Raw genomic sequence first — 72,089 nt, 5'->3', positions numbered from 1 at the left:
CTCTTGGCAACCCCATGGACTGTAGCCCACCAGGCTCTTTTGTCCAGGATTTCTCAGGCAAGAATACTGGAATGGATTGCTATTCTCTTCTCCAGAGGATCTGCCCGATCCTTGGTTCAAACCCGGGTCTCCTGTAGATTCTTTACTGTTTGAGCTACAGGGAAGTTCTTATATCTACCATGCTATGCTAAGTCGCTTCAGTCATGTCCGACTCTGTGCGACCCCATAGACGGCAGCCCACCAGGCTCTGCCGTCCCTGGGATTCTCCAGGCAAGAATACTGGAGTGGGTTGCCATTTCCTTCTCCTATATCTACCATAGTCACTGGCAAAAACTGATAATAAAATATGTGTTTGCAAGGAGAATCAACAGAGGAAAACGACTATGAAAAAATTGATGGATATAATATGATGCTAGACCAGACTTGACCTTAAGTATGATGAAGCAAAATATTAAATGCTACATTTATAACTATGCAAAATATGTATTTTTCAGACAATTTATCTACTAATTGGAATATGATATAAAAGTATCCATTTGTCATGGAATGTGGGGGATAGAGATCCGAGAGGGAGAGGATGTATAGATACAGATTGCTGATTCACTTCATTGTACATCAGAAACTAAAATAACATTGTAAAGCAACTATTCCACAGTAAAAAAATATTTTTAAAAAAGTTGCGTGATTTTGTGCAAGCTAAAAACAGTGTCAATTTTTAAGGTGTGTTTATTGAGATGAAGGACTGGTGGCTTGTTTTGGGTTTTTATTAAATTATTTTCATTTTTCTGTTTGAAAATTTCCAGTGCTTCCAGAAAATATTATTCCTTCAATTTGTCTAAATGAAATAGCTCTCATTATTCAAAATTTTGTCAAAATCTCTAGAAGGGCAGAGGATAAACAATTTCAACATCACCCACTATAGGTCATACTCATTATGAAAGGATGACTCACTAGAAAGTTCAGATTCTGCTCAGCTATATGGTTCAGGGTTATAGATGTTGTACAAACATAACCGTCCTTCCAACTGCTCCATGTAACCTCAAAGGATCCTCACTGGAGGCATGTTTTCACACCCTTACATGAGCTAAACTTGAATAACAAAGTAATCATGAATGTTACCTTCAAATATCAAAACAAATGCCCTCAGTTCTGTCTGGTTAATTATTGTATCAGTTAGCTATTGTTGCATACAAATTTCCTAAAATAAAATTGTTTAATGTAGTATCTTTATTATCAAATGAGGTCTTCCAGTGGGAAGTTGCATTGAGCTCTGCAGGCTTCTCATGAGCCTATAGTCAGACTTGAACCTCTACCTTGTGTTTCTAAGGCTCATCTATGATGTTGTGTGTGGTTGTACTGCTCTTCTGACTTAACCAATTTATGTCATTTTACTCCTTTGATATGGGCTTCCCAGGTGGCCCAGTGGTAAAGAATCCACCTGCAGTGCAGGCAACACAGATTCGATCCTTGGGTGGGAGAAATCTATTGCAGCAAAAACATAAATGAGTAGACAGCCTTTGGCACATACCAGCTAAACAGGCCCACAAGAATTAAACAATCTTGGTTATTCTTTAGCTGTTATGACTAAAAACCACTTGCAGCTAGACTTGTCCTTAACAAAGCTTCAAAAAAGTGAATTACTCTCTGACTCCATATAGATTATACTCTGTACCTGGCATTCTTCTCCCCTCATACTCTCTTGTAGCACTTTGAGTTTCAGAAAGAAGGTCATGGACCAATAACTCCAGGGACACCACACTTGGTTGCTGAGTTGTCTGATGAGAGCTGCGGCCATTTTGAAACTTTAAGAGAGAAATATGCAAGGCTTTCATGAGGATATAAAACCTCTCTCTATTCCCTGGAGAGGAGGACACAATTCTTGAGACATGGGCCTGGTGTGTTTCCCTTTTGCTTGGCAAAAATAATAAAACTATTCTTTTCTATTTCCTCTAAACTGTCTCTGTATTTCTACTTGGCTTCGGTGGGCAGGGAGCCAAGATTTTGGTAACAGATCCTGTGGAGTAGGAAATGGCAACCCACTCCAGTATTCTTGCCTGGAGAATCCCATGGACAGAGGAGCCTGGCAGACTACAGTCCATGGATTCACAAAGAGTCAGGCATGACTAAGCTGAGCTGAGGCTAAATAGTTTGCAGAAAGAAATGGGTTTAATAATTATGAATTCCCTTAATTTAATTCTGCCACATTAATGTCCACATAAGAATCTTTTCTTTATTCCATGAGAGATATCTCCCACCATCATGAGATCTGATTCAGCTACCTGTGTCCCAGGTCCTACCTTAACATACACACTAACAATTTTTAAATAGCAATAAATTTATTAAAGCAGAATTACACAGAACAAGTGCTTCCCTGATGGCTCAGCTAGTAAAGAATCCACCTGCAATGTGGGAGTCCTGGGTTCAGTCCCTGGGTTCGGAAGATCCCCTGGAGAAGGGAACAGCTACCCACTCCAGTATTCTGGCCTGGAGAATTCCATGGACTCTATAGTTCATGGGGTCTCAAAGATTCGGACATAACTGAGCGACTTTCACTTTCACACAGAACAAACTCTATTCATTTAAAAGTCATTAAAAATTAAGAGTGCATGCTGCCTGGTTCCATTTCTATAACACTTGAGAAGAAATATAATAACTTTACTGCTTTGTTACATGAATGCATGTGTGTGCTGTCGTGTTTGACTCTGTGACCGCAAGGACTGTAGCCCACCAGGCTTTTCTGTTGAAGGGATTCTCTGTCATACCCTCCCCCTGGGGATCTTCCTGACATAGGGATTGAACTTACATCTCCTGCATTGCAGGCAGATTCTTTACCCCTGGGTGGTCATGGAAGTCTCCAATGTAATCCCCTTTGTTTCTTTACTTCTGCAGGTGATATGGAATAATATATACCACTTCTGAGGGATGTTGTGAGAAAAAAATGAAATCTGTATAAACAACTGTATAGTTAAAAAAATTCAAGTATAAGATATATGTGTGTACATTATTTGTATATTTTTCTCCCAAATAATTGCATTCATATACATATGTGTATATGCCTATAGATTCATTTATAATCTCATTTATCAAGTTGAAAAAACATTTTATAAAAAGTTGGAGGATAAAGAAATGAAAATAATGACTGGTTGAATTAACATGAAATCCAGTAAATATATAAATTTGAACAAAAATTAAAGGTAAAAATTGTGACTCTACTCTTTATATAAATTAATTTTCTTAACTAAGGCCTCAAAATCAAAACATTTATATTTATGGAACAGAGAATTTGATGCACCAACTAAATGGGGCAAATATCTCCAAATTGACTCTAATTGTCTTCTCCTATTAAACTGGGGCTTTGATACAAAATATCTTTATCCAGAGGAAACTAAATGACTGACTAGATTGCATTCCTACTGCTACTATACAAATTAATAAACTGTGCCTTAAAAATTAAAGTTCTAAGGATCAGAAGTCAAGATTTGACTCATGGGACTCAACAAAAGACCTCTGTGAGAACTGAGGTTTGTATGTATGCTTCACGGAAGAATACATTGCCTTCCTAGATCACTTTCTAGGGGCAACTGTATTCCTGGATTCATGGTCCTTCCTCATCTTCAAAGCCAGTAGTAATCTTCAAATGTCTCTCTGACTTCAATTCTTCCCCTGACCTTTGCATCTAGAAGACCAAAAGGATATCTTATACCAACCTGGGTAATCCAAGCTAATCTCATTTTAAGGTCAATAAATAGCAAATTTATTTTCTCTACTAGTTATATTCCCCTTGATGTAAGCTGACATATTCAAAAAGTTTGGGGGATTAGGATGTGGACATTGTTTTGAGGCCCATATTCTGCCTACTACAACATCTTTTTCAGATATATATATATATATCCCTCAGGAAAATCACATATATATATATATGAAGTAAAGTCGCTCAGTTATGTCCAACTCTTTGCAGCCTCATGGACTGTAGCCTACAACACTCCTATGTTCATGGGATTATCCAGGCAAGAGTACTGGAGTAGGTTGCCATTTCCTTCTCCAGAGAATCTTCCTAACCCAGGGATCGAACCTGGGTCTCCCACATTGTAGGCAGATGCTTTACCGTCTGAGCCACCAGGGAAGTCTAAGCATCTGCCTGCAGTGTGGAGACCCAGGTTGATCCTTGGGTCTGGATTATCCCCTGGAGAAGGGAATGGCAGCTTACTCCAGTATTTTTGCCATGGAGAATTCCATGGAGAGAGGACCCTGGCAGGCTGCAATCCATGGGGTGGCAAAGAGTCAGACACGACCAAGCAACTAACATATATCAGCCACTCAGTCACATAAAAGTTCAAGTGCCTATAAGCAATGCAGGAGACCCCGGTTCAATTCCTAGAATGGGAAGATCCCCTGGAGAAGGGATAGGCTACACACTCCAGTATTCTTGGGCTTTCCTTGTAGCTCAGCTGGTAAAGTATCCGCCTGCAATGTGGGAGACCTGGATTCTATCCCAGAGTTGGGAAGATCCCCTGGAAAACAGAAAGGCTATCCACTCCAGTATTCTCGCCTGGAGAATTCCATGGACTGTATAGTCCATGGGGTCACAAAGAGTCAGACACGACTGAGCAACTTTCACTTTCACTTTCAAGCTCCTATACCTGAATTTAACACAGAATTTGTGCTTTGTTACTGAAAATGAGACCCACATATTCAGACTTGCATCATCACACAGCCCAGTAGCTTGTTACAAATACAGAGTCTAAAGGCCCACTGAGGACCTGTTCAGTCAGAATTTGCACTTGAATTAGAATTCCTGCTGACTTGTATGCACTAGGAGGTGAGCGAAGTGCTGGTACAAAGAGTTTTTCTCCAGTTCTATGGCAACCCATTCCAGTATTCTTGCCTGGAGAATCTCATCAACAGAGGAGCCAGGGAGGCTACAATTCATTTGGTTGCAAAGAGTTGGACAGGACTGAAGTGACTGAGTACATGCACATGCTCCAGTTCTAACTGTTAACATTTAGGGCAGGATAGCTGTGTTGAATGATATCTTGTTTGCTGTGGGTGTTTTGCATCATTTCACCTTCAATTGCCAAGTACCAAGAGCAAAACCATCCCTGGTTGGAAATGACAATCAAAATTATGAAAACTGGAAGCATCCTGAGAGAACCCCAATCAAGACTCCATCCCCAAATCAGTTCATCAATTTCAGCAAAACAGTAAATTCCTCTGAGCCCCATTCCTGAAATGAAGGATGGAGTTACAATAGTACTACCTCATAGAAGGAACTTCTCTAAAAACTAAATGAGATCATCCTGATTATGTGCAAATATAGGTTATGGTACATTAAAATATTTAAATATATCTCATAACAAAACCTTTTTCAATGAGGAGCAAAATCATAGCTCTCAGCTTCAGATATAAGTATGATGTAGTGGTGGTGGTTTAGTCACTCAGTCATGTCTGAATCTTGTGACCCCATGGACTGTAACCCACCAGGCTCCTCTGTCCATGGGATTTCCCAGGCAAGAATGTTGGATTCGGTAGCCAGTTCCTTTTCCCAGGCATCTTCCTGATCCAGAGATTGAATCCATGTCTCCTGCTTTGTAGATGATCTCTTGCATTGCATGCAGATTCTTCACCAACTGAGCCACTAGGGAAAGGCCCCAAGTATGAAATACCTAACAATTTTAGGGAGCGTCAGGAAGTCAAAGGTGCACTGCCCAATTATGCCCATTAATGGAATGATGTTGCCCCATTTTTTTTTTTTTTTTTTTACTTTACAATATTGTATTGTTTTTGTCATAAATCAACATGAATCCTCCACGGGTGTACACGTGTTCCCCATCCTGAACCGGCCTCCTACCTCCCTCCCCATACCATCCCTCTGGGTCATCCAAGTGCATCAGCCCCGAGCATCCTGTATCATGCGTTAAACCTGGACTGACGACTCGTTGTCCCTCCTATAAGCGGAGAATAGCAGGTTTCACAGGGTTACATGAGCTGTGTAGCCATCGCAAGTAAATGCTTTATTGACCCAAGTGATCTATTCAAGACAGTTGCCTCAATGTAGCTAGTTGGGAAAATTTTAAATTCAGAGATAAGATGACGTGCTAGGAGTTTAGACTTCTGGAAAGCAAGAGATATGGTGGAGGAGGGTTCATAACTGGATTACCTGACTTATAACTGGTATCCTGGAAACAGATAATTAGGAGGGGGAAAAAAAAAAAAGTACTTTTTGTCAGATGAAGTCCAACAGGGAATTCAGGAGCTTACAGGTCACTGTAACAAGAGGGTAATGTACCTAATGAGCAGACAGAGACAGCTGTAAATAACCACCTCTGCTGCATCCCTGAGCTTGTACAACCTGGGCCTGGACAAGGCATGGTTGTTGTTTTTGAAGTCCTAAATCTGAGTAAAGGACTAGTGCTTGACCTCTTCATGCTACCTTGTATGGGGACAGAGCTTCAGTCTCCATCATCATCCAGGAAGAGAATCAGATTTTCACATAGAGACCTTCCTCTCAGGATTTCCATGTAGTTGAGTTGAAGAGTCCAGAAGACACTGCAGAAGGACAGAGTCAATGAATCCAAGAATGATTACCTGAGTCCACCAGAGAACCAACTCAGCCTAGATCAGAGCCCAGATACCACTGCAGTTATTTCCTTGCATGATTAAAATATATCAGTGTATTCTGATAATGGTGAAAAGAGAACTTAACATTGAACTCAGTAAAGCAATGTTCAGTGATACCAAGTAAATGATAAAAATGGAAGCCCAATTAGAAGAGAGATGAGAGGCATAAGGGGCTTCCCAGGTGGCACAATGGTAAGGAATTTAACTGCCAAGGCAGGAGCCACAGGAGATGCGACTTCCTGTGGGTCAAGACTATCCCCTTCAGGATAGCATAGTGACCCACTCCAGTATTCTTGCCTGGGAAACCCCACGGACAGAGGAGACTGGCAGGTAACAGTCCGTGGGGTCTCAAAGAGTTGGACATGATTGAGCAACTGAACACACACAGTGCATAAAGAGCTTCCAGTAAAAGTAGAACTTAAGTCCAAGTATCTAACTAATTTGAGTAGAGAATTAGTATATTAGTGATGTAAGGATATAAAATATAGTTAGGGCATTCCTAATTTTTTTTTTTTAGTAGATCTACAAATCCCATTTTATTATTTATTTTTAATATAAATTTATTTATTTTAATTGGAGGTTAATTACTTTACAATATTGTATTGATTTTGCCATACATCAACACGAATTCACCACGGGTGTATTTGACCATGTTTCAATATTGATTAAAAAGATGCATACTGGGCTTCCCTGGGGGCTCAGTGGTAAAAGAATCTGCCTTTCTGTGCAAGAGATGGGTTCGATACCTGGTCTGGGAAGATCTCACATGCCTCAGAGCAACAAAGCTCATACATTACAACTACTGAGCCTGTTCTCTAGAGCCCAGGAACCACAACTACTGAGATCCTCACACCATAGAGACCATGTTCTGCAATAAGACAGCCCACTGCAATGAGAAGCCCATGCACCACAATAAAGAGTAGCCCCTGCTCACTCCAACTAGATAAAACCCACAGAGCAACAAAGACCTCATCACTAAAAATAAATAAATAAATATGAACACCAAAGAATGTTTGTGAATACTTCCTTTTATGCTTCATAGTATTTTCTGTGGAAAAAAAAATCACATGTAAAGAGGGGAGTGCTAAGGAGCTTTGTTGTTTAGTCACTAAACTTTGTCTGGCTCTTTGTGACCCTGTGGACTGTAGCCCACCAGGCTCCTCTGTCCATAGGATTTCCTGGGAAAGAATACTAGAGTGAGTTGCCAACTCCTCCTCCAGGGGATCTTCCAGCCCCAGGGATTGAACCAGCATCCCCTGCATTGGAAGGCAGCTTCTTTACTACTGAGCTTCCAGGGAAGTGCTAATGAGCTTACCTTGCAATGGTTTCATTACATCTGGGGCTGAATATGTGTGTGGATTTGTCACCCATTAATTTTCTTTGTCTAAAATTATGTATGTGAGCCCTTTTCTATAATAGGATCAGAACAGGATTCCAATTTTTGAGTACAATCTTTCAAAGAACTGGAGATGTTTTAGTCTTAAGACTCAACATGGATTAAAGATCTAAATGTAAGACCAGAAACTATAAAACTGCTAGAGGAGAACATAGGCAAAACACTCTCCGACATAAATCACAGCAGGATCCTCTGTGACCCACCTCCAAGAATATTTGAAATAAAAGCACAAATAAACAAATGGGACCTAATTAAACTTAAAAGCTTTTGCACAACAAAGGAAACTATAAGCAAGGTGAAAAGACAGCCTTCAGAATGGGAGAAAATAATAGCAAAGGAAGCAACTGACAAACAACTAATCTCAAAAATATACACGCAACTCCTACAGCTCAATTCCAGAAAAATAAACGACCCAATCAAAAAATAGGCTAAAGAACTAAATAGACATTTCTCCAAAGAAGACATACAGATGGCTAACAATGACATGAAAAGATGCTCAACATCACTCATTATCAGGGAAATGCAAATCAAAACCACAATGAGGTACCATTTCACGCCAACCAGAATGGCTGCGATCCAAAAGTCTACAAGCAATAAATGCTGAAGAGGGTGTGGAGAAAAGGGAAGCCTCTTACACTATTGGTGGGAATGCAAACTAGTACAGCCACTATGGAGAACAGTGTGGAGATTCCTTCAAAAACTGGAAATAGAACTGCCTTATGATCCAGCAATCCCACTTTTGGGCATAAACACCGAGGAAACCAGAATTGAAAGATACATGTGTACCCCAATGTGCATTGCAGCACTGTTTATAATAGCCAGGAAAAGGAAGCAACCTAGATGTCCATTAGCAGATGAATGGATAAGCTGGGGCACATATACACAATGGAGTATTACTCAGCTATTAAAAAGAATACATTTGAATCAGTTAATGAGGTGGATGAAACTGGAGTCTATTATACTGAGTGAAGTAAGCCAGAAAGTAAAACACCAATACAGTATACTAACACATATATATGGAATTTAGAAAGATGGTAATGATAACACTGTTAGCGAGACAGCGAAAGAGACACTGATGTATAGAGCAGTCTTTTGGACTCTGTGGGAGAGGGAGAGGGTGGGATGATTTTGGAGAATGGCATTGAAACATGTATAATATCATACATGAAACATGTCGCCAGTCCAGTTTTGATGCACAATACTGGATGCTTGTGGCTGGTGCACTGGGATGACCCAGAGAGATGGTACGGGGAGGGAGGAGGGAGGAGGGTTCAGGATGGGGAACACGTGTATACCTGTGGCAGATTCATGTTGATATATGGCAAAACCAATACAGTATTGTAAAGTCAAAAAATAAAATAAGATAAGCAATGAGATGCCATTTTAAACCTGAAAATAAACCCTGAATGTCAAGTGTGTGTGTGGATCTTAGAAAACAGAAATATTACTTCACTGATATGAGAGAATAAATCAATACTGACTCTGCAAAAAAAAAAAAAAAAAAAAGAAAAGAAAAAGAAACTAAAGACCTTTATATAGAAAACTATAAAACAGTGGTGAAAGAAATCAAAGAGGACACTATAGATGGAGAAATATACCATGTTCTTGGATCGGAAGAATCAATATACTGAAAATGAGTATACTAACCAAAGCAATCTATAGATTCAATGCAATCCCTATCAAGCTATCAATGGTATTTTTCACAGAGCTAGAACAAATAATTTCAGAATTTGTATGGAAATACAAAAAACCTCAAATAGCCAAAGTAATCATATGATTTTTATCTTTCAATATGTTAATGTGGTACATTACATTGATTGATTCATGGATATTAAAGAATCCTTGCATCCCTGTGATAAAGCCCACTTGGTCATGTATGATGTTTTTAATGTGTTGTTGGATTCTGTTTGCTAAGATTTTGTTAAGGATTTTTGCATCTATGTTCATCAGTGATATTGGCCTGTAGTTTTCTTTATTTTTGGCATCTTTGTCTGGCTTTGGTATTAGGGTTATGGTGGCTTCCTTAAATGAGTTTGGAAGTTTACCTTCTGCAATTTTCTGGAAGAGTTTGATTAGGATAGGTGTTAGCTCTTCTCTCAATTTTTGGTAGAATTCAGCTGTGAAGCTCTCTGGTCCAGGGCTTCTGTCTGTTGGAAGATTTCTGCTTACAGTTTCAATTTCCATGCTTGTGCTGGGTCTGTTAAGATTTTCTATTTCTTCCTGGTTCAGTTTTGGAAAGTTATACTTTTCTAGGAATTTGTCCATTTTCCCCAGTTGTCCATTTTATTGGCATATATTTGCTGATAGTAGTCTCTTATGATCCTTTGTATTTATGTGTTTTCTGTTGGGATTTCTCCATTTTAATTTCTAATTTTGTTGATTTGATTCTTTCCCCTTTTTTTCTTGATGAGTTTGGCTAATGGTTTATCTATTTTCTTTTTCTTCTCAAAGAACCAGCTTTTGGCTTCGTTGATTTTTTCTATTGTCTCCTTGTTTCTTTTTCATTTATTTCTGCCCTAATTTTTACAATTTATTTCCGTCTGCTAACCCTGGATTTCTTCATTTCTTATTTTTCTAGCTGCTTTAGGTGTAGATTTAGGTTATTTATTTGATTTTCCTCTCGTTTCTTGAGGTAAGCTTGTATTGCCATGAACCTTCCCCTTAGAACTGCTTTTACTGAATCCCATAGGTTTGGGCTTGTTGTGTTTTCTTTTTCATTTGTTTCTATGCATTTTAAAAATTTCTTCTGTTTTTTGTTGGTTATTCAGAAAGATGTTGTTTAGCCTCCATATGTTTGTATTTTTAATAGCTTTTTTTCCACCTGTAGTTGACAACTAATGTTGCTACACTGTGATCAGAAAATATGTTTGAAATTATTTCAATTTTTTTTTTTAACTTACCAAGGCTAGATTTATGGTCCAGGATGTGAATGTTCTGTGTGGACCTGAGAAAAAAAATTTTAATTCATTGTTTCGAGGTTAAATGTCCTATAGATATAACTAGGACTAACTGAACTGGTCCACTGTATCCTTTAAAGTTTGTGTTTCCTTACTAGCTTTCTGTTTAGTTGATATATCCATAGGTGTGAGTGGGGTATTGAAGTCTCCCAGTATTATTGGGTTACTATTAATTTCCCCTTTCATATTGTTAGCATTTGCGTTACATATTGAGGTGCTCCTATGTTGGGTGCATATATATATATATATATATTATTATTATTATATCTTATTCTTTGATTGATCCCTTGATCATTATGTAGTGTCCTTCTTTGTCTCTTTTCACAGCCTTCATTTCAAAGTCTATTTTATCTGATATGAGTATTGCTACTCCTGCTTTCTTTTGGTTTCTGTTTGCATGGAAAATATTTTTCTAGCCCTTCACTTTCAGTCTGTATGTGTCCCTTGTTTTGAGGTGGGTCTCTTGTAGACAACATATATAGAGGTCTTGTTTTTGTATCCATTCAGCCAGTCTTTGTCTTTTGGTTGGGACATTCAACCCATTTACATTTAAGGTAATTATTGATAAGTATGGTCCTATTGCCATTTACTTTATTGTTTTGGGTTCGAGTTTTTACACCCTTTCTGTGTTTCATGCCTATAGAAAATCCTTTAGCATTTGTTGGAGAGTTGGTTTGGTGGTGTTGAATTCTCTGAGCTTTTAATTGTCTGTAAAGCTTTTGATTTCTCCTTCATATTTGAATGAGTTCCTTGCTGGGTACAGTAATCTGGGTTGTAGTTTTTTTCTCTTTCATCACTTTAAGTATGTCTTGCCATTCCCTCCTGGCTTGAAGAGTTTCTATTGAAAGATCAGCTGTTATCCTTATGGGAATCTCCTTGTGTGTCATTTGTTGTTTTTCCCTTACTGCTTTTAATATTTGTTCTTTGTGTTTGATATTCATTAATTTGATTAATATATGTTTTGGGGTGTATAACCTTGGGTTTTTTTCTGTTTGGGACTCTCTGGATTTCTTGGATTTGGGTGGCTATTGCCTTCCCCATTTTAGGGAAGTTTTCAACTATTATCTCCTCGAGTATTTTCTCATGGTATTTCTATTTGTCTTCTTCTTCTGGGGCTCCTATGATTCGAATGTTGGGGAATATAACATTGTCCCAGAGGTCTCTGAGGTTGTCCTTATTTCTTTTAATTCTTTTTTCCTCTCTGCTTCATTTATTTCCACCATTCTATCTTCCGCATCACTTATCCCATATTCTGCCTCAGTTATTCTACTGTTGGTTCCCTCCAGAGTGCTTTTGATTTCAGTTATTCCATTATTCATTATTGATTGACTCATTTTTATTTCTTCTCAGTCCTTGTTAAACTTTTCTTGCATCTTCTCAGTCCTTGTCTCTAGATTATTTATCTGTAACTTCATTCTGTTTTCAAGATTTTGGATCATATCTACTATCATTATTCTGAATTCTTTTTTCTGGTAGACTCCGTATCTCCTCCTCTTTTGTTTGGTTTGGTGGGCATTTATCATGTTCCTTTACCTGTTGAATATTGCTCTGCCTTTTCATATTGTTTTAGATTGCTGTGTTTGGGGTGGCCTTTCTATATGTTGGAATTTTGTGGTTCCTCTTTATTGTGGAGGTTCCTCCCTGTGGGTGGCGTTGGACAAGTGGCTTGTCAAGGTTTTCTGGTTAGGGAAGCTTGCCAATGTTCTGGTGGGTGGAGCTGTATCCCTTCACTCTGGAGTGAAAAGAAGTGTCCAGTAGTGAGTTTTGAGGTGTCTATGGGTTTGGTGTGACTTTTTCCCGCCTGTATTTTATGTTCCTGCATTGTTGGATAATTCGCTTTGTATGTCTTGCTCTGAAACGTGTTGGCTCTTGGATGGAGTTTGGTTTCAGTGTAGGTATGGAGGCTTTTGGATGAGCTCTTGTCAATGTCTCCTGAAGTCAGGAGTTTTCTGGTTCTTAAGTTTTGCATTTAAGCCTCCTGCCTCTGGTTTTCAGTCTTATTCTTACAGTAGCCTCAAGACTTCTCCATCTATACAGCACCATTGATAAAACATCTAGGTTAATGGTGAAAAGATTCTCCATGGTAAGGGACACCCAGAGAGTTTCACAGATTTACATGGAGAAGAGAAGAGGGAGGAGGGAGATGGAAGTAACCAGGAGTAGAAGAGGGGGAATCAAAAGGGGCGAGACCAGTCTAGCCAGTAATCAGTTCCTAAGTGTTCTCCACAGCCCTGGACACCCAAAGAGATTCACAGATTTAAGTATAGAAGAAAAGGCAGAGGGAGGAGATAAAGGTGACCTGGCTAAGAATAAGGAAAGTCAAAAGGGGAGAGCGCAATCAAGTAAGTAATCACACTCCTAAGTAAAAATGGGTACTAAAGATTGGTTTCTTAAAGGTACAAAATTTATAACAAATACCAAAAAGCAGAGATTAAAAATCTAAAGTAGAGGATAGACTCTCAAAAAAACCAATATTTTTAAAAATCACAAAAATTATAAATATATATACTTATAGACACTGATGTATAGAACAGTCTTATGGACTCTGTGGGAGAGGGAGAGGGTGGGAAGATTTGGGAGAATGGCATTGAAACATGTAAAATATCATGTAAGAAACGAGTTGCCAGTCCAGGTTTGATGCACGATACTGGATGCTTGGGGCTAGTGCACTGGGACGACCCAGAGGGACGGTATGGGGAGGGAGGAGGGAGGAGGGTTCAGGATGGGGAACACATGTATACCTGTGGCGGATTCATTTTGATATTTGGCAAAACTAATACAATTATGTAAAGTTTAAAAATAAAATAAAATTAGAAAAAAAAAGAAATTTTCTTTAAAATTAGGGTATTTTTTAACAAGGTAATAGTAGGTTTTAAAATGAAAATTAAAGGAGTAATAAAGAACTTAAAATTTTTTTTAATTTGAAAAATTTAAGCAGTTCTAAGATGGCGGAGTAATAGGACTGGGAGACCACTTTCTCCCCCACAAATTCATCAAAAGAACATTTAAACACTGAGTAAATTCCACAAAACAACTTCTGAATGCCAGTAGAGGACATCAGGCACCCAGAAAAGCAGCCCATTGTCTTCAAAAGGGTGTAAGAAAAAATATAAAAGACAAAAAGTGAGACAAAAGAGGTAGGGACAGAGCTTCATCCCAGGAAGGGAGTCTTAAAAAGAGAGAAGTTTGCAAACACCAGGAAACACTCTCACTGCTGAGTCTGTGGCGAGCCTTGGAACCACAGAGGGAACATAACTGGTAGGAACAATAAATAAATAATTAAAAACCACCGATTACATGCCCAATGGTAACTCCCCCAGTGGAGAAGCAGCACACACACCTGCACCCGCCACTAGCAAGCAGGGGCTGGGTAGGGAAGTTCAGGCTACATTGTTTAGAGTAAGGACCGGGCCTGAATGCTCCAAGGGCAATCTGAGCGAACTAACTTGGGATAGCAAAACAGACTGTGGGATAGTTACCATGTGCAAAGCCCTAACCTAAGACACCATCAGGCCCGCTCACAGAACAAAGGGCTGAACAGACTTACCTGGCTGCAGACAATCCCCCTCCAGTGACAGGCAGCCAGAGCCGGAAGGGGGCAATTGTGGCCCCAGAGAGGCATTATCTACCAAACTTCAAAAAGGCTTCTTTGCCAACTGAGACTTCTTGGGATTCTGGATGGTCAACATCCACCTGAGAAGGTGTGCCACTTGTACACCCAGAAAACCGAGTGTCAGGGACAGGGGAGGTGATAAGTCGCAGCAACCATGCTTGCCAAACACCTGATCACCTTTGCTACTCAGACCTGGGAAGGGCACAAAACACAGGCCCAAACGAATCTGCACCTCTGAGGACTACCTGAGTGCCTGAATCTGAGCGGCTTAGACCTGGGAGGGCATGCAGCCCAGGGCCAGCCTCGGACGGTTTCTGGAGGAGAAACCTAGAGCCTGAGCAGTGTGGGCATGGAGGGCACACGTGCCGTGAGTGGGGGCAGGCCCAGTGTGGCTGAGACACTGTGAACACACGCCAGTGTTATTTGTTTGCAGCGGCCCTCCCTCCCCACACTGTGACTGAACAAGTGAGCCTAAAAAAGTGTCCACCACAGCCCCCTTGTTTCAGGGTGGAAATCAGACTCTGAAGAGACCAGCAAACAGAAGAAGCTAAAACAGAGGGAACCGCCTTGGAAGTGACAGGTGCAAAAGTTTAAAACCCTGTAGTTAGTGCCAACTACATAGGAAGGGGCCTATAGGTCTTGAAAAATATAAGCCAGACCAAGGAACGATCTGAAAATGAACTGACTCCACACTGCCCACAACAACACCAGAGAATATCCTAGATATATTTTTACTATCATTCTTTATTTTTTTAATTAAAAAAAATTTCAAGTCCTCTATTACTCCTTTAATTTTCATTTTTATAACTTACTATTACTTTGCAAAAAAAAAGACATCCTATTTTTTAAATCAAACTTCATATATATTTTTAAAATACTTTTTGTGACTTTATTCTTTTGTTTAATATTGAATTTTTGGAAATCCAACCACTACTCTAGATTTTTTTAATATAAATTTCTTTATTTTAATTGGAGGCTAATTACTTTACAATATTGTATGCTTTTTGGTATTTGTTATCAATTTTGTACCTTTAAGAACCCAATCTTCAGTACTCATTTTTACTTGGGAGCGAGATTACTGGCTTGACCGCTTTCTCCCCTTTTGGACTCTCCTTTTTCTCTGCCACATCTCCTCTATCTCCTCCTTCCCCTTTCTCTTCTCTACCCAACTCTGTGAATCTCTTTGTGTGTTCCAGATGGTGGAGAACACTTAGGGAACTGATTACTGGCTGGATCTGTCTCTCACCTTTTATTGCCCGCTTTATCCTCCTGGCCACCTCTGTCTCTTTTCCTCCCTCTTCTCTTCTCTGTATAACTCTGTGAACATCTCTGAGTGGTCCAGACTGTGGAGCACACATAAGGAAGTGATTACTGGCCATCTTTCTCTCTCCTCTTTTGATTTCACCTCATTTTACTCAGGTCACCTCTATTCCCTCTTCCCTCTTCTCTTCTCCATGTAATTCGGTGAACCTCTCTGGGTGTCCCTCACTGTGGAGAATCTTTTCATCTTTAACCTAGATGTTTTATCAATGGTGCTGTATAGATGGAGAAGTCGTGAGGCTACTGTAAAAATAAGACTGAAAACCAGAAGCAGGAGGCTTAAGTCCAAATCCTGAGAACACCAGAGAACACCCGACTCCAGGGAACATTAATCGACAGGAGCTCATCAAAATCCTCCATATCTACACTGAAACCAAGCACCACCCAAGGGCCAACAAGTTCCAGAGCAAGACATACCACACAAACTCTCCAGCAACACAGGAACACAGCCCGGAGCTTCAAAATACAGGCTTCCCAAAGTCACTCCAAACCCATTGTCATCTCATAACTCATTAATGGACACTTCATTGCACTCCAGAGAGAAGAAATCCAGTTCCACACAAAAGAACAATGACACAAGCTTCCCTAACTTGGAAACCATGACAAGCGACCCGTAAAACCCCTCAAGGTGAGGACACTCCACAATAAAGAGAACTCCACAAACTGCTAGAATACAGAAAGGCCACACCAAACACAGCAATATAAACAAGACGAAGAGACAGAGGAATACCCAGCAGGTAAAGGAACGGGATAAATGCCCACCAAACCAAACAAAAAAGGAAGAGATAAGGAATCTAGCAGATAGGGAATTCTGAATAATGATAGTGAAAATGATCCAAAATCTTGAAATAAAAGTGGTATCACAGATAAGTATCCTGGAGACAAGTATTGAGAAGATGAAAGAAAGGTTTAACAAGGACCTAGAAGAAATAAAAAAAGAGTCAATATATAAAGAATAATGCAATAAATGAGATCAAAAACACTCTGGAGGGAACAAATAGTAGTATAACGGAGGCAGAAAATAGGATTAGTGAAGTAGAAGATAGAATGGTAGAAATGAATGAATCAGACAGGAAAAAATAAAAATGAATTAAAAGAAATGAGGACAATCTGAGAGACCTCTGGGACAATGTTAAACGCCCCAGCATTCGAATCATAGGAGTCTCAGAAGAAGAAGACACAAAGAAAGACCATGAGAAAATACTTGAGGAGATAATAGTTGAAAACTTCCCTAAAATGGGGAAGGAAATAATCACCCAAGTCCAAGAAACCCAGAGAGTCCCAAACAGGATAAACCCAAGGCAAAACATCCCAAGACACATATTACAAATTAACAAAAATCAAACACAAAGAACAAATATTAAAAGCAGCAAGGGAAAAACAACAAATAGCACACAAGGGGATTCCCATGAGGATAACAGGTGATTTTTCAAAAGAAACTCTTCAGGCCAGGAGGGAATGGCAGGACATACTTCAAGTGATGAAAGAAAATAACCTACAGCCCAGACAACTGTACCGAGCAAGGATCTCATTCAAATATGAAGGAGAAATCAAAGCTTTACAGACAAGCTGAGATAATTCAGCACCACCAAACAGCTCTGCAACAAATGCTAAAGGATCTCTAGAAAGGAAAAAAGAAAAAGGGTATATAAACTCGAACCCAAAACAATAAAGTAAATGGCAACAGGATCATACTTATCAATAATTACCTTAAATGTAAATGGGTTGAATGCCCCAACCAAAAGACAAAGACTGGCTGAATGGATACAAAACAAGACCCCTATATATGTTGACTACAAGAAACTCACCTCAAAACAAGGGACACATACAGACTGAAAATGAAGGGATGGAAAAAGATACTCCAAGCAAAAAGTGACCAAAGGAAAGCAGGAGTAGCAGTACTCAAAGAAGATAAACTAGACTTTAAAACAAAGGCTGTGAAAAGAGACAAAGAAGGACACTACATAATGATCAAGGGATCAATCCAAGAAGAAGATATAACAATTATAAATATTTATGCACCCAACATAGGAGCACCACAATATGTAAGACAAATGCTAACAAGTATGAAAGGGGAATTAACAATATCACAATAATAGTGGGAGAATTTTATACCTCACTCACACCTATGGATAGATCAACTAAACATAAAATTAACAAGGAAACACAATCTTTAAATGATACAATAGACCAGTGAGACCTAATTCATATCTATAGGACATTTCACCCAAAACCAATGAATTTCACCATTTTCTCAAGCACACACGAAACCTTCTCTATGATAGATCACAGCCTGGGCCATAAATCTAGCCTTGGTAAATTCGAAAAAATTGAAATAATTCCAAGCATCTTTTCTGACCACCATGCAGTAAGATTAGATCTCAATTACAGGAGAAAAACTATTAAAAATTCCAACATATGGAGGCTAACAACATGCTGCCGAATAACCAACAAATCACAGAAAAATGTAAAAAATGAAATCAAAATATGCATAGAAACGATGAAAACGAAAACACAACTCAAAACCTGTGGGACACTGTAAAAGCAATGCTAAGGGAAGCAGTACTAAGCAATACTGCTAATATAGTTAGCAGTATTGCTAATTGTAATAGCAATACTGGCATACCTCAAGAAACAAGAAAACAGTCAAATAAATAACCTAAGTCTACACCTAAAGCAACTACAAAAGGAAGAAATGAAGAACCCCAGGATTAGCAGAAGGAAAGAAATCTTAAAAATTGGGGCAGAAATAAATGCAAAAGAAACAAAAGAGACCATAACAAAAATCAACAAAGCCAAAAGCTGGTTCTTTGAGAGGATAAATAAAATTGACAAACCATTAGCCAGACTCATCAAGAAACAAAGGGAACAAATTAAATCAATAAAATTAGAAATGAAAATGGAGAGATCACAACAGACAACACAGAAATATAAAGGATCATAAGAGAGTACTATCAGCAATTAGTCAGCAAAAACAAGACCAGGAGCTGACTGTGGCTCAGACCATGAACTCCTTATTGCCAAATTCAGACTTAAATTGAAGAAATTAGGGAAAGCCACTAGACCATTCAGGTATGACCTAAATCAAATCCCTTATGATTATACAGTGGAAGTGAGAAATAGATTTAAGGGCCTAGATCTGATAGACAGAGTGCCTGATGAACTATGGAATGAGGTTCATGGCATTGTACAGGAGACAGGGATCAAGACCATTCGCATAGAAAAGAAATGCAAAAAAGCAAAATGGCTGTCTGGGGAGGCCTTACAAATAGTTGTGAAAAGAAGAGAAGCGAAAAGTAAAGGAGAAAAGGAAAGATATAAACATCTGAATGCAGAGTTCAAAAGAATAGCAAGAAGAGATAAGAAAGCCTTCTTCAGCGATCAATGCAAAAAAATAGAGGAAAACAACAGAATGGGAAAGACTAGGGATCTCTTCAAAAAACTCAGAGATACCAAAGGAACATTTCATGCAAACATGAGCTTGATAAAGGACAGAACTGGTATGGACCTAACAGAAGCAAAAGATATTAAGAAGAGATGGCAAGAATACACAGAACTGTACATAAAAGATCTTCACGACCCAGATAATCACAATGGTGTGATCACTGACCTAGAGCCAGACATCCTGGAATGTGAAGTCAAATTAGCCTTAGAAAGCATCACTACGAACAAAGCTAGTGGAGGTGACAGAATTCCAGTTGAGCTATTCCAAATCCTGAAAGATGATGCTGTGAAAGTGTTGCACTCTATATGCCAGCAAATTTGGAAAACTCAGCAGTGGCCACAGGACTGGAAAAGATCAGTTTTCATTCCAATCCCAAAGAAAGGCAATGCCAAAGAATGCTCAAACTACCACACAATTGCACTTATCTCACACGCTAGTAAAGTAATGCTCAAAATTCTCCAAGCCAGGCTTCAGCAATACGTGAACTGTGAAATTCCTGATGTTCAAGCTGGTTTTAGAAAGGCAGAGGAACCAGAGATCAAATTGCCAACATCCACTGGATCATGGAAAAAGCAAGAGAATTCCAGAAAAACATCTATTTCTGCTTTAGTGACTATGCCAAAGCCTTTGACCGTGTGGATCACAATAAACTGTGGGAAATTCTGAAAGAGATGGGAATACCAGACCACCTGATCTGCCTCTTGAGAAATTTGTATGCAGGTCAGGAAGCAACAGTCAGAACTGGACATGGAACAACAGACTGGTTCCAAATAAGAAAAGGAGTACGTCAAGGCTGTACATTGTCACCCTGTTTATTTAACTTCTATGCAGAGTACATCATGAGAAATGCTGGGCGGGAGGAATCACAAGCTGGAATAAAGATTTCTGGGAGAAATATCAATAACCTCAGATATGCAGATGACACCACCCTTATGGCAGAAAGTGAAGAGGAACTAAAGAGCCTCTTGATGAAAGTGAAAGTGGAGAGTGAAAAAGTTGGCTTAAAGCTCAACATTCAGAAAACGAAGATCATGGCATCCAGTCCCACCACTTCATGGGAAATAGATGGGGTAACAGTGGAAACAGTGTCAGACTTTATTTTTCTGGGCTCCAAAATCACTACAGATGTTGACTGCAGCCATGAAATTAAAAGACGCTTACTCCTTGGAAGGAAAGTTATGACCAACCTAGATAGCATATTCAAAAGCAGAGACATTACTTTGCCAACAAAGGTTCGTCTAGTTAAGGTGATGGTTTTTCCTGTGGTCATGTATGGATGTGAGAGTTGGACTGTGAAGAAGGCTGAGCGCCGAAGAATTGATGCTTTTGAACTGTGGTGTTGGATAAGACTCTTGTGAGTCCCTTGGACTGCAAGGAGATCCAACCAGTCCATTCTGAAGGAGATCAGCCCTGGGATTTCTTTGGAAGGAATGATGCTAAAGCTGAAACTCCAGTACTTTGGCCACGTCATGCGAAGAGTTGATTCACTGGAAAAGACTCTGATGCTGGGAGGGATTGAGGGCAGGAGGAGAAGGGGACGACAGAGGATGAGATGGCTGGATGGCATCACTGACTTGATGGACGTGAGTCTGAGTGAACTCCGGGAGTGGTGATGGACAGGGAGGCCTGGCGTGCTGCGATTCATGGGGTCGCAAAGAGTCGGACACGACTGAGCGACTGATCTGATCTGATCAGCAATATATGCCAGTAAAATGGAGAATTTGGAAGAAATGGACAATTTCATAGAAAAGTACAACTTTCCAAAACTGAACCAGGAAAAAATAGAAAATCTTAACAGACCCATCACAAGCAAGGAAAATGGAACTGTAATCAGAAATCTTCCAGCAAATAAAAGCCCTGGTCCAGACGGCTTCACAGCTGAATTCTACCAAAAATTTAGAGAAGAGCTAACGTCTGTCCTACTCAAACACTTCCAGAAAATTGCAGAGGAAGGTAAACTACAAAACTCATTATATGAGGCTACCATCACCCTAATAACAAAACCTGACAAAGATACCACAAAGAAGAAAACTACAGGTTGATATCACTGATGAACATAGAGGCAAAAATCCTCAACAAAATTCTAGGAATCAGAATCCAACAACACATTTAAAGGTTCATACACCATGACCAAGCAGGCTTTATCCCAGGGATGCAAGGATTCTTCAATATCCACAAATCAATCAATGTAATACACCACATTAACAAATTGAAAAATAAAACGTTATGATTATCTCAATAGATGCAGAGAAAACTGTTGACAAAATTTAACATCCATTTATGATAAAAAAAAAAAAAACTCTCTAGAAAGCAGGAATAGAAGGAACATGCCTCAACATAATATTAGCTATATGTAACAAACCCACAACAAACATTATTCTCAATGGTGAAAATTTGAAAGCATTTCTCCTAAAGTCAGGAACAAGACCAGGGTGCCCACTCTCACCACTACTATTCAACATAGTTTTGGAAGATTTGGCCAGGGCAATCAGAGCAGAAAAAGAAATAAAAGGAATCCAAATTTGAAAAGAATAAGTAAAACTCTCATTGTTTGCAGATGACATGATTCTCTACATAGAAAACCCTAAAGACTCCACCAGAAAATTACTAGAGCTGATCAATGACTATAGTAAAGTTGCAGGATATAAAGTTAACACACAGAAATCCCTTGCATTCCTATATAGTAATAATGAGAAAATAGAGAAATTAAGGAAACAATTCCATTCACCATTGCAACGAAAAGAATAAAATACTTAGGAATATATCTACCTAAAGAAACTAAAGACCTATATTTAGAAAACTACAAAACACTTTTGAAAGAAATCAAAGAGGACACTAATAGGTGGAGAAATATATTGTGTTCTTGGAAAAGAAGAATCAATGTAGTGAAAATGAGTATACGACCCCAAACAATTTATAGATTCAATGCAATCCCTATCAAGCTACCAACGGTATATTTCATAGAGCCAGAAAAAATAATTTCACAATTTACATGGAAATACAAAAAACCTCAAATAGCCAAAGCAATCTTGAGAAAGCAGGATGGAACTGGAGGAATAAATCTGCCTGACTTCAGGCTCTACTACAAAGCCACAGTCATCAGGACAGTATGGTACTGGCACAAAGACAGACATATAGATCAATGGAACAAAATAGAAAGCCGAGAAATAAATCCACGCACCTATGTACACCTTATCTTTGCCAAAGGAGGCAAGAATATTCAATGGAGAAAAGACAATCTCTTTAACAATTGGTGCTGGGAAAACTGGTCAACCACTTGTAAAAGAATGAAACTAGAACACTTTCTAACACCATGCACAAAAATAAACTCAAAATGGATTAAAGATCTAAACATAAGACCAGAAACTATAAAACTCTTAGAGGAGAACATAGTCAAAACACTCTAGGACATAAATCACAGCAGGATCGTCTATGACCCACCTCCCAGAATATTGGAAATAAAAGCAAAAATAAACAAGTGGGATCTAATTAAAATTAAAAGCTTCTGCACAGAAAAGAAACTACGAGCAAGGTGAAAAACAGCCTTCAGAATGGGAGAAAATAATAGCAGATGAAGCAACTGACAAACAACTAATCTCAAAAATATACAAGCAACTCCTGTAGCTTAATTCCAGAAAAAAAAAAAAAAAAGACCCAATCAAAAAACATTCAAAAACTATTTTAATATAGATAAAATGCCAAAACAATGTGGGTACTAATGTGCATATACCTCAGGTATTTACAAAATTTACTTACATAAAATTACCTTAGAATTTCATATTGATGAACTACTGCTATATTTTAAAGTAAAAATGCATGTAATTGAAAAAAAGAATTAAGAGTTGGAGATTGAGTAACCAAGTTAGATTTTAGCCAACCTAGTCAATCAGTACAATAGAAAATGACACATTAAAATATACTTTAAGAACATATGAAGCAGGATACTAAATAAATCTTACAAAATGTAAAACATTCACTATAGTTATTGCTCTACAGAATGTCTGTGTACATAAGCTACATGTCTCTACATATACTTGTGTGCTATGGTAATAAAATAATGGATAAATTCTCAAAAAATAAAATAATAAAGATGATAATAGTAAAATAAATCTACAAATTTTTCTGTGGCTGTTGAAGGAAGTGTGGGGTCAGTTCAGTTTCAGATAGTTCCTTGTTCCAGCTTATACTTCTTCTCAAGATCTATAGGCCCCTCCTTCCAATGTAGTCAATGCTAACTACAGGGTTTTAATCTGTTGCACCCGTCACTTCCAAAGCAGTTCCCTCTTCTTTATTTTGGCTTCCTCTGTTTGCAAGTCTCTTCAGTGTCTAATTTCCACCTTGACACAAGGGGGTGAAGGTGGCCATTTATTTAGGCTCACTTGTTCAAGTGTGCTGTGTGGAGGGAGGAACACTGCAAACAAATATCACTGGTATGTGGGGGGAGTGCTCACAGTGTCTGGACCACACTGGGTTTCCCACTCACAGTGTGTGTGCTTTCCCAGTCTACACTGCTCGGGCTCGAGGTTGTTCTTCAGGGGAACTGTCTAAAGTGAGCCCTGGGCTGTATGCACTTCCCAGGTCTTAGTTTCTCAGGTTCAGGTTCAGTTTCTTGGGTACTCTACAAAGGCACAGATTCGGTTGGGCCTGCCATTTGTGCCCTTCCCAGGTCCGAGCAGCTCAAGTGATCAGGTGCTTAGCAAAGGCACTCTCCCCAGGTGGGCAGAGTGTCTTATCACCTCCCCAGTCTCAGCTGCTCAGTTTCCCGCATGCACCAAGAGAGCGCTGTCTCAGGTGTGCCATGTGTCTCTTCTGGGGAGCTGATCTCTGACTGTGACTCTCCTGGTGGACGTCAACCGCCCAGGATCCCAGGAAGACTTGGTTAGCAACTGGGAACCTGCTTACAGTTGGTGGAGGATTCTATCTCTGAGTCCAAGATTGCCCCTCGCCTTCCAGCTCTGGCTCTCACCCACCTGCCTCTTGGCCACCAGCAGGGGGAGGGGCTGGTCCACAGCTGGTTAGCTCTCCTCTGGTATTCACTCAGTCTTTTGTTCTTTGAAAGGATCAAGTTGTGCCTTAGAGCTTTTCCCAGGAAAGTTTTTATTTTTTCTCTCTCTCTCTTTTTTTTTTTCCTCTCAGGCTATCCCACAGTTTGGGCTGCTATCTCACGTTAGCTCCCTCAGCTTGTCCTCAAGGCATTCAGGCCTGGTCCTTACCCTAAGCATGCAGCCCGTGCCTCCCTGTTCAGCCCCCGCTCGCTGCTGGTGGACGTGAGTGTCTGGGCTACTTCTCCTCTGGAAATTGCGGTTAGGAGTGTAATGTGTGTGTGTGTGTGTGTGTGTGTGTGTGTGTGTTTTCTTCATGTTATGTTGTGCTCCGAGATTGCAAAACTCCCCACAGACCCCACTGGTGAGAGGGTTTCCTGGTGTTTGGAATCTTCTCCTTCATGACCCCCTCCCTGGTATGGGTTTCCGTCCCTAACTCTTTTGTCTCTCTTTTTATATTTTATATTTTGTCCTACCTCCTTTCGAAGAGAATGGGCTGCCTTTCTGGGTGCCTGTTGTCCTCCACCAGCGTTCAGACGTTGCTGTGTAGAATTTGTTCAGCTTTCAAATGAACTTTTGATGAATTTGTGGGGGAGATAGTGATCCCCTGTCCTATTGCTTTGCCATCTTAGTACCGCACCCCCCCCCCATTTTTAAAAAAAGATATAAAAGTAAAATTACATTTTATAAAGCTAAAAGAAAGTAGGTCTGGCTTACAGGTGTCTGTTACAGAAAGGAATTAAAAATCTTGTGGGAAGTGGACCCCGAAAAAAAGTTTTATGCATGATTGGGACTAAGTTTAAAATAAATTTAATGAAGTTTACCTAAATGGATTTAAAGTAAGCTGGTGCAAAACTTGAATTCAGCCTTATTCTCTGTTAAGAGGTCATACTTTCTTCAGGTGTTGAACTGCTTTTAATAACAGATTTAAGTTTCTTTACCTCTTAATTTATATGTTCTATATTTACCTTTGAAATCTTTTGTTACCTTTGGCTAAATAAATAACTATTATTTCACAGTGACTTATATAATCCTACCTGACTGTTATAAACCTTTTTGATATTTATCGACAAAACTGCCTAAATAACTTGACTTCTAGCTAACTTTGGGATGCTTCAGAGGGCCCCTGAGACATCCCAAAGAGCTATTAAGCTACCTGGGTTCACTGGATGTGTTAAATTACATGAGAAGTACTGTTGAAGCAGTGATAAGTCTTTTCAGATTATACTGTATGGTTGATGTTACTAATATAGATATACTAAAATTATGTGAAATTCATATAGATTTGATATGCCTGATAAAATATGGTCAATTATAATTCTAGTTATCATATTGAAGTATTGTGACCATGTTTCTTTGTCAGTTGCAATAGAATCAGTTTTCAAGCATGCCTTCTATGGTTTTATTCTCATGCCTTTAGAAGAATGCTGCTAGTTCTTCAAGATTTGTGGAAAAGACTTTCTAAGGTTAAGGAGATAAACAAATTTTTTTATTAATAATAAGCTGGTACTAGACTGGAATTTGGTCTTCTATCTGTTTAGAGAACAAAGTTTTCTTAGAATGCAGCTTTTGATAACTGATTATGAATTTCTTTGCCTTTAAGTGATTTATATTTGATTTTTAAATCTTTTTGTTACTTTAGTAAAGTAAACAAAGATTATTTAAGATTATGGTACATGTAGACATAGCTCATTCTGCTTCTACAAAAAATAACTCCTCACAGTAAGACATTTGCTATCTTGATATCCTTAAAACATGGCAATAGTTTTAGTCTGCTCCTAAATCAGGAAATTAAAATCAAAGAGCCAGGGCTATGGGAAAGTTCTTGACTTAAGTTCTTGCTTGTGACCTTACTAATAACTGCTAGCTATATTATTTTCTATGTATCTTGCTTCAGAAGATTATTTCTTATGTTACCAAATATGTGACTAAGCCTATGACGAAATGCTGATACGCAGTTCCATATGAGATCAATAACTGTAATAATGTAACTCTAGATATGGGAAGAAGCATCAAGAGGAAATATTTTCCTGGACCAAGAGGCTAGTAAGACAGGTATGGTCCAGAGACTTTTGTGCTTGCAAGGCCTGGTCTAGTAATAGCACATTGAGTGGCCTGTCAGTGGAATCTTCAGTAGACCTGGGAATGAGCCTCCCCAGCACTGTGGGACGTAATGGCCATGACATGCCCCCAAACCATGGTCAAATATATGCCTATGAAGGGGCCCTGCTGACTGAAATTTGGCCCTTGCCACCTGCCTCTACAAAGATTAAATCATGACCACTACAAGATGCTGACCTTTAACATCCCCTTGAAAGGAGTTTGGGGTGGAAACAAAAAATAAGGCACACTGTGCTCTGGGAAAAACCCAGAAAACAGGCCTTCAGATAGTCAGATGTTCTCAGGTAAAGATTATTGTGAGTTCAAATTCTTGCATTTTCTCATACCTAGAGAAACACTAATGTCACAAACCAATGTCTGGACCTGGTCCTCGTGGTTGGCCCCACAGCAGATTTCCTAGTACTATTAATCTTTGGGTAATATATCTTTAATTTTCTTGTTAAGTTTGTTTCTCCAAGTAGTAGTACAACAAGAATATTCCCTGGGGAACACCCAGACAATGCTGGAACAAGCTGCCTTATCATTCTGTGGACTCTCATCTCCCTCCATTAATGCATCCTGAAGTACTTAGGCTATTCTCCCCTTGAGATATTATATGGGAGACCACCCCCTGTGATAGTAAAGCTAGAGACCACCAACAACTAGCTGACCAGGAGATTTCCCAACACCTCCAGGCCTTGGGAAAAGTCTTCCACCATATCCCCAATAAACCTTAGAAAGGACACTCATTCATTTGGGCAATTGGGTTCATCCCTATTAGCCAGGATATGAGGTATGGGTTAAATATTAGGAGAAAAAAACCCTTCAGCCTTCAGCCAGTTTGGACAGGCCCTCATACAGTCAACCTGGCAACCCCTACTGATGTTAAAGTTATAGGTGTCATCCCTTGGATCCACCACACCAGAGTCAAGAAGGCAGCTACTTCCTGTCACGTGGATATCTGGAAAGCAGTTCAGGACCCCCAAAACCCCTTCAAGATTTGGTTCCAAAGACAACCACTTTCACCCACAAAGGTCACTGAGCCCTGCTCTAGTCACTCTGGAAGCTAACTAGACAATGCACGGTGGAAGCTTGAGGATACAGCAATCAAAATATTGATGATTTTCATTGTCAATCTTGGCCTCTATCCCTAATCAGTATTATTGTTGTGCTCTTTATTACAGGACCAACTAGACTCCTTGGCTGAGGTGGTTTCACAGAATAGGAAATGGCTAGACCTACTTACAGCTAAAAAGGGAGGACTCTGCCTCTTCTAGAATGAAGAATGCTGCTCTTGTGTAAACCAATCAGGAACAGTCAGGGACATGGCCAAACAACTCAGGGAATGAATCATGAACAGGGGAGAAGAACTAGCAAATTCCTGGTGTAATTGGAAGGATATCTGGAGCTGGGCATTGTGGCTTCTCCTTTAACCAATCCTTTCTTCATGTTCTTTGTGACACTCTTGTTTGGCCCTTATATCCTCAATGCTATTACCCAGTTCATAATCTCTCAAATTAAATCCATAAATTTACAAATGGTAATAGCTCAATATAGCCCCCTAAACAATGGAGAACTCTGAATGACCTACCAAAATATGAGATGATGCTTTCTGCAATGAGTGATAGAGCATTAAGAAGGAGGAATGAAGAGGAAAAGTTAAAATTTTACATAACCTCCTGCTCCTTCTGCCTCTGTAACTCAGCTTGCTACTTGCAAAGTCTAGATTACAGGGGCCTCAGAAAGTGGGGACTCACAGTACTAGGAACTGGAGCATATCTCACTCACCCTTGTCCTGGTGTTTGCAATCGCCCAGCCCCTCCAAACCCACAAACCCATTTAATGATGCCTGTTCATGTATAAAAACTCTCTAACCCTTTGTTCTGTGCTTAAAGCTTGAAGTGTTAACTTCTCTGGTCCCGTTGGCTTTAATAAACCCGAGTTCTCCAACTTTCTCACTGTGGTGCTCAGTTTTTCGAGTACTGGTGTCTGCAACACTCAAACTCATGTCCATCAAGTCAGTGATGCCATCCAACCATCTCATCCTCTCTTGTCCCCTTCTCCTCCCTCCTTCAATCTTTCCCAGCATCATGGTCTTTTTCAAGGACTCAATTCTTCACATCAGGTGGCCAAAGGATTGGAGTTTCAGCTTCAGCATCAGTCCTTCCAATGATTATTCTGGATTGATTTCCTTTAGGATGGACTGGTTGGGTCTCCTTGTAGTCCAAGGGACTCTTGAGAGTCTTCTCCAACACCACAGTTCAAAAGCATCAATTCTTTGGCACTTGGCTTTCTTTATAGTCCAGTCTCATATCCATACATGACTACTGCGAAAAGCATAGCTTTGACTAGACAGACCTTTGTTGGCAAAGGAAAAAGCAGAGACATTACTTTGCCGTGTTATATACAGATAAAGTTTATTTAATTTTACTGAGTGAATAATCATGAGTTCTGTTACCTTTTTGAAGAAGAAAAACTACATTGGTGACTAAATCCAATGACAGAATTTCATAAGAATATGAAATCTCAGTTTAACACCTTTTGTTCATTATTCCTTTGTACATCACTACCATAATTTATCTTCCCCCAAATGTAGACTTTAACATATAGTGTGTTTCATAGCAAGGCATTCCATTTTATTCCCTGTAGGACCTCCTTCTTTATTTAGCTCAGTGTGCATGTAGGTTACCAGTATATGCTCAGTTGCTCAGTAGAGTCTGACTCTTTGCCATCTCATGGACTGTAGCCCACCAGACTCCTCTGTCTGTGGGATTTTTCAGGCAATAATACTTGAGGGGGTTACCATTTTCTACTCCAAGGGATCTTCTCCACCTAGGGATCCAACCCACAGTTTCTGCATCTCCTGCATTGCAGAGCAATTCTTTACCTGCTGAGCCATCATTATCAGGGTCACTAGAAAAACTGATCATCAATGCATGTCTCCAATGGTAGTCTAGGTGAAACACCAATTTCAATAAAAAGTTTGATGTAGTAATGTCTAGACTCTAAGAGGACCCTAACTAAAATGAAGCACATATTTATACCTGATTTTAACTATGCAAATTATTTTTTCCTGTGTATGTAAGATTGGTGTCCATATATAAAGGGGTTTATCATTGGTGTGAAGGATTGTTTGGGGTAATTATATTTTATATTGAATTATCTTTCTTCTTCTACTTAAAAACTTACATTGTTAGCTACAAATATGATTCCTTCCATTTTCTAAATGAAATATTTCCCAATTCTAAATTTTATCATAACCACTAAAAGATGTTGAATAAAGAGTATAAATATCATGTATATATATGTTTATTTCCAAAGTCCAGCTCACTAGGGAGCTTAAATTCTTTCTGATCTTGTGATTCACAGTCACAGATTTTTGAACAAACAGACATTTCCTTTTAACCAGCTATGATTACCTGGAACACATGTACACCAGTGGTGGACTCATGTCAATGTATGGCAAAACCACTATAATATTGTAAAGTAATTAGCCTCCAATTAAAATAAATAAATTTATATTTTAAAAAAACAACCTCAATGGAATCACTTTTTAGTACGGTTATATGAAATAGACTTGAATAATTGAGAAATTATTTAGTTCAGTTCAGTTCAGTTCAGTCGCTCAGTCGTGTCTGACTCTTTGCAACCCCGTGAACTGCAGCACGCCAGGCCTCCCTGTTCATCACCAACTCCCGGAGTTCACTCAAACTCATGCCCTTTGGGTCGGTGACGTCATTCAGCCATCTCATCCTCTGTGGTCCCCTTCTTCTCCTGCCTCCAATCCCTTCCAGTATCAGAGTCTTTTCCAATGAGTCAGCTCTTTGCGAGTAATTATTAATGGTATTCAAATATCAGAACAAATGCCTAAAATGAGAAGCCATACATCACTATAATTTCACTCAGTTCTATTCATTTGGATTATTTTATCAGTTTGTTGCTGCATAACAAGTTGTCCTAAAAGCAAATGGTCTAGCATAATGTCTTTACTGTCCATTAGGAATACACTATGGGGATTTGATCTGAGTTCTGATAACCTCTTTTTCATGTGTCTACTGTCAGTTGTCTGGCTCTATTTTTGTGTTTCAAAGTCTCCTCCATGATGGTGAGTGCAGTTATAGTGTTCTTCTGTTTTGAGCCATTCTATGCTAATTTCTTCTTTTTGTATACAAAGGTTAGTCTTTAGTTTACAAGAAAAAAAAAAAAAAACTGAAATGTTATTTCAGTATCAGTTCAGTCAGTTCAGTTCAGTTGCTCAGTCGTGTCCAACTCTTTGCAACCCCATGAATTGCAGCACACCAGGCCTCCCTGTCCATCACTAACTCCCAGAGTTCACACAGACTCATGTCCATCGAGTCAGTGATGCCATCCAGCCATCTCATCCTCTGCCGACCCCTTCTCCTCCTGCCCCCAATCCCTCCCAGCATCAAAGTCTTTTCCAAAGAGTCAACTCTTCACATGAGGTGGCCAAAGTACTGGAGGTTAAGCTTCAGCATCATTCCTTCCAAAGAAATCGCAGGGCTGTTCTCCTTCAGAATGGACTGGTTGGCTTTCCTTGCTGTCCAAGGGACTGTCAAGAGTCTTCTCCAACACCACAGTTCAAAAGCATCAATTCTTAAGCACTCAGCCTTCTTCGCAGTCCAACTCTCACATCCATACATGAACACAGGAAAAACCATCGCCTTGACTAGACGAACCTTTGTTGGCAAAGTAATGTCTCTGCTTTTGAATATGCTATCTAGGTTGGTCATAACTTTCCTTCCAAGGAGCAAGCATCTTTCCATTTCATGGCTGCAGTCTCCATCTGCAGTGATTTTGGAGCCAAAAAAAAAAAATAAAGTCTGACACTCTTTCCACTGTTTCCCCATCTATTTCCCATGAAGTGATGGGACCGGATGCCATGATCTTCGTTTTCTGAATGTTGAGCTTTAAGCCAACTTTTTCACTCTCCACTTTCATTTTCATCAAGAGGCTTTTGAGTTCCTCTTCACTTTCTGCCATAAGGGTGGTGTCATCTGCATATCTGAGGTTATTGATATTTCTCCCTGCCATCTTGATTCCAGCTTGTGCTTCTTCCAGTCTAGCGTTTCTCATAATGTGCTCTGCATATAAGTTAAATAAGCCAGGTGACAATGTACAGCCTTGGCGTACTCCTTTTCCTATTTGGAACCAGTCTGTTGTTCCGTGTCCAGTTCTAACTGTTGCTTCCTGACCTGCATACAAATTTCTCAAGAGGCAGATCAGGTGGTCTGATATTCCCATCTCTTTCAGAATTTTCCACAGTTTATTGTGATCCACACAGCCAAAGGCTTTGGCATAGTCAGTAAAACAGAAATAGATGTCTTTCTGAAACTCTCTTGCTTCTTCCATGATCCAGTGGATGTTGGCAATTTGATCTCTGGTTCCTCTGCCTTTTCTAAAACCAGCTTGAACATCATGAAGTTCACGGTTCACATATTGCTGAAGCCTGGCTTGGAGAATTTTGAGCATTACTTTACTAGTGTGTGAGATGAGTGCAATTGTGTGGTAGTCTGAGCCTTCTTTGGCATTGCCTTTCTTTGGGATTGGAATGAAAACTGATCTTTTCTAGTCCTGTGGCCACTGCTGAGTTTTCCAAGTTTGCTGGCATCTTAAGTGCAACAAATGGTATCAAATGTTAATTTCTTCATTTTAATTTCACTATTCATATATCCATATATAACACATTGCTTTCTTCCTTGTTTAAAGAGATGTCTCCCAGTTTTATGTGTGACTCAACCACATGGATTTTCCTTATTACCCTGTACCATGTAAAACCAGAAGTTTTAAACTCTCATGCCTTCAAGAGTAATTATATGCAATAAACTGCCAGGTTTTAAAGTATCCTATTTGCTGAATTTGAAAAAATTGGCTGTACTTACTACCTGGCTTATTTTTTAATAGTTCAAATGCACAACAAATTTTAATTTCTTTGAAAAGTTATTGTTAATAATGTAATTGATTTGAGTCTCAGGTATTCTTACTTCAGAAGAAAGGTTGAGATGACAAATCCAAACTTCACATGGATGCTGTGAAAAATGAATGAAATGTATAGAAACACTTTGCTGAGTCCTTTCTTTTAGAAAAGTCGTTTCTGTTAGAAACATCATTGGCTTTTCCAATCTAAGTTCACGGTTAGATGTATATATATGTATATATGTGCCTACATCTGTATACACCTTTCTCTGAAATAAATACCTCACACTTGTATGCACATGCCTACAGTCTCACTTGGAATCCCATCCAAATTGAAAATAAACTTGAGAGGAAGTTTGAGGGATGGAAGTGAAAAGAACAGATGCTTGAAATAACAGAAAATAGAAAGAATTTAGAAATTTTGGCAGAAAGCTTTTAAGCAGAATGTATGTCCTTAATATTAATAATGATTTACGTTTCTCATCATAAATCCTCAAAGACCTCACAGTTAGAACCATATTTATGTTTAGGCAATGAGAAATTCTCTCTAGCAGCTAATAAGTTCGAATACCTCAAAAAGGACTCAATCGTCTCCTGTTTAAGGTAGGATTTCACCACAAAATACCTTTAGATAAGGGAAGCTCACTGATTGAATCGAAAGGTTTAAACTCAGCTCCAAGAATAATATCTGATTGGACACATATCTGTATTGGATTCCTATTGCCCTAGCAGGAGACACTGTTTCCATCCCTGGTTTGGGAAGACTCCTTGGAGGAGGCCATGGCAACTTACTCCAGTATTCTTGCCTCGAGAACCACCATGGACAGAGGAACCTGGAGGGCTACAGTACCTGGGGTCTCAAAGAGTCAGGCACCACTGAAGTGACTTAGCATGCATGTATGCTCTTGTAACAAATTACCACACTAGTGGCTTAAAACAAATACCTGTCTTAAAGTTCTATAACAAATTACCATGCTAGTGGCTTAAAACATATATGTATCTTAAAACTCTTCAAAAGTCGGAAGTCTCACTGAGCTAAAATTATGATATCTGCAGGACTGAGATCCTCCTGAACACTCCAGAGGACAATGTGTTTTGGTTGCTGTTTTACTTTTAGTGGCCACCAGCATTCCTTGGTTCATGATCTTTCCTCCATCTTCAAACCCAGGTGCAGAGCATGAAAAATATCTATGTGTATACCTGTGGCGGATTCATTTTGATATTTGGCAAAACTAATACAATTATGTAAAGTTTAAAAATAAAATAAAATTTAAAAAAAAAAAGAAAAGAAAAATATCTATGTGACTCTAATTCTTCTTCCTTTCTCTTCCGCATTTAGAGGATCACTGTGATTACATTATTCCAAGCTGAATATCCATGCTAATCTGATATCAAGATCAATGATTATCCACTTTATTCCATTTGCTAATATAATCTCAGGCTTCTCTGTTATCTCAGCTGGTAAAGAATCTGCCTGCAATGCAGGAGATCCTGGTTAAATTCCTGGGTTGGGAAGATCCCCTGGAGAAGGGATAGGCTACCCACTAGAGTATCTTCCTTGCCACCTAGATAGGATATTCAAAAGGTATTGAGAATGGGGTGTGGTTACCTTTTGAGTATCTTATTCTGCCTACTAAAGTGTCTTTTCTCAGATATATATCATTTGATGTCACTCAAAAGTTCTTTGTAAAAAGATTACTTTAACAGGAGGATAACTACCATATGGTATTTTTTATGGTTTTGTACCATATATCAACATGAGTTGGTCATAGGTATACATGTGTCCCACCCTTCCTGAACCCATCTCCCACCTCCCTCCCCACTCTATCCCTCTGGGTTGTCCCAGAGCCCTGGCTTTGGGTGATCTGCTTCATGAATTGGTCTTGCACTGGTCATTGTTTTACATGTGGTAATGTACATATTTCAATGCTATTCTCTCAAACCATCCCACCCTTGAATTCTCCCACTAAAAAAATCAAACAGAATTTACCACTGCTCACAAAGTGAGTGAGATGTTCAAAATTACATACATGGAAGATTCTTGATGAAGACCTAAAACTGTTTATATCTGAATCTAACAGAATCATTTTCTTGCTACCCAGAGAAGGACCTGCAGCTTCAAGAACATATAGGACATTATCAGAAATACAGAGTCCCTGGTACCTTGAATCAGACCTGCTGAATCATAATCTGCATTTGAATTATATCCTTGGTACTTTTTAAGAATAGTCAACTTAGGAAAGTGCTGGACTAGAATAAGTTTTGTTCCTTTTCAATGATTGTATTTGAGGCAGAATAATTATTTGTATTAGATGCTGTCCTATGCATTGCATGTGTAGGATCCCTTTAGACAATGAAAAACATGACAGGCTGCAAAGTCATCTCTGATTGAGAATCACTGCCATAGAACTTGTAAACTAAAAGTGTTCTTATAATCAAGACTCCCAATCAAGATTTTATTGGTTTATACTTTTGAGCAGAACATTAAACCCCTCTGTGTCTCATATTGGTAATGGAGAAGGATGTACATAAGATTACATCACAGAATGAACTAGTATAAAAATTAAAGTGGACAGTCCCTATAATGTGCTAAGTTTGGTTATGGTGTTTGTGCTGTGCTTAGTTGCTCAGTCATGTGTAACTCTTTGTGATCCCCATGGACTATAGTCTGTCAGGCTCCTCTGTCCATGGTGATTCTCCAAGCAAGTGTATACTGAAGTGGGTTGCCATACTCTCTTCCAGGGGATCTTCCCAACCGAGGGATCAAACCCAGGTCTCACACATTGAAGGCAAATTCTTTACTGTCTGAGCCTGTACGTGTATAATAATATCTAAATTTTCAGAATTTAATAACAGAAACACTTTCTTTCTACCTAGACAAGGATATACAGTGTTAAGAACACGTAAGATCTTGTTAGAAATGCAGAGTTCCTGGTACCTTGAATCAGACCTGCTGAATCATAGTTTTTATTTCAACTATAGTTCTTGGTAATTTTTAAGAATAGTCAATTTTGAAAAATGCTGGACTAGAATAAATTTTATACCTATTCACTGGTGGTATTTGAGGCAGTATAGTTATAAGTATTGGATACCGTCCTATGCGTTGCATGTGTAGGATATCTTTCAGTTCAGTTCAGTTCAGTTCAGTTGCTCAGTCATGTCTGACTCTTTGCAACCCCATGAATCACAGAACTCCAAGCCTCCCTGTCCATCACCATCTCCTGGAGCTCACTCAAACTCACGTCCATTGAGTCGGTGATGCCATCCAGCCATCTCATCCTCTGTCATCCCCTTTTTCTCCTGCTCCCAATCCCTCCCAGCGTCAGAGTCTTTTCCAATGAGTCAACTCTTCGCATGAGATGGCCAATGTACTGGAGTTTCAGCTTTAGCATCATTCCTTCCAAAGAACACCCAGTACTGATCTCCTTTAGAATGGAATGGTTGGATCTCCTTGCAGTCCATGGGACTCCTAAGAGTCTTCTCCAACACCATAGTTGAAAAGCATCAATTCTTTGGTGCTCAGCTTTCTTCACAGTCCAACTCTCACATCCATACATGACCACTGGAAAAATCACAGCTTTGACTAGACGGATTTGTTGGCAAAGTAATGTCTCTGCTTTTCATTATGCTATCTAGGTTGGACAAACTTTCCTTCCAAGGAGTAAGCGTCTTTTGATTTCATGGCTGTAATCACCATCTGCAGTGATTTTGGAGCCCCAGAAAAATAAAGTCTGACACTGTTTCCACTATTTCCCCATCTATTTCCCATGAAGTGATGGGGCCAGATGCCATGATCTTCGTTTTCTGAATGTTGAGCTTTAAGCCAACTTTTTCACTCTCCTCTTTAACTTTCATCAAGAGGCTTTTTAGTTCCTCTTCACTTTCTGCCATAAAGGTAAACCCTGAAAAATATCACCTGCTGCAAAGTCACCTCTGATTGCAAATCACTGCCATAGAATTTATGAACTAAAAGCATTCTGACAATCAAGACATCCAATCCAGAATCCATCCCTTTCTTGGTCATACCTTGGAGCAGAGCATTAAACCCCTCTGTGTCTTATTTCTATAATGAAGAACGAAGGCATAATATACAAGAAGACTATATCACAGCATGAACTTCCATAAAAATTAAAGCAGACAGTCCATATAATGTACTGTTAGATTATAGTGTATAAAATATCTATATTTATCTCATAATTAAAAACATAATGAAGTACTAAAAGACAGCTCTTAACTTCTGATAAAAATCCTAACTGATAAAAATCCTAACTGAGTTGGCAATAATGGCAGGGAGCCAAGGAGTGTAGTGCCTAAGGTTTTATGTGAAAGGACAAAGTTGTCACACTCAAAAAATATTTTTTAGAACTATCAGTAATTATGTGTTCACCACTATGAAAACTTGAAAGATCTGAGGGACTTAATTACGTGAGAATTCTTAACCTTAGACTTTGAGGAAACTTTAGCTCAGACTTGGATAAGTTGCTGGGACAGTTTAGACGTCTGGACACAGGAGAATTAAGGAGAAGGAGTAATAAAAACAAAATTCACCTGCCTTGTAAACTGATCTCTAAGGAACAAAGAATGAACTGGAAAATTTTCCTTTGTTTCAAAACCCCTCTCCCCCAGGAAAATCAGGTACAAAGTATGGGTGTTAAGCAGAAAGGTGCCTACTGAGAAGCCAGGTGAGCTATAAAATCTCTCTGCTGTGGTCCCCTCAACCTGAGAAATCTTGTATGCCACAGAACATGTTTCCTTTGAAAACCTGAGTTTGGCTGGGAAACCAGTTCTTTACTCCCTCATGCTGTCTTTAGGGACAGAGCTTCAGTCTCTATTATCAACTCTCCAGGAGGCATTTGAACTTCCACATAAAGACCTTTACTTCAGTTCCCATCTAGGTGAGTCTGAGAGCCCAGTAGACAATGTAGGAGAGAAATAGAATGCAAATCTTGAACATTTATCTGCGGTAACCTGTGATTGAGTCCAGCCTAACTCAGATACCAGAGAGTAGTATGGTAGTTTTCTATCCTGATTATTGTGTGTGCATGCTCGTTCACTCAGCCATATTCGACTCTTTGCAAACCCATGGACTGTAGCCTGCAAGACTCCTCTGTCCATGGAATTCTTCAGGCAAGAATACTGGAATCGGTTGCCATTTCCCCCTTCAGGGGATCTTCCCAACTCAGAGATTGAACCTGAGTCTTTTGCATCTCCTGCATTGGTAGTAGATTCTTTCTTTATCACTAGCAACACTCGGGAAACCCTAATTCATAATTAAATGCATTTACTTAGGACTAAAAGAGGAGCAAGGGCTTTGCAGATGGCACTAGAGGTAAAGAGCCTGCTTGATAATGCAGGAGACATAAGACACATGGATTCTATCCCTGGGTTAGGAAGATCCCCTGGAGGAGGGCATGGCAACCCACTTCAGGAATCTTGCCTGGAGAGTCCCATGGACAGAGAAGCCTGGTGTCCTACAGTCCACAGGCTTGCAAAGGGTCAGACACAACAGAGCGATTGAGCAGGCACACAAAAGATAAGCAAACATTGACCTCAGTAAGGTAAGGCTCAGTGTTGCCAATTAAATGATAAAAATGGAAGTCCAAATCGAAGAGAGAATGGGAGGCTTAAAGCATTTCCAGTAAAATTTGAATATAAGCCTAATGACAATAAGAAGTAACAAGAGTAGAGAAATAAGTTATTAGATGTGGACAGATGTACAGTGAAGTAAGGATTTTTTAAAGATGGTTCATATTTGACTGTTTCCATATTAATAAGTAAGATCTGAACCAAGGGCTTCATGAAATTATATCCCTGCAAACATGTATGCGATGGCTGATTCATGTTGACATAGGGCAGAAACCAATAGAATATTGTAAACTAATCATCCTCCAATTAAAAATAAATAAATTTAAAAAGATTCTTGACAGATAGTACCTTCTCTTTGTTGTAATGTTCAGTCACTCAGTCGTGTCTGCCTCTGTAACCCTATGAACTGTAGTCTGCCATCTCCTCTGTCCATGGGGTTCTCCAAGCAAGAATAATGGAGTGGGTTCCCATTTCTCCTCCAGGGGATCATTCCCATCCAGGGATCAAATCCACATTTCCTGTGTCTCCTGCATTGCAGGCAGATTCTTTACCCACTGGGCAATTGGGAAAGACCTTTGCTGAAAAGTTTTATATGCATTCTAATATAGAAAGAGTTGGAAATGACTGAACACACACATACACATATATATTTATCTCTGTGTTATATATTTACTCTGTTGATCAAAAATTGTCTGTGAGAACCATTTGTATGCTGCAGTTGGAGTGTTTTAATTCCTGTCTTTGTTCACATTATTCAAAATAAATTACAGGCTTTATTTTCTTTCCACAAAACGCTTGCCATTTAGTTATTTTATGTATATGTAGATGTATTTGTGAGAATGTTTGGTAATTTATAAAATTTATGTGGTCAGTCAGTCATATGGTGTTCTCTCCATTGCTTTTTACATTTTTATTGAAAAAATTGAGCTGTCCCTGTAATATTCTTCACTTGACAATACTTGCTTTAAAAACATACGTGATTGTTTTCCTGCATATTTTTTAGTTCTAATTAATCACTTATTATGGGCTTCCTAGGTGATGCTAGTGGTAAAGAACCCACCTGCCAATGCAGGAGACATAAGAGAAATAGTTGGATCCCTGGGTCTGGAAGATCCCCTGGAGGAGGGCATGGCAATCTATTCCAGAATTCATGCCTGGAGAATCCCATGGACAGAGGAGCCTGGTGGGCTGTGGCCCACAGTGTTGCAAAGAGATGAACATTACTGTAGGAACTTAACACACACACACACACACACACACACACACACACACACCACCTCCTATTAACAAACATATTTCTAACTTTTACTCTCTTCTTCTGTATTGTTCATTTTAATCTTTTGTGGTTAAATGTATTTCTAAAAGTTGTGTTACCTTTAGACATCATGTAGAAGTCATTTTTTAACCATTTGATTAAATGTTACCCTTGTCTTTCATGAACATATTTGAATCCATCTATCTTTAGTTAAGAAAAAAATTGAACTTGAATACTGCTTCCTCCTTGTATTTAAAATATCTTCTCTTATTTTATTTCCAATTCTTTGGCAATTTAACATTGAATTAGTGGCCAATGTTGTTATCATTAAATTATTACTGTTCAGGTCTTTATGAAACTTAGTTATATTCATTCAATTTTGTTACATTCAGTTATTTTAAAACCACTACCAGTTAACCTAGCTTTATTCTCAGTAACATTGTCCCACATACGCTTGGTTTCTTTTAAACTTTTCTTTCTATATTAGGTACGAACACCTATTCATACACTTTTCTACACGTATGAATAGAATCCTATGCACATACAGATACTCTTAATTCAGTGCAGTCTTTTTTTTTTTTTTCCTATCTTTTTCTTTACTGGTCAATAATGCCCCAGGGATTTTCTTCCAATCAACTAGTATTCAATGTAATATAGGTTCATTATTTCAATAGCTGTTTAGTTAAGGGGCTGTGCTACTCACACTGCAGACTGTCTTTCCTAATCTTTCTCTTCAAGTTTCTATTATATCATTCCTACAAAAATATTTGAGATTGTTAAATTTAAACTGTATTTCTAGTCAAGAGCCACTCTGTTTCCCTGGGAACACTGAACAATGCTTGCAGAAATATCTGTCTGTTTCTCTGGGAACAGTGGGTGGAGGTCTGGGATGCTCTAGGCATCCTGCAAGACACAGGACAGACCCCACCACAGAGAACAACCTGTCTGAGAATATCAACAGGTGCTGAGATTGAGAAGCCTCTAGTTAAAGAACTTCTGTACTTTTAATATCTGTTACGTTGTTAGGGTGGTTTTCCCAACAGTGTAACATCTTAAATTTCTGTCTGCAAATACAGATAGTGCACCTTTGCTCCCTGTTTCAAAGCATGACTATAAACTGTGTGACAACTCTGTAAGTATTTCCCCAGATGGATGGTTGTGAAAAAGTGTTCTTTTCTTAACTCTTACTGAGCTTGATAAAAAATAGTACCTTGAATTGTCATTTTAATGTGTCGATTTTATTATTATATGCCCATATAATATAAATCTTTTATTGTACCACTACCAGCTTTTGAAATGATTTTTAAGAATTGTTGTTTCTCAGTTGACCTTTTGGAGACTGTTTTGCCATAAAAATGCTTTTTCATTTTACTTAGTTAAATACATTTATCTCATGTTGGATTACTTGCTCTAAGGCAGTTCAGCACACTTGTGGATTTTAGTGTGTAGTTTTCTAGGTATTCACCAAAAAGGACTGGTTTTTATATTGGATTGATAATCCCTCTGATTTATTCGATAATCTAATCTTCTCAAATTGAAGTACAATCTTATATGTATTTAATGAAATCTATAATTGAGAAGTAAATCCTGATTCATTCAATATAAAATAACTGAGAATCTAATATGTGTTATAATTTTCAGGAACATTATATAATATATTCATGTTTACACATTTCCAAATTTAATTATTATTCCATTGGATATCGGTAAATCATGACTATTTTAATATTGTTTGAGTTAGTGTGTGAAACTCCATTCAATTTTTTAAAAATACAATTGCTTTGAGACTAATTTATTCAATTATTTTTCCTGCAATTCCCTTTATTTTGTAACTTCACATATATTTATTTATTTTTAATTTAAATACATTTCTGTTTGCCTGTATGCATGCTAAGTGGCTTCAGTTGTATCTGACTCTGTGACCATATGGACTGTGGCCCACCAGGCTCCTCTGTTCATGGGATTTCCAGGGAAGAATACTCTAGTCCTTGCATTCCCTCCTCCAGGGGATCTTCCTGACCCAGGAATTGAACCTACCTCTCTTATGCCTCCTGCATTGGCAGGAAGGTTTTTTAACCACTAGCACCACCTGGTAAGGCGATGTTTCTATATAAGTGCACATATATTCACATATCTTTCTGAAAGTACAATAGTAATTAGCCTCCAATTAAAATAAATAAATTTATATTAAAAAAAGAAAAGCTATTAGTCAACAATAATAGGAATGAAAAGAGAAAAACAACTACAGATATGTACAGATTGTGATAATAAATGGATATTATGGGGGAAAAAAATAGTGACCATAGCAGTTGAAGTCTTTGATGATTAGGATTTTGCATTGTCATGGTAAAGTAATAGTACAATGAACATCTATTATAATATAACATCTTCAGGCATGAATCCTATGGAAAAATTTATTCAGGACAAAAGGATGGATTGACATTGTGTCAGAGTACAGTTTGAAAAGCCTTTTGCGTGTTGAACAAAGACCAGGATAACATTGGGGTATGCTCATCAGATTTATTTTAAGAATATGACAGTGCTTAAACTCCAAGAATAACAAACACACAATGCCCCATAAGAAAACTGGGAAAGAGCTTGCCTCATCCCCTATAGAACAGTAAAAAATTGGTCAAAGAAATGGAAACGATTTTGGGAAAATGTCTTCTATTGCTTTATATAAAACACATTTAGATTTTGTTGTTTTCCTTTGGATACTCATTTTTGTTGGTGGCTCAGATGGTAAAGCATCTGCCTGCAATGAGGGAGACCTGGGTTCTATCCATGTGTCAAGAAGATCCCCTGGAGAAGGAAATGACAACCCACTCCAGTACTCTTGCCTGGAAAATTCCATGGTTGGAGGAGCCTGGTGGGCTACAGTCCATGGGGTCGCAAAGAGTCAGACACGACTAAGAGACTTCACTTCACTTTATTTACTTTGCCCATTTTTCTTTTGGGGTAGTCAAATATTTCAGGTTTCATTCATTATAAAAGTATAACTGTTCTGTCAAGGTAAACATGTATTTTTCTTTTTGAAAATTATTTTTCCTGGGCATCAAGTAGAGATAACTGGAATTGGAATGTTGCCAAACAAAGGAAGGTTTAATTCATCATGTAGTCTCAGGGACTATTAGAGCTTGTTAAATCTTTTACCCCCTAATGTCTATTTCATTTCCCTCTCTTCTCTCTCCCTCCGCCTCTCTTTCACACACACACACTTATTTTTTTATATTTCTTTAAATACAAAGCTGAAAGTGATCATAAAAATGAACCTCAAGTTTATTGGTCTATGGGTAGTCTGTGAACTGGAATTTCTGGGTACCATTTATACATTCTGTAGAAGAAAGATGATCTGACATAATCAGCTTGAGTTATAATGGTATATGGTGTGAGGAGTGTGGTTCTGGGTGAGAAATGTGTGGTAGGAACAAAGCCCAGGAGGACATGGTGTGAGAGTGTGCATGTGTGTGTGTGTGCGCGCTTGTGTGTGAGCTTGTGCCTTGAGAGCAGTTCTTAAAGCAGAGGCGCTTGGACTCATATATTAAGGTGCCCTATATCACGGATCCCAGACCTCAGTCAGCAGAAGGTACTAAGGATTGGAGATGCTTTAATTCACAGGATGCTTTTGCAACTAAATTCATAAAATGCAAAGAACAAGCATTTTCCTTAGGTCTTTTGTAGTGGCCATTCCCTTGCCATGCACATATTTCTCTTGATATCATACTAGATCTTTCTCTCCCTTTCTTGAGCTCTCTGTTCAACTATCACCTTGTTTGCTGGCCTTACCTGAACACTCAGTACATGAAAATACCTCCTACTACTCTCTTTTATATCTAGCTTTGTTTTCTTCATACCAACTGTTATTACTTGACATATTCTTTTTACACATCATCTTTCACCATCACTGGATTGTGAACACTTTTGTTTTTCAGCACCATCTATTTGTTACCTGTATTTTTTGGAAGGACTTGACAGGTGGCTCAGTGGTAGAGAATCTATCTGGCAATGCAGGAGAGGCAGGTTCAATCCCTGGATTGAGAAGATCACCCGGAGAAGGAAATGGCAACCCATTGCAGTATTCTTGCCTGGGAAATCCCATGGACAGAGGTGCTTGGCAGGCTACATTCAGTCTGGGGAGTCTCAAAAGTGCCAGATCCGGCTTAGCGACTAAACAATATGTGCTTTTGAACACGGTTGACACTTAATATATATTCTTCAAATGTATGAAAGTATTTCTCATTACTACTGTAGAATGCATGATTTTCTTTGGGAATATGCTGAGAAGGGGTCAAAAATGCCCAGGTAGAGATGAAATGGAACTTTTCTAAATGCAAGATATTAAAATTAATTTATTGAGAGCAAAATAGAAATTGCACTGTGAGTTATGCCAATTTGTATGAAAATTACTCATCTTATTTTCGTTTTTCCTGGTAGTCACCTCCACCACATGGAACCAGGTAACAATACACACTTTTCTGAATTTTTTCTCCTGGGATTCTCAAAAGATCCAAAATTGCAGCCCCTCATCTATGGGCTTTTCCTCTCCATGTACCTGATTGCTGTGTTTGGAAACCTGCTCATCATCCTGGTCACCATCTCTGAATCCCACCTTCACACCCGCATGTACTTCTTCCTCTCCAACTTGTCCTTTGTAGACATCTGCTTCACCTCCACCACCATCCCAAAGATGCTGCAGAATATCGAGAACCAGAGCAAAGTCATAACCTATGAAGGCTGCATCGTCCAGGTGTATTTTTACATATTCCTTGCAGGAGTAGATGACTTCCTCCTGACAGTGATGGCGTATGATCGCTTTGTGGCCATATGCCACCCCCTGCACTACACAGTCATCATGAACCCACGGCTCTGTGGACTGCTGGTATTGGTGTCCTGGATGATGAGTGCTATGTATTCCTTGTTACAAACTTTAATGGCCTTGCAGCTGACCTTCTGTACAGAGGTGGAAATTCCCCACTTTTTTTGTGAACTCAATCAGATGGTCCAACTTGCCTGTTCTGATACCTTTCTTAATGACATGGTGATGTATTTGGCATCAGTGCTACTAGCTGGTGGGCCATTTGCTGGTATCCTTTACTCTTACTCTAAGATAGTCTCTTCCATACGAAGAATCTCATCAACTCAGGGAAAGTTTAAAGCATTTTCCACTTGTGCATCTCATCTCTCAGTTGTCTTATTATTTTATTGTACGAGCCTAGGAGTGTACCTTAGCTCTGCTGCTACACACAGCTCAGACTCAAGTGCAACAGCCTCCATGATGTACACTGTGGTCACACCCATGCTGAACCCATTCATCTACAGTCTGAGGAACAAAGACATAAAGAGGGCTCTGAAGAGAGTCTATGGAATAGTAGCTATAAAAAGGCCAATTGTCCTGGGGCATATGAAGTGCCCTTGACTGCATTGCTCAGAGCCTGAGAATCAGTAATTGTGACACATTCCTCAGTGTGGAATAAAAATTGCTCCTTTTACTTATTTCCTTGGATATCCATTTTTATAAAAATTCAACTTTTCTATGCAATCTCAGTTACTCACTTCATTAAACTTTCTTTACATTCAATCATTTAGGTATTTTTTTTAAGTTGTGCTTTTTTCTACTTCAAAATTTTCCAAACTTTAAATATGAAATATTTGGGCATTTCTATTTTTTTATGGAGTGACATGGGGAATAATACTTTCTTAAATGACAAATGTCATCCAGAGTGATTTTTGCCTTGCTCTGGAAAAAACTTGTCATGAGATATATTACTAATGTAAAAAAGTATACAAGTGAAAACCAAGGTAATTTATATAATTTTATGAGGGTTGACTGAATCAGAGGGTGTGAAGCTATGGATAAGGAGGGTTGATTGCGATGTTACAGGCAGATTTTCAATTGCACAAGGTGCCATTGCTCCAAACTCTGCATTATTCAAGGGTCAATTCTTGAATGCATAGTATTCGTATATATCTCATGATCAAAGATGACTCACTAGAGAATTTGACTGCTTATCCAGTCATGGTTCATTTCACAATTTGTGCAAACATGTTTGCTAATATCCTGCTTACCTAGGAGGAAACTGCAATGGAATAACTTTTTAATATAATTATCTGTAATACAATTTTAAAACAGAAGTGAATGCTATCTTTAAATATCAGAATCAATGCATAGAATGAGATTATTGGAGTTGATCTTAGTTCTATACCATTTTTAATTTTATTCAGTTACTTGTTGCTGCATAACCATTCATCCTAACAGTAACTGCTCTAATATGATGTCTTTATTATCAAATGAGATTTAATATTAAGGAGTTGTTCTAATCTCTCCTGGATTTCTCATAAGTCTATGTTTCTCAGTAATTCTATGTGTTGGAACTCTAAAGCTCATCCATGAGGTTGTATGGAGCCATGCAGCAATTCTTTCTTCATTAATATACAATAGTCTACTCCATTTATTTCTGTATTTTAATCTTATACTTATGCATGTGTCCTCAGTGGTGTCTGATCTTTGTGTCCCCATGGACTGTAGCTCATTGGGCTCCTCTGTCTATGGGGTTCTCCAGGCAAGAATACTGGAGTGGGTTGCCATTTCTCCTTCTGGGGATTTTCTTGATCCTGGGATAGAACGTACATCTCCTGCATCTCCTGCATTGGCAGGTGGATTCTTAACCACTGAGCCCCCTGGGAAGCCCGAATTTTAACCTTATAGATTGTGGGGAAAAGTTTATTATCGGTGACATCAGTATTATGGTGGCAGAAGACACTCCCTTTGTTTCTCCCCTCAATCTACAACTTGTAGATAACATCATTTATAAATAAAGTTTTTTTTTTTTTTTTCCTACCCAACACATTGGGACACCAGAGATACACACAGTTGTACATCTGAAGGTGAGCGGATTTTTCACATGGAAGAAGTGGAGCCAGGGGAACAGCAGAGGCAGTGATGCTGATCCCAGCCCATGGCTGAGGCAGCTGAGCCTGCAGCCCCAGAGCACCTGGGAGTCCCACTGGGGGTGGTGCGTGTAACCCTGGCCTCGTGGATGCAACGGCACATGCAGCCCCAGGGAACCAGGCATCAATGGGGGGGGGAGTGGGGCTCAAGCAAGGTCACCCTGCATGTGGCAAGAGCAGCTACCACTCTGGGAGCCCCCAGCAAAGATGCCAGCCACATCAGGGACACTGACAACACCAGGTCACCAGTGATGCTGGAGGCACAAACATTGATGGCAAGGACAATGACAATGCCTTTGGAAGAGGCCATGAAATGCAAAAAATGTAGTTCCTCAAATAGAGCCAGGAGAAGCTCATGTGAAACAAACCAAAAACTGTGCCACAAAGTCACTTAATTAACACATATATGTAGAATTTAGAAAGATGGTAATGATAACCCTGTATGCAAGATAGCAAAAGGGATACTGATGTATAGAACAGTCTTTTGGACTCTGTGGGAGAGGGAGAGGGTGGGATGATTTGGGAGAATGGCTTTGAAATATGTATAATATCATATATGAAATGAAAAAAAAATGAACTACTCCCCCCCCAAAAAAAAAGAAAAAGAAAAACACAATCTGTTAGCAATCTGTTGAATTGTTAGAATCAAAGTATACAAGGCTTTACCTACATAACAAAACTGTTTGTTCCTTCAAATGCACGGACAGAGGAGCAACCCACTGAGCACCATGAAAAACCACAGTAACATGGAATCACAAAGAGAAAACGACAGTTTTCCATGAACTAATTAAACATCAGGTAAGATTGTGATCAAGCAAGTGGAGAATTCAAGATAGTGTCAGGAAGTAGCTCAACAAGTTAGAAGAAAACTCGCAAAGGCACATCAGTTAGCTGAGGAATAAAAATAATGAACATAAGGAACAGTTTCTAAAATAATAAAAGCCCTCTAACATAAGTAAACAGAAATTCTGGTGCTGAAGAACTCAGTAATTGAGATGAAGGACGAATTGCAAAGCACTTGAAGTGGAGACCATATGGAGTAGAGAGATATAGTGAGTTCAAAAGTAGAATGATTCAGGTAGATGTGAGGACAGAACTAAGATTTTTTTTTTTTTAATGAAGATATTCTCTGAGAAACTTCTGACTCTACTAGAACAGGTAAGAAGGATACTGGGTGTCTCAAAAGCAGAAGAGAGAGAGAAAGGATCAGAGAGATTATGTATAGAAATAATAGCTGAGAATTTTCCAAGTCTGGGGAAGGAACCAAATGCACACATCCACAGAGGTATAATAGGACACATAAATGTTTCAATGCAAAAAACCTTCTCCAACACACAGGTATTAAAACTGTCAAAAGTCAATGAACGAAAAGACTTCCCTGGTGGTGCAGTAAGCAAGAATCTGCCTGCTAAGGTGGAAACAGGCACTGGGGGTGATGCCTGGTCTGGAAAGATTCCACACGCCACAAAGTCACTAAGAAGGGGCACCACAACTACTGAGCCTGTACTGTAGAGCCTGTGCTCTGCAGCAAGAGAGGTCACCATGGTGAAGAGTAGCGCCCCCCACCTCCATAACCAGAGAAAGCCCCCGCAAAGCAAGGAAGACTCGATGTAGTCAGAAATACAGCAAATAAATAAAGAAAAATTTTTAAAAAGTCAGTGAAAGAATGATGTTTTTATATACTAATATCTATCTATATCTATATCTATCTATCTATCTCTCTCTATATATATATATGGCAATCAACAAGGACCTAGGGAATTAAAAACAGGGAAATAAACTCAATATCTTGTAATAATCTATACTTGAAAAATAATATAAAAAGAATATATATATATATATATATAATTTTGCTGTGTACCTGGAACTAATATGAAAATCAAATACATTTCAGTAAAAGTTATTAAAAAGAAAGTTATTAAAGGTATCCAAAAAAAGATGAGCACCCTGCAAAGATACCCAAACTGGGTTATCAACAAATTTCTTAGCACAGACTCCACAGTCCAAGATAGAATGGAATATCATTCTCAAACTATTGTGATATAAAAACTGCTAGCCACGAATCCTCCATCCAACAAAGATATCCTTCAGATATGAAGAGGAAATAAAGGTTCTCCCAGGTAAAGAAAAGCTGAGGGAGTTCAGCACCCAGAACTGTCATATAAGCAAAGTTGAAGTGTTCTCTTCTACTTGAAGTAAGAAGGCAAAAGCACCCAAAACATCAAGCTGATAGGCAGAAACAGAAAACTTAAACTATATATCAGACTAAGTCAACTCAATTAAAATAAATAAATAAAGAATCATATTAAAAGTGGGTAGAGGACCCTCAATAGACATTTTTTCCCGAGGAAGATATACACATGGCCAACAGACACATGAAAAGAGGCTTAACATCATTAATATTCAAAGAAACAGAGACCAAAATCGCAGTGAGGTACACCTTCCACAGTAAGAATGGCTATTATCAAAGAGAAAAAAGCAATAAGTTGATGAGTGCCACATGAGAACAGGAAATGATACACGCATTTCAAAATTTCTTCTTCTGCAATTAACAGAGAAACCAGAACTGCAGCACTTTATATTTGCACATTTTCTCTCCATGTACCAGATCACTGTGCTTATAAACCTGTTTATTATCCTGGTCACCATCTCTGACTCCCACTCCACATACCCATGTAATTCTTCTTTTCCAATCTGTTCTTTTAAGATATGTTTCACATTCACCACCATCCCATAGAAGGCAAAGCCATAACGTATAGATACAGTTTTACCTACTCTTTGTAGATTTGGACAGCATTGTACTGAACACAAAGACCTATGACCACTTCATGGCCATCTGTCAAACTCTGCACTACCATGTGGCCATGAACACCATGCCGCCCACACACACTTTGTGGATTGCTGGTTTTTTTGTTTGGTTCCTGAGTGCCATGCATTCTTTGTTACAAAGATTAACAGTGTTGCAACTGTCCTTCTGTATCTTCTTGGAATTCTGCACTTTTCCTGTAAAAGCAAATAAGAGGTCCAACTAGTCAATTGTGACACCTTTCTTAATGACATGATGATGTAATTTGAAACCGTTATATTCCAGGTTGGTAATGGACTGGTTCCAAATTGGGAAAGGAGTAAGTCAAAGCTGTATATTGTCCCTCTGCTTATTTAACTTATATGCAGAGTACATCATGAGAAATGCTGGGTTGGATGAAGCACAAGCTGGAATCAAGATTGCCAGGAGAAATAGAAATAACCTCAGATATGCAGGTGACACCACTCTTATGGCAGAAAATGAAGGGGAACTAAAGAGCCTCTTGATGAAAGTAAAATAGGAGAGTCAAAAAGCATTCTTAAAACTCAACATTCAAAAAACTAAGATCATGGCATCTGGTCCCATCACTTCAAGGGAAAGAGACAGGGAAACAATAAACAGTGAGAAACTTTATGTTCTTAGGCTCCAAAATCACTGCAGATGGTGACTGCAGTCACAAAATTAAAAGACACTTGCTCTTTGGAAGAAAAGCTTTGACAAACCTCGACAGTGTATTAAAAAGCAGGGACCTTGATGAATAAAGTCCATCTAGTTAAAGCTATGGTTTTTCCAGTAGTCATATATGGATGTGAGAGTTGGAAAACCAAGAAGTCTGTGCATCAAAGAATTGATACTTCTGAAGTGTGGGGTTAGAGAAGACTCTTGAGAGTCCCTTGGACTGCAAGGAGATCAAATGAGTCAGTCCTAAAAGAAACCAATCCTGAATATTCACTGTAAGTACTGATGCTGAAGCTCAAGCTCCAATATTTTGGCCACCTGATGAGAAGAGCTGACTTGTTAAAAAAGACCCTGATGGTGGGAAAGATTGAAGACAAGAGGAGAAGGGGACAACAGAGGATGAGATGGTTGGATGGCATCACCGACTCGATGGACATGAGTTTGAACAAGCTCCAGGATATGATTAGGGACAGGGAAGCCTGGCATGCTGCAGTCCTTGCAGTCACAAAGAGTCAGATACAACTGAGTGACTGAACAACAAATGTCTTACCTGGGATCCTTTACTCTAAGGTAGTTTCCTCTCTATCTGGAATACCATCAGCTTGGGGGAAGTACAAAGTGCTTTCCTCCAGAGCATCTCACCTCTCACTTGTATCCTTGTCTTATTGGATGGGCTTTGAGTGTACCTACCTGTGGCTACTCACGCCTTTCTGCTTAGAGTCAAATGCAATCATCTCAGTGATGAACACTGTGATCACACCTATTCTGAACCCCTTCATCTATAGTCTAAGGTATGAAGACATACACAGGGCTCTGAAAAGATTATTTGGAATGGCAAGTATCAAAGTACCATCAGTGGTAGTGTTAAAGAAGTTCCCTTCTTTTCAGGGTGTAAAGAATTTGAACTAGATTCTGATATTCTGGCTTAAATGATCAGAAACACAGTCTGTGGACCACTAGAGACCTGAGGAATCCGAATAAGCATTTGAACCACAGACCTTTGTGATTTGTATGAAAAAAGTGTATGAACAGTGAATTTATAGATATTCTTGTCTGGAATAGGATTTCTCATATTCTTACACTGCCTTTGGCAGGAAAATTATTTGTATTGGGTGCTGTTCTGTGGTTTATAGGAGATAAGTAGCATCCCTTTAGATATTGCCAAGTGTCAAAATCATGTCTGGTTGAGAATCACTGGGACAGAGTTCCAGAACTAAGAGACCTCAATCCAGACTCCAGCCCTTACTTGGTTTGTACTTTTAAGTAGAACATTAAATCCTTCTGAGTTTCAATCTGACAACAGAGTATGGAGTTCATAAAAGTGCTATCTGAAAAAACACATTATTTAAAAAATTAAATTTGACAATCACTATACCATGCTAAGATATTTTAATGGCCATGTATTAGTCACTCAGTTGTGTCCAACTACTTGTGACCACATGAACTGTAATCTACCAGGCTCTTCCATCCATGGGATACTCCAGGGAAGAATACTGGAGTGGGTTGCTATTTCCTCCTCCAAGGAATCTTCCCAACCCAGGGATCAAACCTGCGTCTCTAACATCTCCTGCTTTGGCAGGTATATTCTTTACCACTGAGCTACCTGGGAAGCCTGGTTTATGGTCATATTAATATCATATCAGGCTTCTCTGATAACTCAGTAAAGAATCTGCCTGAAATACAGGAGACCCTGGTTCAATTTCTGTGTCCGGAAGATCCATTGGATAAGGGATAGGCTACCCACTCCAGTATTCCTGGGCTTCCTTTGTGGCTCAGCTGGTAAATAATCTGCCCACAATGCGGGAGACCTGTGTTTGATCTGTGAAGATTCCCTGGGGAAGGGAATGGCTACCCAATCCACAACTCTTGCCTGCAGAATTTCATAGACTGTATGGTCCATGTGGGACAAAGAGTCAGACACGACAGCAATTTTTACTTATCATATCAACATATAAATATTTTTCTTATAGTTATAAACATTTTTTAATGAGAAACTAAAGGGCAGCTGTTGACTTCTGATATATCTGAGAAACTTGTAATTGGCTTGGAAAAACTAGCAAGAATCCAGGCAGTATAATACGCACAATTTTATACTGAAGGAGCAATGTTATCCACAGTTCTGAAGAGGGAAATAGTTTTAAAGATTTCCGTAGTTTTTTTTTGTTGTTGTTATTGTTTTCCTGTACCACAAATCAAAGCTTTGGAGACCCAAGGGACCTCGTCAAGACAAATCCTCAGTGTTATAGTTTAAAAAAGAATTAGATCTCAGGGGTTTGATGAGGTTCTGGGAGCCTTAGTGCTTTAAAAGCAGGAGAATTAAAGGGGAAGGAATGACAAAAACTGAATCACCCAACTTATAATGCAATCACCTAGTAACAGAGAATCAACAGAAAAATAATTGCATTATGTCCAGCCCAGTGTCCCCAAGGGAAATCATGTACTTGGAGGCTGGAGTAACAAAAGGAAAATATGTCCAATTAGCTGAAATGTGTGCATGCTTGCTAAGTCCCTTAAGTCCTGTCCAACTCTTTGAGACCCCAAGGACTGTAGCCCTCTAGGCAACTCTGTCCATGGGATTCTCTAGGCAAGAACACTGGAGTGGACTGCAATGCAGTCCTCCAGGGCATTTTCCTGACCCAGGGATCAAGCCCCCATTTCCTGTGACTCCTGCATTGCAGGTGGATTCTTTATCACTGAGCCTCCAGAGAAGCCCTGTGAACTGACACAAGAAGCTGTAAATATCTCCTCTGCTGCAGCCCCTCAGCCTGTGCCACTTTGGTTAATGAGAACCTAGTCCTTAGTTTAGATTTCTGAATCTGTCTGGGAGCCAATGCTTGATTTTATCCCTTCCTGTTGTCTTGTTTCGGTACAAAACTTCAGTCTGTATCGTTAATCATTTAGAAAGGAACTTGGACTTCTACAGGGAAAGCCTTCTCTCTCAATCTGCAGGCAGGTTAGAGCTCCACACACATTTCAGGAGAGGGTCAGAGAGGACGGAAGCCAGGAGCATGTACCCGAGGTCACCTGAGGACCAATCTAGCATAGTTCAGAGGCCAGAGGTCACTGTGGTTATTATCTGGCTTTCCTGATATTAGTGTATCTATTTAGGTCTAAAAATAAAGTGAAGCCTTCACTCATCAGTGTTGACAAATGGTAATAAAGGAAGTTCAGTTAGAAGGAATGGTGGTGGTGGTTTAGCTGCTAAGTTGTAGCTGATCCTTTTGCGACCCCATTGACTGTAGCCCACCCATCTCCTCTGTCCATGGAATTTCCCTGGCCAGAATACTGGAGTGGGTTGCAATTTCCTTCTCCAGGGAATCTTCCTGACCAAGGGATTGAAACTTGGCCTCCTGGATTGCAGGAGGATTTTTTACTAATGAGCTACCAAGGAAGCCCCATTAGAAGGAATGGGAGGCATAAAAGGCTTCCAGTAAAAGTAGACAATAAGTCTAATAATCTTATTTATGGACTGAAGTAAGCAAATAGGAAGACTCCTCAAGAAAAAGAAATATTCTGCTTCTTCATGTAAAATATATTCAATTTTTGTGGATTTCATTTATTTCTGATTTTGAATTGGTAGTTTATGTTCCATTTGCTTATTCTCTTGGGATAATTAAACTCTAAGATATAGCACATCATGAATATATCCCTGTTTATGTCCTTGGAAAAATATATTTTTATCTTTTTTTTTTGGACTGTAATAATTTATTACTTGAAGGAGAATGTTTGCAAAACCAATACAATATTGTAAAGTAAATAATAATAATAATTTAAAAAAATAAAAGAGGGAAGAGTAGAGTATTTTTCTTTATTATTTTTTGGGCATCAGGGAGATGCCACTGGAATTGGAATATTGATGAAGCAAGGAAACTTTTCTTTGATGCATTGTCTCAGGGGTCATTTGAGTTTATTGCATATTTTCCCTCTTAATTTGCCTATGTCCATTTCATTTCTCTTTTTTCTTTCTCTCTCATGCTTTTCATTCTTCTCTAAATACTGAGAAGAAATTGGCCTTACCAACGTTGATCCCCAAATTTATTGTTCTATAGGAAGCTTATAAACTGGAATTTGGGGGTGGGATGTGTAGGGAGATAGGAGGGAGGTTCAGAGGGAAGGGGATATATGTATGCCTATGGCTGATTCATGTTGAGGTTTGACAGAAAACAACAAAATTCTGTAAAGCTATTATCCTTGAATTAAAAAAAATACATGCATTTAAAAATCTTGGAATTTCTGAGTAAAAGTGATACATTCTTTTGGAGAATAATAATTTGATCTGAGAAGCTCGATGTGTTAACCATTCATTGCCTAATGAGGGTGGATCTGGGTGACCAGTTTATGATAGTAACACAAGCCAGAAACATTGTGTGTGTGTGTGTGTGTGTGTGTGTGTTTGCCTGTGCCTTGTGAAGAGAAACCAGTTCTTAAAGCAGAGGCATCTGTACTCACATGTTAAGATGACTTATAATACAGAGGTCAGAAGTTGGTCAATAGATGGAACTAAGTAGGGAAACTGACATAATTCACAGGATGGTTTTAAACTAAATTCATAAAGTGCAAGGAACCACATGGAAGGAGGGATTCTCTATGTGCTGAAGGTTCAGCTGTAGCAGGGAGGTCACCTTGCTCTTCAGCATCCTTGACACCATTGCTGATCACTCCTCCTACTTATCCCTTCGCCCCACTGGCTTCCTTGTTTGCACTTGAACATGTGGAACAAGCATCTTTGTCAGATTCTTAGCAGTGGCAGCTCCCTCTGCCAGGCACACACTTCTTCTGACATCACAAAGACTTCTCTCTCTCTTCAGGAATCTTCAAACATCACCTAGTATGAAGCTCTTCCCTGAACACTCAGGACAAAATAACACCTACTACCACTCTCTCCTTTATACCTGGTTTTGTTTTTTTTTTCAGAGCATCTGTGATATTCTGAGATATTCTATCATGTTTTATTTGAATATCCTCATTCACCATCCTTGGATTGGGAGAGGTTTATTTTTCATCACTTTCTACTGGGTCAGCACTAAATATGTATTTCTCAAATAAATGAAGAGATATCTCTTTAGAACTCTAGAATATATGAGCTCTTTGCCAATGTGATGAGAATGGGACAAAAATCTTTGTCAGGGATGAAATGGAGTATACTTTGGAAGAGAACTGTTCTATAAATAAGGTATTAAGTTCAATTACTTCAGGGCTAAATAGAAATTGCAGTATTTAAGCCATGTGAATTATGCCAGTTTGTATGCAAATTAGTCATGTTGTTTTCCTTTTTCCTGGTAGTCATTTCCACCCCATGGAATCAGAGGATAATACATGAATTTCAGAATTTCTTCTTCTGGGGCTTTCAGAAGAACAAGAACTGCAGCCTCTCATATTTGGGCTCTTCCTCTGCATGTACCTAATCACTGTGTTTGGAAACCTGCTCATCATCCTGGCCATCAGCTCAGACTCCCACCTCCACACTCCCATGTACTTCTTCCTCTCCAACCTGTCCTTTGTAGACATCTGCTTCATGTCCACCACCATCCCAAAGATGCTATGGAACCTCCAGACAGAGAGCAAAGGTATCACCTATGAAGGCTGCATCACCCAGATGTATTTTTACATGCTGTTTGCAGGATTAGATGACATTCTCCCGACAGTGATGGCCTATGATCGGTATGTGGCCATCTGCCACCCCCTGCACTACATGGTCATCATGAGCCCTTGGCTCTGTGGACTGCTGGTTCTGATATCCTGGATGCAGATTGCCTTGTATTCCTTGGTACACAGCTTAATGGTGTTGCTATTGTCCTTCTGTCCAGTTGTACAAATCCCCCACTTTTCTGTGAACTTACTCAGGTGGTAAAACTTGCTAGTTCTGACAACTTTCTTAATAACATAGTGATGCATTTTTCAGCTGTCCTGATCGGTGCTGGTCCTTTGGCTGGTATCCTTTACTCATATTCTAAAATAGTTTCTTGCATATGTAAAATCACATCAGCTCAGGGGAAGTATAAAGCATTTTCCACCTGTGTGTCCCACCTCGCAGTTGTCTTCCTATTTTATTTTACAACCTTAGGAGTTTACCTTAGCTCTGCTGCTTCCCACACCCCACATTCAAGTACAGTCACCTCGGTCATGTACACTGTGGTCACACCCATGCTGAATCCTTTCATCTACAGTCTGAGAAACTGAGATATAAAAGAGAGTCTAAAGAGGTTGTATTTGATGCCAAGTATAAAAGGCCAATTGTACTAGTGCTCTGGATTACATAACTCAAAGTATCAAAACCAGAAATTGTTCTTTGTTCATTGTGAAATAAAATTTGCTCCTTGCACTTATTTCCTGGGATTTCCATTTTTCTTTCCTTTTTTGAATTCAGTATCTTTATAGAATTTTAGGAATCTCTCTTTTTAAGCTTTATTCTCAGTCTATATATAGATTGTCTGTATATAGACAGTTTTTGTTTTTTCCTACCCACCATATTCCAAACTTTGAATCAAAAATATTTGGAATTCCATTTCTTTGATGGAATATCATAGAATTATGAATAATTTATTAGGAATAATATCTTTTCATGAGAACATTTAGTCTGTTGTTGTTCAGTTACCCTGTTGTGCCCACCTCTCTGTGACCCCACGGATTGCAGCATGGCAGGCCTGCCTGTCCCTCACCCATTCCCAGAGCTTGCCGAAGTTCATGTTCATTGCATTGGTGATGCCATCCAGCCATCTCATCCCCTCATGAGGATGTCCTTCTCCTTCTGTCCTGATCTTTCCCAGCAGCAGGACTTTTCCAATGAGTCATCTGTTTGCATCAGGTGACCAAAATACTGGAACTTCAGCTTCAGCATCAGGCAGTTTAGTGAATATTCAGGGTTAATCTTACTTAAGACTGACTGGTTTGATCTCCTTGCTGTCCAAGGGACTCTCAGGAGTCTTCTCAAGCAGCGTAGTTCAAAGGCATCAATTATTCCACATTGTGCTTTCTTTATGGTCCAGCTCTCACAACCATACGTGACCACTGGGAAGACCATAGCATTGACTATAAGGACCTTTGTTGGCAGAGTAATAATGTTTCTGCTTTTCAACACACTGTCTAGGTTTGCCATCTGTTTTCTGCCAAGAAGCCATCATCTTCTGATTCCATGGCTGCAGTCACCATCCCCAGTGATTTTGGAGCCCAAGAAGAGGAAATATATCACAACTTCCACGTTTCCCCCTTCTATTTGCCATGCAGTAATGGGGCCAGATGCTATTATCTTAGTTGTTTTAATATTTAGTCCTAAGTCGGCTCTTCAGGAGATCATTTAATTTACTGGCAGTTAAAGAGGTTTTTTGGTAGGTATTACTAATTTCCAATTTGTTAACTTGTTTTCTGTAGTGTCATTCTTTTTATTTTTTGTGTTTCTTATGATTTGATGATGTATTTAGTGATATGCTTGTGTTCCTTTCTCTCTAGATTTTACCTTGTGTAGATTTTTGATGTACGATACACAAAGGATCTTCATATAATGACATACAATGATGTCTACCTTTAAAAATTAGTTGTCTTTTAAGTTCATACACATATTAATAGCACTACATTTTCACTCCCTGCCCCATATTTTGTGCCTTTGAAGTCACATTTGATACGTCCCTATTTATCCCTTTAATTCTTACTGTAGCTATACTTGATTTTAGAATTATTTTGTCTATTAAGTTTTCATACTAGCTTAAGTGATTTGATTCTCAACCCTTCTACATGTTTCCCTTTGCTAGCATGATTTTCTCTTTCTTATAGTTTCTTCCCACTTGCTATGCCTTTTTTCTTTCCTTCTTTGAGAAGGTCCTATAATATTCCATGTAGAGTATGTTTAGAATTGATAAATTCTATTAGTCTTTGATTGGCTGAAAAATTCCTTATCTCTCCTTCAATTCTGAATGTTACTCTTTCTGAGTAGAATGCCCTAGTTTGCACGTTTTTCCCTCTCAACAGCAAAAGAGACACAGATGTATAGAACAGTCTTTTGTACTCTGTGGGTGAGGGTGAGGGTGGAATGATTTGGGAGAATGGCATTGAAACATGTATAATATCATACGTGAAACTAATCTCCAGTCCAGGTTTGATGCATGATACAGGATGCTCGAGGCTGGTACACTGGGATGACCCAGAGGGATGGTAAAGGGACGGAGGTGGAAGGGGGGTTCAGGATGGGGAACACGTGTACATCCTTTGAGGATTCATGTTGATGTATGGCAAAACCAATACAATATTGTAAAGTAATTAGCATCGAATTAAAATAAATAAATTTATATTTAAAAAAAGAAAAAAGAAAGAAATATATAATGCCTCCCCATTTTATTGTACAAAGTTTCTGCAAAAAAAAAAAAAAAAGGAAAGAAGTCAGCTGATTGTCTTATGTGCTTCCATCTTACATGACACTGTTTTATTTTGTTGGCTTTAGAAAACCGTATCTTTAACTTGTGGTTTTAATTGCTGTATCTTGGTGCAGGTTTTATTGCTGTCATTTTGGGGGGACTCTTTTTGCTTCTGGTATCTGAATTTGCTTTTTTACACAGGTTTGGGAACTTTTCAGACATAAGTTTATCAGATGTGTTTTGACTACGTTTTTATCTGTCTTTTCCTTCCTGGATACTGAAATTGTTCTAGTGTTGGTGTTCTTAATGTAGTCAAACATCTCTCAAATTATTCTCATTTTTAATTTTTTTTTTCTTTTCTGACTGAATCATTTCCATGATTCTATATTTCAGCTAGCTTATGCATTCTTTGGTATCACCTGGATAACTGTTAATTACTTCTAGTTGTTCATTTCATTTAATGTAATGTTCAGTTCAAGCTAGCTTTATAGTTCCCTATTAAAATTATAACTGATTCAACAGTCATTTTTACAGAAAATTAAATATTTTATGATCTTCCACTTATTAACAAAATGTACAGGGTGAATACTGGAAATAAAACTTCTTTTGGAAGATTTATTGAATCATTTTAGCTTGAGAAAATGGAGTTTTATATCTTTACTAATGCATTGATTCCAAACCTGGTAAACTGTTTGTTTCTCTTTCATTAGCTGTTTATTAGGCATGATATCTTGTTATTTAAGTTGGGACAATTCCCCTGTATTTTCATTTTACTTACCTTTGTCTGTTTTCTGAAACTATTTGCCACAGTTAATTCTCACTGTCTTAGAATGGTGTCTTTTTGTGGGAACAGGCATGTACTGTTGATGTGTGCTCAGTGGCTTTACCGGAAGAGCTAGATCTGATGTTATCACAATTCATGCCTTTCTTTGGGGTGTACTGATTGCAATCATCTTTCTAGGAGGTATGGAGGGCTTGGGCTTGAGTCAGGTATGAGATATGGTTTCCTCTTTGTTTACAGGCCAGAAGGAAATGGCATCCCACTCCAGTATTCTTGTCTGGAAAATTCCATGGAGGTCACAAAGACTCAGATGTGACTGAGCACAGCACACACACATATAATACGCTAAGATAGTTTATGGTGCATATCAACATATAAATATCTCTCTTTATATACGTACAAACATTAGTAATGAGGCATTAAAGAATAGCTCTTAACTTCTGATATAACCGGAATTTTCTAATTGACTTGGAGAAACTATCATGCATCCAAAGAGTATATTAACTGTGGTTTTATTCTAAAGTAGCAAAGTCATCCCCTGTTTTGAAGAGGAGAATAGTAATGTTTAGAGATTTCAGTGGTTCTGTCCCTGCCCCAAGTCAAAGCATTAAAGACCCAAGGGACCTAGTCAAGACAAATCCTGAATGTTGCAATTTAAAGAAAATCTTGTACTCAGGGACATGATGATGCTGGGAACCTTAGGGCTTTGGAAGCAAGATAATTAAGAGGAAGGAGTAATAAAAAATGAATTCACCTAACTTATAATGCAGTGTCTTAGGAACAGAGAATCAGCAGGGGAAAAAAATTCCATTGTGTCCAGAAAAGTGTCCCCATAGGAAATCATGTAGTTATAGATTGGAGTAACTGGAGGAACCATGCCTAATGAGCTGACACAGGAAGCTGTAAATATCTCCTCTGCTGCAGTCGCTCAGCCTCTGCCATGTTTGTTGGGGAGGACCTGGTTCTTGCTTTTGAAGTTCTGCATCTGTCTGGCAACCAATGCTTAATTTAGTCACTTCTGTTTTCATATTTGGGGACAAAATTTCTGTCTGCATCAGTAATCATTTAGGGATGAGTTCTGACTTCTACAGGGAAAGCTTTCTTTCTTAATCTGCAGGCAGGCGATTCTGATAGTTCCACAGATGCTGCAGGAGAGCATCAGAGAGGATGGAAGCCAAGAGTGTGTACTTGAAGTCAGGCGGCCAGATCACTGTGGTTTTTTTTTTTTCTTCTGGTTTTCCTAATGTTAATGTACTTATTTATGATCTAAAAATAAAGTGAACATTTCACTCGAAAATGCAATATTGTAAACTAATTAGCCTCTAATTAAAATAAATACATTTAATTAAAAAAGAAAGAAAATGCAAGTGTCAATGTTGACAATTAAATGATAACAGTGGAAGCTCAGAAGGAATGATGGTGGTGGTTTAATTTCTAAGTTTCTCCAACTCTTGTGACCCTATGGACTGTAGCCCACCCAGCTTCTCTGTCCATAGAATTTCCCAGGCAAGAATGCTGGAGTGGGTTGCCATTTCCTTCTCCAGGGGATTTTCTCTACCCAGTGATCAAACCTATGTCTCCTGCATTTACAGGCAGATTCTTTATTTTCTGGCTACCAGGGAAATCCTGTTAGATGGAATAGGAGGGATAAAATGCTGCCAGTAAAAGTAGAAAATAAGTATAGGAATTTTTTTCTGAACAGGAGGAAACAAATAGGGAAAGTCCTTCAGGAAAAGAAGCCTTCTACTGCTTCATAAGCTTCACATACAACATATCAATTTCTGTTGTATCTTGACTATTTCTGATATTGAATTAGTAGTTTATATTCCAATTGCTTATTTTCCTATTAGGATATGCAAACTGTAAGATGTTCCATGTCATATCATTTTTTATGTCCCTGGACAAAAGATATTTTTCTTTATTATTTTTTTAGACATCAAGGAGATGTCACTGGAGTTGGAATGTTGATGAAGCAAGGATATCTCATTATTGCATTGTCCCAGGGGTCATTTTAGTATATTGGGTATTATTTTCCCTTAATGTCCATAGGTCCATTTCATTTCTCTCTGTTTCTTTCACTCTCGTCCTTTTAATTATTCTCTAAATACCAAGCAGAAATTAGCTATACCAAAAATGAACCCCACATTTATTGTTCCACGAGAAGTTTATAAACTGGAATTTCATGGCAAAAATTACATATCCTTTTGGAGAATAATAATTTGACCTGACCAGCTGAGCTGTAATCACTCACAGTGTAAAGAGTGTGAATCTGTCTGACCAAACATGGTAGTGACACAACCGAAAAGAACATGATGTGGGTATGTCCATGTGTGTGTGTGTTTGTATGTGTATGTGTATGTGTGTGTGTGTGCATGCTTGTGCCTTGAAAGGGAGAACAATTCTTAAAGCAGAGGCACCTGGACTCATATGCTAAATGACATATATACACAGGTCAGAATTCAGTCAACAGATGGAACTAAGAATGGAATCTGATATAATTCACTGCATGGTTTTATAGCTAAATTGATAATGTGCAAGGAAGCACATGGAAGGAGGGATTCTCTGTGGACTGAAGGTTCAGCTGTAGCAGGAAGGCCACATTGTTCCTCAGCATCCCTGACACCATCTCTAATCACTCCCCCGCCTGCTTATCCCTCTGCCCCACTGGCTTCCTTGTTTGCACTTGAACATGTGGAACAAGCAGCTTCCTCAGGTTCTTAGCTTACTGGCTGTGTTTCCTTTTGGTTTTTATAAATTCAACCCCAAGGAAGGTAGAAGCAGCAGGAGAGGTGGCACCAACTGTGGCATATCAGCATCGGGTGCCTGCAGCAGAGGGAGGAGCAGAGGTGGCAGTGGGGCATGGGACCCCGCCCCCAGCTACCTAGGTGTCCATGACCCTGTGCCCCCTTCTCCCACCTCCATATCTGCAGTGTTACAGCTGGTCAACCTTTCCACACTGGACATGCCACAGCACCCCTACCACCCCAGCTCCACCGACTACCATCATCCTGCCCCATATGGCAGCAGAAGCTGTGACTCAGGAGATCTCAGAAAAGTTACACAGAAAAGCATCATAAGCATATCAGAAAACTACCTACCCTGCGTCCCAAGCAGCACGCCAGAAGCACTGACAACAGCAAGGTACCATACCCCAGAGGCACAAGAAGCAATAGTTAGGGCACAGGGTAACTCCTCTGACAGAGGCCATGGAGGGTCTGAAGTGCAGATTCATAACCATAGGCAGCTCAGATAGAATTGGGGGGGGGGGGGGGGGGGGAAAGCTATATTATGTCGCCACCTCCTGGACAAATATAGAAAAACATGAAGGTTCTAACCTGAATCCTTCAGCCTGCTGAGCCCCCAGGATGTTAAAACTCAAAGTAACATTAAGGGTATTTAAACATTTTTTAAAAATATCACACACATAATTATATTGAACAATTCAAATATATTACCATATACATGTCTTCAGGTAGAGTTTCCAAGAGAACACAAGTTTGAATAAATATATAATATAATATTGTACTATATATTATAATATTATAATCATATAATATATATAGAACAGTCTTATGGACTCTGTGGGAGAGGGAGAGGGCGGGAAGATTTGGGAGAATGACACTGAAACATGTAAAATATCATGTAAGAAATGAGTTGCCAGTCCAGGTTCGATGCACGATACTGGATGTTTGGGGCTAGTGCACTGGGATGACCCAGAGGGATGGTATGGGGAGGGAGGAGGGAGGAGGGTTCAGGATGGGGAACACATGTATACCTGTGGCCGATTCATTTTGATATTTGGCAAAACTAATACTTATGTAAAGTTTAAAAATAAAATAAAATTTAAAAATATACAATATATATTTAATAATATAATATAATATTATATATAATAATATATAATATATAATAGATATGTGTGATATAAAAAAAGAATGTTTAAATACACTTAATGTTACTTGGCAAAATATTTCATTTTCATGTTGTCCATCTGTTTCTTGAAATTCCAAATGTTCAAGTTGGATTTAGAAAAGGCAGAGGAACCAAAGATCAAATTGTCAACATCCATTGGGTCATTGAAAAAGCAAGATAGTTCCAGAAAAACATCTACTTCTGCTTTATAAACCATGCCAAAGCCTTTGACTGTGTGGATGACAACAAACTGTGGAAAATTTTTCAAGAGATAGGAATACCAGACGACCTGACCTGCCTCTTGAGAAATCTGTATGTAGGTCAAGAAGCAACAGTTAAAACTGGACATGGAATAACAGACTGTTCCAAATAGGGAAAGGAGTGTGTCAAGGCTTTATATTTAACTTATATGAAGAGTACATCATAAGAAACACTGGGCTGGATGAAGCACAAGCTGGAATCAAGATTGTCTGGAGAGATATCAATAGCCTCAGATATGCAGATGACACTACCCTCATGGCAGAAAGCGAAGAAGAACTAAAGAGCCTCTTGATGAAAGTGAAAGAGGAGAGTTAAAAAGTTGGCTTATAGCTCAACATTCAGAAAACGAAGATCATGGCATCTGGTCCCATCAATTCATGGAAAATAGATGGGGAAACAGTGGAAACAGTGTCAGACTTTGTTTTGGGGGGCTTCAAAATCACTGCAGATGGTGACTGCAGTCATGAAATTAAAAGACACTTGCTCCTTGGAAGGAAAGTTATGACCAACCTAGATAGCATATTAAAAAGCAGAGACATTACTTTGCCAACAAAGGTCCATCTAGGCAAAGATATGGTTTATCCAGTGGTCATGTATGGATGTGAACGTTGGACTATAAAGAAAGCTGAGGGTCAAATAATTGATACTTTTGAATTATGGTTTGGAGAAGACTCTTGAGAGTCCCTTGGACAGCAAGGAGATCCAACAAGTCCATCTTCAAGGAAATCAGTCTTGAATATTCATTGGAAGGACTGATACTGAAGCTGAAACTCCAGTACTTTGGCCACCTGATGTAAAGAACTGACTCATTTGAAAAGACCCTGATGCTGGGAAAGATTGAAGGTGGGAGGAGAAGGGGACAACAGAGGATGAGATGGTTGGATGGCATCACCGACCCAATGGACATGAGTTTGAGTAAACTCCAGCAGTTCCTGATGGACAGAGAAGACTGGAGTGCTGCAGTCCATGGGGTTGCAAAGAGTCAGACATGACTAAGCGACTGAACTGAACTGAGCATGATGCCTCAGGGGCTTTCCAGCTGACACTAGTGGTAAAGAACCCCTGCCTGCCAATGAGGGAGACTTAAGATATGGTGTTTGATCCCTGGGTCAGGAAGATCCCCTGAAGGAGGAAATGGCAACTCGCTCCAGTTATCTTGCCTGGAGAATCCCATGGACAGAGGAGCCCGGCAGACTACAGTCAAAAAGGTTACAAAGAGACATGACTGAGCAAAGCATGGACACACATGATAGGTATTGTGGAAACAAAACTGAATAAGGAAGAGAATCCTAAAGAGGCAAATAAAATACAGTGACAACTAGCAAGATACAGTGTATGTCAAAGTTCAAAATATCAGAAAAAGCAGCTAAAGTGATAATACAAAGGAAAGATGTACACAAACATGAAATCAATGGTCTGAAATTTTCCTTGTTATAAACACACAGATAGCGGTGAATGTCTTCAGTAGTTTTCCCTGCATAGGAGCAGTACAACTCATGACTATCCTTTATTAAAATAACTCTTGAATAAGAGGGAAATCACTAAGCTTAATCAAATGAGTTACATAAATTATATTAAAGAGGTGAGATCAAATAAATGGAAATTTCAAGAAATAAAGGACAGAGCAACATCTGCTTCCACAATCTGATCTCAAAAATTGCAATTTCTGCCTGTGAGGTTTTAAATCTTCCAGTCATGCTCCCTTCATCAGCTTAGGACAACTGGTGTTTTAATCATTGTCCTCCTAAAGAATGCTTTCAGAGCAGTCTTTATGTCCTTGTTCCTCAGACTGTAGATGAAGGGGTTCAGCATGGGTGTGACCACAGTGTACATCACCAAGGCCGTTGCACTTGAATGTGACCTTTGGGTAGCAGCAGAGCTAAGGTATACTCCTAAGCACGTACAATAAAATAAAGAGACAACTGAGAGATGAGATGCACAAGTGGAAAATGCTTTATACTTCCCCTGAGCTGATGAGATTTCACATATGGTGGAAACTATCCTAGAGTAAGAGTAAAGGATACCAGCTAAGGGAGCACCTCCCAGCAGGACAGTAGCAAAATACATCACCATGTCATTAAGAAAAGTGTCAGAACAGGCAAGTTGGACCAACTGTTTCAGTTCACAGAAATAGTGAGGAATTATCACCTCTCTGCTGAAGGACAAACTCAACACCATTAAAGTTTGCAAGAAGGAATGTAGGACATTGATGACCCAGGAAACAAGAACCAGCAGTCCACAGAGCTGGGCACTCATGATGACCTTGTAGTGCAGGGGGTGGCAGATGGCTACAAATCGGTCATAAGCCATCACCATTAGGAGGAAGTCATCCAACCCTACAAACAGTGTGAAAAAATACACCTGGGTGATGCAACCTTCATAGGTGATAACTTTGTTCTGGGTCTGGATGTTCCACAGCATCTTTGGGATGGTCGTGGAGGTGAAACAGATGTCTACAAAGGACAGGTTGGAGAGGAAGAAGTACATGGGGGTGTGCAGGTGGGAGTCTGAGCTGACGGCCAGGATGATGAGCAGGTTTCCAAACACAGTAATCAGGTACATGGAGAGGAAAAGCCCAAATATGATGGGCTGCAGGTCTGTTTCCTCTGAGAATCCCAGAAGAAGAAAACCTGAAACATGTGTTAGGTTCCTTGGTACCATGTGGTGGAGGTGACCTAAAGGAAAGGGGAAAATATCATGTCTAATTTTCACAAAAAAAGACATTGCTCACATCATTGAAAAACTATTATTTATATTTTGCCTAATTGTATTTAAATATATTTGCTTAACTAAGTTCTGCTTTGTTTATGGATTTGCTGCCCTTTAGGGAATTTCTGTGTCATCTGGAACTGACAAGGTTGTCCCACTTGCTGCTTCTTTCCCGGGATGTCATCTATTCCACATAAGAAATACTTTCATTCATTTGGGGATTATGAACTGAGTAATGATCATGTTCCAGGTGATGTCTTGGCAATGAGTATAGGGTTCTAAACAACAAAATCTCTAAGAATCCAGTCACAAAGTAAACCTAAGTCTTATATGTGTGTGGGTATGTGTGTGCTCAGGGGCTTCTTTCCCACTCCATGCACTGTAGCCCTCCAGGCTCTTCTGTCCATGAGGTTTTCCAGGCAAGAACATTGGAGTGGGTTGCCATGCCTTCCTCAGGGATCTTCCCCACCCAAACATAGAACCCCGGTCTTCTGAGTTTCCTGCATTGCAGGTGGGTTTTTTACTGCTGAGCCACCAGAGAAGTCCATATATATGTGAATATATATGTGAATATATATTGAATATGTATATATATATATATATATATATAGCTTATAAGTTAACTTTTGAATGTTGACTGTTGCTATGAAGAAACCTGAAAGGTTTTATGGAAAAAGCAGAGAAGGCATGCTGTTTTTTAGATTCAAGGATGAAAGAGTAGGAGCCATGAACATATCAGGTGAAGTGTATGCTTGACAGGGAGGATAGCCAGTGCAAATGCACTGAGGAAAGTGCTTGTTTAAAGTGTTCAAGTTTAAGAGAAAAAAGGAAACCAATGTGGGGAGGGCATAGGGCAAGAGGGAATGAGGAGAGATGGTGTCAGAGGAGGCTGAGGAACAAGGTGACTTCCCTGGTGGTGCTGAAACTTCAAATCATAAGACTTTCATCCACCGCATGTAACTAGTACTTTATGAAATTGTTGCAGGGATGTCCAATGTGTTTAAATGGATCACTTTTGTTGACCTTGCTGTGCCCAGCTGCTTCAGGCGTGTCTGACTCTTTATGACCCCGAGGACTACACCCCGCCAGGCTCCTGTGCCCATGGGATTCTCCAGTCAAGAATACTGGAGTGGGTTCCCATGCCCTCCTTCAGGTGATCTTCCCAATCCAGGGATTGGCCCCAGGTCTCCTGAATGCAGGCAGATTCTTGGAGTCACCTTGGAATACATGAACTCAGTACCACCACTGTGAGGACTTCTCATACTCCACCAGGCACCACACACACACACAGGCACACACACACATGCGTGCACACACACACACATACACACAGGCACACACACACACAGGCACACACACACACACACAGAGTAGACACTGGCCATCTAAGCTATGTTACTTCTATGTTTTTCACCCCTCATCCCTAGCTACCTTGATTAAGTTAGAGTTTGATACAACTCCCATTGATAAGATCAGGTTATAAAAAGTGGTATCCAAAAATTCCAGTTTGTAAGTATTCTTGGTACCAATATACTTGGAATTTAATTTTGGTATGGCCATTTTACACTTGTATTAAAGATCATTAAGAAGTAGTTGAGAGGGGGAGGAGCCAAGATGGCGGAGGAGTAGGACGGGGAGAACACTTTCTCCCCCACAAATTCATCAAAAGAGCATTTAAACGTCGAGTAAATTCCACAAAACAACTTCTGAATGCCGGCAGAGGACATCAGGCACCCAGAAAAGCAACCCAACTCTTCGAAAGGAGGTAGGAAAAAATATTAAAAACAAAAAAAAAGAGACAAAAGAGGGAGGGACGGAGTTCCGTCCCGGGAAGGGAATCTTAAAAAGAGAGAAGTTTCCAAACATCAGGAAACCTTCTCACTGCCGAATCTGCGCCGAGCTTTGGAAGCACAGAGGGCAATATAACAGGGAGAAAAAATAAATAAACAATTTAAAACTCGCAGATTGCGAGCCCTACGGTAACTCCCCCAGCAGAGAAGCAGCGCAGACACCTGCATCCGCCATTAGCAAGCCGGGGCTGGGCAGGGAGGCGCGGCGCGGGCTGCATCGCTGAGAGTAAGAATATGGCCTGAATACCCTGAGCGCTATCTGAGCGAAATAATTTGGGCTAGCAAACCAGACTGTGGGATACCTACCACGCGAAAAGCCAGCCCTAACCTAAGACCGCCAGGCCCGCGCACGGAACAAAGGACTGAACAGAGATAGCCGGCTGCAGACCTTGCCCCTCAGGTGACAGGCAGCCAGAGCCGGAAGGGGGCAATCGCAGCCCCAGAGAGACATTATCTATAAAACTGTAAGCAGGCTTCTTTGCTAACTAAAACTTCTTGGGGGTCTGGACGGTCAACATCTGCCTGAGAAGCTGTGCCAGTTTTACATCCAGATATCCGAGTGGCTGGGAGGCGATAAGTCGCAGCATTGGCGCTCGCCTGGGAAGAGCAAATTGGCGCTCGGACCTGGGAAGAGCACAAAACGCAGGCCCAACTGAGTCTGCGCCTCTGAGGACTACCCGAGTGCCTGAACCTGAGCGGCTTGGACCTGGGAGGTGCATGCAGCCCAGGGCCAGCCTCGGATTGTTCCCGGCGGAACAACCTAGAGTCCGAGCAGTGTGGACAGGGAGGCTACACGCGCCGTGAGCGGGGGCAGACCCAGGGTGGCTGAGGCACTGCGAGCCCACGCCAGTGTTATTTGTTTGCAGCATCCCTCCCTCCCTCCCCACAGCGCGACTGAACAAGTAAGCCTAAAAAAAAAAAAAAAAAAGTGTCCTCCACCGTGCCCTTTGAGTCAGGGCGGAAACCAGATACTGAAGAGACTAGCAAACAGAAGAAGATATAACAGAGGGAAACGCCTTGGAAGCTACAGGCAATAGATCAAAACCCTGTGGTTACTACGGACTACATAGGAAGGGGCCTATAGATCTTGAGAAATATAAATCTGACCAAGGAACTAGCCAAAAATGAACTGAACCCACAACACCCACAAAAAAAAAAAAAAAACCCAAAAAAGCCCTAGATATATTTTTATTATTTTTACGATCATTCTTTCTTTTTTTTTTAATAAAAAAAAAAAAAATTTTAAGTCCTCTATTGTTCCTTTAATTTTCACTTTTATAACCTATTACTTTGCAAAAAAAAAAAAAAAAAAAGACCCTATTTTTTTCTTCTTCAGCAAACTTCATATATATATATTTTATAATTTTTGACCTTGTTTTTTTTTTGTTTGTTTTTTTTTCTTCTTTTCTTTAACACTGTATTTTTGAAATTCCAAACTCTACTCTAGATTTTTAATTTTCGCTTTTTGGTATATGTTATCAATTTTGTACCTATAGTTTTTTTTAATATAATTTCTGTGACTTTTTTTTTTTTCTTTTTTTTCTTCTTCTCTGTTTCTTTCTCTTCTTCTTTTATATAACATTGTATATCTGAAATTCCAAACTTTACTCTAGATTTTTAATTTATGCTTTTTGGTATTTGATACCAATTTTGTACCTGTATTTTCTTTATAATTTTTGTGACATTGTTCGTATTTGTTTGTTTGTTTTCTCTCTTTATTTTTCTTCTTCTTCTTTTTTTTTTTTTTAACATTGTATTTTTGAAATTCCAAACTCTACTCTAGATTTTTAATTTTTGCTTTCTGGTATTAGTTATCAATTTTGTACCTGTACTTTCTTTATAATTTTTGCGACCTTGTTTGTTTTTGTTTGTTCGTTTTTTCTTTCTTTTCCTTCTTCTTTACTTTAACATCGTATTTTTGAAATTCCAAACTCTACTCTAGATTTTTAATTTTCGCTTTCTGGTATTAGTTATCAATTTTGTACCTGTACTTTCTTTATAATTTTCACGACCTTGTTTGTTTTTGTTTGTTCGTTCTTTCTCTCTTTCTTTTCCTTCTTCTTTTCTTTAACATCGTATTTTTGAAATTCCAAACTCTACTCTAGATTTTTAATTTTTGCTTTTATGTATTTGTTACCAATTTTGTACCTTTAAGGACCCAATCTTCAGGACCCATTTTTCACTAGGGAGTGAGATTACTGGCTTGACTGCTCTCTCTCCCTTTGGACCCTCCTTTTTCTCCACCAGGTCGCCTGTGTCTCCTCCCTAACCCCTCTCTACTCTACCCAACTCTGTGAATTTCTGTGTGTTCCAGACGGTGGAGAACACTTAGGGAACTGATTACTGGCTGGATCTGTCTCCCTCCTTTTCATTCCCCCCTTTTATCCTTCTGGCCACCTCTGTTACCTTCCTCCTTCTTCTCTTCTCTGTATAACCCCGTGAACATCTCTGAGTGGTCCAGCTGTGGAGTGCACATAAGGAAGTGACTACTGGCTAGCCCACTCTCTCCACTATTGATTCACCTCATCTCATTTGGGTCACCTCTAACTCCCTCCTCCCTCTTCTCTTCTCCATGTAACCCTGTGAACCTCTCTGAGTGACCCTCACTGTAGAGAAACTTATCATCTTTAATGTAGATGTTTTATCAGTGGTGCTGTATAGAAGGAGAAGTTTTGAAACTACTGTAAAAATAAGACCGATAATCGGAAGCAGGAGACTTAAGTCCAAACCCTGACTCCAGGGAACTCCTGACTCCAAGGAACATTCATTGACAGGAGCTCATCAATTGCCTCCATACCGACACTGAAACCAAGCACCACACAAGGGCCAATAAGTTCCAGGGCAAGACATACCAAGCAAATTCTCCAGCAACAAAGGAACACAGCCCTGAGCTTCAAGATACAGGCTGCCCAAAGTCACCCCAAAACTATAGACATCTCATAACTCATTACTGGACATTTCATTGCACTCCAGAGAGAAGAAATACAGCTCCACCCACCAGAACACCGACACAAGCTTTCCTAACCAGGAAACCTTGACAAGCCACCTGTACAAACCCACACACAGTGAGGAAACGCCATAATAAAGAGAACTCCACAAACTGCCAGAATACAGAAAGGACACCCCAAACTCAGCAATTTAAACAAGATGAAGAGACAGAGGAATACTCAGCAGATAAAGGAACAGGATAAATGCCCACCAAACCAAACAAAAGAGGAAGAGATAGGGAATCTACCTGATAAAGAATTCCGAATAATGATAGTGAAATTGATCCAAAATCTTGAAACTAAAATGGAATCACAGATAAATAGCCTGGAGACAAGGATTGAGAAGAGGCAAGAAAGGTTTAACAAGGACCTAGAAGAAATAAAAAAGAGTCAATATATAATGAATAATGCAATAAGTGAAATTAAAAACACTCTGGAGGCAACAAATAGTAGAATAACAGAGGCAGAAGACAGGATTAGTGAATTAGAAGATAGAATGGTAGAAATAAATGAATCAGAGAGGATAAAAGAAAAACGAATTAAAAGAAATGAGGACAATCTCAGAGACCTCCAGGACAATATTAAACGCTACAACATTCGAATCATAGGGGTTCCAGAAGAAGAAGACAAAAAGAAAGACCATGAGAAAATACTTGAGGAGATAATAGTGGAAAACTTCCCTAAAATGGGGAAGGAAATAATCACCCAAGTCCAAGAAACCCAGAGAGTACCAAACAGGATAAACCCAAGGAGAAACACCCCAAGACACATATTAATCAAATTAACAAAGATCAAACACAAAGAACAAATATTAAAAGCAGCAAGGGAAAAACAACAAATAACACACAAGGGAATTCCCATAAGGATAACAGCTGATCTTTCAATAGAAACTCTTCAAGCCAGGAGGGAATGGCAAGACATACTTAAAATGATGAAAGAAAATAACCTACAGCCCAGATTATTGTACCCAGCAAGGATCTCATTCAAGTATGAAGGAGAAATCAAAAGCTTTTCAGACAAGAAAAGGCTGAGAGAATTCTGCACCACCAAACCAGCTCTCCAACAAATACTGAAGGATATTCTCTAGACAGGAAACACAAAAACGGTGTATAAACTCGAACCCAAAACAATAAAGTAAATGGCAACGGGAACATACTTATCAGTAATTACCTTAAATGTAAATGGGTTGAATGCCCCAACCAAAAGACAAAGACTGGCTGAATGGATACAAAAACAAGACCCCTACATATGTTGTCTACAAGAGACCCACCTCAAAACAGGGGACACATACAGACTAAAAGTGAAGGGCTGGAAAAAGATTTTCCATGCAAATAGGGACCAAAAGAAAGCAGGAGTAGCAATACTCATATCAGATAAAATAGACTTTAAAACAAAGGCTGTGAAAAGAGACAAAGAAGGTCACTACATAATGATCAAAGGATCAATCCAAGAATAAGATATAACAATTATAAATATATATGCACCCAACATGGGAGCACCACAGTACGTAAGACAAATGCTAACAAGTATGAAAGGAGAAATTAAC

General features: G+C 39.2%; 1 protein-coding gene and 2 pseudogenes across 1 annotated transcript; 2 read left to right on the top strand and 1 right to left on the bottom strand.

Moving 5' to 3' along the window:
• The first annotated feature begins 43,812 nt into the window (after nt 1–43,812).
• Nucleotides 43,813–44,682, top strand: LOC113896446 (olfactory receptor 7A17-like). The gene is made up of 2 exons (XM_027548628.1): nt 43,813–44,167; nt 44,453–44,682. Exons 1-2 carry the CDS (start codon nt 43,813–43,815, stop codon nt 44,680–44,682), a joined length of 585 nt encoding a protein of 194 aa, XP_027404429.1.
• A 10,312-nt stretch (nt 44,683–54,994) lies between these two features.
• On the top strand, nt 54,995–55,941 carry LOC113896655 (annotated as a pseudogene).
• Nucleotides 55,942–64,730: 8,789 nt separating this feature from the next.
• Nucleotides 64,731–65,559, bottom strand: LOC113896656 (annotated as a pseudogene).
• Between the last annotated feature and the right edge of the window lie 6,530 nt (nt 65,560–72,089).

This window comes from Bos indicus x Bos taurus, chromosome 7, assembly GCF_003369695.1.
Source record: "Bos indicus x Bos taurus breed Angus x Brahman F1 hybrid chromosome 7, Bos_hybrid_MaternalHap_v2.0, whole genome shotgun sequence".
Taxonomy (NCBI): Eukaryota; Metazoa; Chordata; class Mammalia; order Artiodactyla; family Bovidae; genus Bos; species Bos indicus x Bos taurus.
The sequence above is the reverse complement of the archived record's forward strand: the minus strand, read 5'-3'. Positions and strand labels throughout refer to the sequence as shown.

Coding starts and splice junctions, on each gene's coding strand:
- LOC113896446 (XM_027548628.1), top strand. CDS start 43,813: ATGTACCTGATTGCTGTGTTTGGAAACCTGCTCATCATCCTGGTCACC. Junction 44,168..44,452: donor ATTGGTGTCCTGGATGATGA/GTGCTATGTATT, acceptor CTCATCTCTCAG/TTGTCTTATTATTTTATTGT.